This window comes from Lampris incognitus, unplaced genomic scaffold, assembly GCF_029633865.1.
Source record: "Lampris incognitus isolate fLamInc1 unplaced genomic scaffold, fLamInc1.hap2 scaffold_247, whole genome shotgun sequence".
Classification (NCBI taxonomy): domain Eukaryota; kingdom Metazoa; phylum Chordata; class Actinopteri; order Lampriformes; family Lampridae; genus Lampris; species Lampris incognitus.
In genome coordinates this window covers 1,053-73,141 of record NW_026611205.1, presented here as the reverse complement: position 1 = coordinate 73,141, position 72,089 = coordinate 1,053, and the positions used below count along the sequence as shown (strand labels likewise).

The 72,089-nt window shown below is 44.5% G+C and overlaps 1 protein-coding gene across 1 annotated transcript; it reads right to left on the bottom strand.

Annotated features, from left to right (window-relative positions):
- Window positions 1–25,614: 25,614 nt before the first annotated feature.
- On the bottom strand, window positions 25,615–62,913 carry LOC130133205 (uncharacterized; the record flags this gene model as incomplete). Its single annotated transcript, XM_056301947.1, has 7 exons — window positions 62,793–62,913; window positions 61,461–61,754; window positions 60,517–60,587; window positions 52,028–52,202; window positions 33,865–33,945; window positions 33,324–33,401; window positions 25,615–25,799 (listed from the first exon to the last, which is right to left on the bottom strand). Coding segments are annotated over exons 1-7 (1,005 nt in total), but the record flags the coding sequence as incomplete, so codon positions are not given.
- Between the last annotated feature and the right edge of the window lie 9,176 nt (window positions 62,914–72,089).

Sequence of the window (72,089 nt, the reverse complement as noted above, 5' to 3'; positions counted from 1 at the left end):
GTGCTTGTTTTGTCCCAGGACATCTGTTTCTGTCCCTGCACCAGTGTGTAGAGACCCGTCTCTTCAGAAAGCTCTACACCCAGCTGTCTCTCTCTCTCTCTCCCATGCAGTGCTTGTTTTGTCCCAGGACATCTGTTTCTATCCCTGCACCAGTGTGTAGAGACCCGTCTCTTCAGAAAGCTCTACACCCAGCTGTCTCTCTCTCTCTCCCCCATGCAGTGCTTGTGTTGTCCCAGGACATCTGTTTCTATCCCTGCACCAGTGTGTAGAGACCCATCTCTTCAGAAAGCTCTACACCCAGCTGTCTCTCTCTCTCTCCCCCATGCAGTGCTTGTTTTGTCCCAGGACATCTGTTTCTGTCCCTGCACCAGTGTGTAGAGACCCGTCTCTTCAGAAAGCTCTACACCCAGCTGTCTCTCTCTCTCTCCCCCATGCAGTGCTTGTGTTGTCCCAGGACATCTGTTTCTATCCCTGCACCAGTGTGTAGAGACCCGTCTCTTCAGAAAGCTCTACACCCAGCTGTCTCTCTCTCTCTCTCTCCCCCATGCAGTGCTTGTTTTGTCCCAGGACATCTGTTTCTGTCCCTGCATCAGTGTGTAGAGACCCGTCTCTTCAGAAAGCTCTACACCCAGCTGTCTCTCTCTCTCTCCCCCATGCAGTGCTTGTGTTGTCCCAGGACATCTGTTTCTATCCCTGCACCAGTGTGTAGAGACCCATCTCTTCAGAAAGCTCTACACCCAGCTGTCTCTCTCTCTCCCTCTCCCATGCAGTGCTTGTTTTGTCCCAGGACATCTGTTTCTGTCCCTGCACCAGTGTGTAGAGACCTGTCTCTTCAGAAAGCTCTACACCCAGCTGTCTCTCTCTCTCTCCCCCATGCAGTGCTTGTGTTGTCCCAGGACATCTGTTTCTGTCCCTGCATCAGTGTGTAGAGACCCGTCTCTTCAGAAAGCTCTACACCCAGCTGTCTCTCTCTCTCTCCCCCATGCAGTGCTTGTGTTGTCCCAGGACATCTGTTTCTGTCCCTGCATCAGTGTGTAGAGACCCGTCTCTTCAGAAAGCTCTACACCCAGCTGTCTCTCTCTCTCTCCCCCATGCAGTGCTTGTGTTGTCCCAGGACATCTGTTTCTATCCCTGCACCAGTGTGTAGAGACCCGTCTCTTCAGAAAGCTCTACACCCAGCTGTCTCTCTCTCTCTCTCCCCCATGCAGTGCTTGTGTTGTCGCAGGACATCTGTTTCTATCCCTGCACCAGTGTGTAGAGACCCATCTCTTCAGAAAGCTCTACACCCAGCTGTCTCTCTCTCTCTCTCTCCCATGCAGTGCTTGTTTTGTCCCAGGACATCTGTTTCTGTCCCTGCACCAGTGTGTAGAGACCTGTCTCTTCAGAAAGCTCTACACCCAGCTGTCTCTCTCTCTCTCCCATGCAGTGCTTGTTTTGTCCCAGGACATCTGTTTCTATCCCTGCACCAGTGTGTAGAGACCCGTCTCTTCAGAAAGCTCTACACCCAGCTGTCTCTCTCTCTTTCCCCCATGCAGTGCTTGTTTTGTCCCAGGACATCTGTTTCTATCCCTGCACCAGTGTGTAGAGACCCATCTCTTCAGAAAGCTCTACACCCAGCTGTCTCTCTCTCTCTCTCCCCCATGCAGTGCTTGTGTTGTCCCAGGACATCTGTTTCTGTCCCTGCACCAGTGTGTAGAGACCCGTCTCTTCAGAAAGCTCTACACCCAGCTGTCTCTCTCTCTCTCTCTCTCCCCCCCATGCAGTGCTTGTTTTGTCCCAGGACATCTGTTTCTATCCCTGCACCAGTGTGTAGAGACCCGTCTCTTCAGAAAGCTCTACACCCAGCTGTCTCTCTCTCTCTCTCTCCCATGCAGTGCTTGTGTTGTCCCAGGACATCTGTTTCTGTCCCTACACCAGTGTGTAGAGACCCATCTCTTCAGAAAGCTCTACACCCAGCTGTCTCTCTCTCTCTCTCCCCCATGCAGTGCTTGTTTTGTCCCAGGACATCTGTTTCTATCCCTGCACCAGTGTGTAGAGACCTGTCTCTTCAGAAAGGGATCCGTCTCTAGAATATCATCTAACTTGCCTCTGGTGGCAGATACGGAAATGAGGGACACACTTTCTTGGTAAAACTACGGATTTGAAGGTGTCTAAAAAGACGGGATGTGGGCATGTTATGGTCTTTGGTAAGTGTTTCAAATGAGGTGAATGTTCCGTCTGTAAACAGACCACAGACAAACACCGGGCCAGGAATATGGTTAAGACGTTTTACTTATAGTTACAAAGGAGATACTTTTTTCGGTGAATAATACATTTTTATTTATTATCCCCCCCTCCATTAGATGATATACATATGACATTTATTAGGTTTTTTACATATGCTATTTTTTTTAAATATGCTATTTTAAATGTGGGTTTTTACATTTTTTTTTAACTACCTGTCCTGCCATCTGTGCCCCAACACCACCCCAATATATAATGCAGATAAGTTACCTTGTTATAGTTCTAATGTAGGCCATTTCAGCAGCGCCCTGGCCCCTAAATGCTTTTCAAAACAAACCCCAGTCCCGCTGGTTGTAATGTTTCCTACCCCTCCATTGGCTGCTGTGCATCATAAGTACCTACCCCATTGGCTGTTATAATTTGAATGTTTCCCCATCTGATTGGTCGCTGTCCAACCGACATTAGGGGTGTGACGCAGGGCAACATAACTGTAGGATTCTTTGTGAAGAGAACATGAGCAGCTGATGAGTGCACCATGCACCACCACACAGGCCTGCACTGCTATGCCTTAACATCTCTTTTCCTGTATCCTTATTTTTATATACTGTATATATACACTCACTGGCCACTTTATTAGGTACACCTTGCTAGTACCGAGTTGGACCCCTTTTGCCTTCAGAACTGCCTTAATCCTTCGTGGCATAGATTCAACAAGGTACTGGAAACATTCCTCAGAGAGTTTGGTCCATATTGACATGATAGCATCATGCAGTTGCTGCAGATTTGTCGGCTGCACATCCATGATGCGAATCTCCCGGTCCACCACATCCCAAAGGTGCTCTATTGGATTGAGATCTGGTGACTGTGGAGGCCATTTGAGTACAGTGAACTCATTGTCATGTTCAAGAAACCAGTCTGAGATGATTCGAGCTTTATGACATGGCGCGTTATCCTGCTGGAAGTAGCCATCAGAAGATGGGAACACTGTGGTCATAAAGGGATGGACATGGTCAGCAACAATACTCAGGTAGGCTGTGGCGTTGACACGATGCTCAATTGGTACTAAGGGGCCCAAAGTGTGCCAAGAAAATATCCCCCACACCATTACACCACCACCACCACCAGCCTGAACCGTTGATACAAGGCAGGATGGATCCATGCTTTCATGTTGTTGACGCCAAATTCTGACCCTACCATCCGAATGTCGCAGCAGAAATCGAGACTCATCAGACCAGGCAACGTTTTTCCAATCTTCTATTGTCCAATTTTGGTGAGCCTGTGCGAATTGTTGCCTCAGTTTCCTGTTCTTAGCTGACAGGAGTGGCACCCGGTGTAGTCTTCTGCTGCTGTAGCCCATCTGCCTCAAGGTTCAACGTGTTGTGCGTTCAGAGATGCTCTTCTGCATACCTCGGTTGTAATGAGTGGTTATTTGAGTTACTGTTGCCTTTCTGTCAGCTCAAACCAGTCTGGCCATTCTCCTCTGACCTCTGGTATCAACAAGGCATTTTCGCCCGCAGAACTGCCGCTCACTGGATATTTTCTCTTTTTCGGACCATTCTCTGTAAACCCTAGAGATGGTTGTGTGTGAAAATCCCAGTAGATCAGCAGTTTCTGAAATACTCAGACCAGCCCGTCTGGCACCAACAACCATGCCACGTTCAAAGTCACTTAAATCACCTTTCTTCCCCATTCTGACGCTAGGTTTGAACTGCAGCAGATGGTCTTGACCATGTCTACATGCCTAAATGCATTGAGTTGCTGCCATGTGATTGGCTGATTAGAAACTTGTGTTAACGAGCAGTTGGACGGGTGTGTCTAATAAAGTGGCCGGTGAGTGTATATATATATACGTATATATCACAGACTCACAGACCTGTGGAGGCATGGAGATGTTTAGGAGAGATGGCAGTGGGGTTTTTAACTAGATTGTTTAACACAATCTTGGAAAGTGAGAGGATGCCTGAGGAGTGGAGAGGAAGCATACTGGTACTGATTTTCAAGAACAAGGGTGATGTGCAGAACTGTAGCAACTACAGAGGTATAAAGTATAGAGAAGGCCAGAAGGAGTTGCATTGTGTCTTTGTAGATTTAGAGAAAGCATACGACAGGGTGCCAAGAGAGGAGGTGTGGTATTGTATGAGGAGATTGGGAGGTGCAGAGAAGTATGTAGGAGTGGTGCAGGATATGTATGAGGGAAGTGTGACAGTGGTGATGTGTGTGGTTGGAATGACAGATGGGTTCAAGGTGGAGGTGGGATTACATCAAGGACAGGTGATGGACAGGTTGACGGACGAGATCAGACAGGAGTCTCCGTGGACGGTGAGGTTTGCGAATGACATTGTGATCTGTAGCAAGAGAAGGGAGCAGGTGGAGAAGAGCCTGGAGAGGTGGAGGTATGCACTGGAGAGAAGATGAATGAAAGTCAGTAGGAGCAAGACAGAATACCAACAGTGCCTCCGGAGAGTATTCACACCCCTTCACTTTCCCCACATTTTTTTATGTTCCAGCCTTATTCCAAAATGGATTAAATTCCTTTTTGTTCTCATCAATCTACACACAATACCCCATAATGACAAAGTGAAAAACGTTTTGTAGAAATTTTTGCAAATTTATTAAAAATAAAAACTGAAATATCGCATGTACATAAGTATTCACATCCTTTCCTCTGACGCTCAAAATTGAGCTCAGGTTCATCCTGTTTCCACTGACCATCCTTGAGATGTTTCTACATCTTGATTGGAGCCCCCCTGTAGTAAATTCAATGGATCGGACATGATTTGGAAAGGCACACACCTGTCTATATAAGGTCCCACTGTTGACAGTGCTTGTCAGAGCAGAAACCAAGCCATGAAGTCAAAAGAATTGTCTGTGGACCTCTTAGACAGGATTGTATCGAGGCACAGATCTGGGGAAGGGTACAAAAACATTTCTACTGCTTTGAAGGTCCCGAAGAACACAGTGGTCTCCATCATTCATAAATGGAAGAAGTTTGGATCCACCAGGACTCTTCCTAGAGCTGGCCACCCAGCCAAACTGAGCAATCGGGGGAGAAGGGCCTTGGTCAGGGAGGTGACCAAGAACCCGATGGTCACTCTGACAGAGCTCCAGCGTTCCTCTGTGGAGATGGGAGAACCTTCAAGAAGGACAACCATCTCTGCAGCACTCCACCAATCAGGCCTTTATGGTAGAGTGGCCAGACGGAAGCCTCTGCTCAGTAAAAGGCACATGACAGCCCGCTTGGAGTTTGCCAGGAAGCACCTAAATGACTCTCAGACCATGAGAAACAAGATTCTCTGGTCTGATGAAACCAAGATTGAACTCTTTGGCCTGAATGCCAAACGTCACGTCTGGAGGAAACCAGGCACCTCTCATCACCTTGCTAATACCATCCCTACAGTGAAGCATGGTGGTGGCAGCATCATGCTGTGGGGATGTTCTTCAGCGGCAGGAACTGGGAGACTAGTCAGGATCGAGGGAAAGATGAATGGAGCGAAGTACAGAGAGATCCTTGATGAAAACCTGCTCCAGAGGCTCAGGACCTCAGACTGGGGCGAAGGTTTACCTTTCAACACGACATGATCCTACGCACACAGCCAAGACAATGAAGGAGTGGCTTCGGGACAAGTCTGTGAATGTCCTTGAGTGGCCCAGCCAGAGCCCAGACTTGAACCCCATTGAACATCTCTGGAAAGACCTGAAAATAGCTGTGCAGCGACGCTCCCCATCTAACCTTACAGAGCTCGAGAGGATCTGCAGAGAAGAATGGGAGAAATACCCCAAATATAGGTGTGCCAAGCTTGTAGCTTCATACCCAAGAAGACTTGAGGCTGTAATCACTGCCAAGGGTGCCTCAACCAAATACTGAGTAAAGGGTGTGAATACTTATGTACATGCAATATTTCAGTTTTTAATTTTTAATAAATTTGCTAAAATTTCTACAAAACCTTTTTCACTTTGCCATTATGGGGTATTGTATGTAGATTGATGAGAAAAAAGGAATTTAATCCATTTTGGAATAAGGCTGTAACATAACAAAATGTGGGGAAAGTGAAGGGGTGTGAATAGTTTCCAAATGCGCTGTACATCAAGAGGGAGGACAGTGGAATGGTGAGGATGCAAGGAGTAGAGGTGACAAAGGCGTATGAGTTTGAATACTTGGGGTCAACTGGAGGTTCAGGAGTGATGTGTGACAGAAGCGTACCAGCAAGAGTTAAAGGGAAGGTTTACAAGATGGTAGTGAGACCAGCTATGTTGTATGGTTTGGAGACAGTGGCACTGATGAAAAGACAAGAGGTGGAGCTGGAGGTGGCAGAGGTGAAGATGATAAGATTTTCACTGGGAGTAACGAAGAAGGACAGGATTAGGAGCGATTATATTAGAGGGGCAGCTCAGGTTGGACGGTTTGGAGACAAAGCAAGAGAGACAAGATTGAGATGGTTTGCACATGTGTGGAGGAGAGATGCTGGTTATATTGGGAGAAGGATGCTGAATATGGAGCTGCCAGGGAAGAGGAAAAGAGGAAGGCCAAAGAGAAGGTTCATGGATGTGGTGAGGGAGGACATGCAGGTGGCTGGTGTGACAGAGGAAGATGCAGAAGACAAGAAGAAATGGAAACGGATGATCCGCTGTGGCAACCCCTAACGGGAGCAGCCGAAAATAGTAGTAGTAGTAGTAGCAGCAGCAGCAGTGGTAGTAGTAGTAGTAGTAGTAGCATTACAAGTGGTCTTAGGTTAATGTTACATGACATATCAGGAGCAAAATAATCAGTCAAAGGTATGGCTGAGCATATCTGCTTTGAAACTGTAGTGTACCAAGAACAGTCTCAAAAAATCTGTTGTAGACAGGCAGAGTTTCATACGTCACAAACCTAAAGAACCAATCCCATCAATCGATGGTCCCATCAATCGATGGGATGGTGCTTTAGATATCATTACACACAGCTGTTTCGGTGATACAAGCCGAAGGAGAAGCGACGTAGCTAGTTATCGTAATTTTGCCATCCATAAGTTTCACTACTTTCAAAATGGTGGAAGAGATGTCTTGTTTTCAGCTGAAAATTTACAAAAGGAGAAACAGTGACCCTTCATTCATTACCAAGGATCTGAAAATCCGACAGAAATGGGTGCCGTTTATTTCGAAAAATCGTAACGTCACAGCCAAACTTCCGGAGATAATGTATGTTTGCAGTAGCCATTTTCAAGAGCACTGTTTTGAACATTTATCACAAAAACAGATGGCTTTTGCCATAAAACTTATATTGAAGCCCAAAACTGCCATCCATTTATTCTGGTGACACAGCGAGTGCGAGCCGACATGTTGGTCAACCGGTAAATTTAGTTTTCTTTCTTTATCTCCAGACACTTTCTAAGGTGTTCGAAGCGTTTCTTCCTAATAGCACATCTGAGTGTTTAACTTTACAAGGTAGATAACTTGTAGAGACTTGTGTAGAGACCTTGAGCACTCACCAACTTTTCAAGAAGTACCTGCAGCCATCAACTCCCTCATGAACAATAAGTCCCCTGGCAGTGATGGAATCTCAACAGAACTCCTAAAACAAGGAGGATACTTGGGCACCAGAATGATCTATCAGTACGTCCTGAAGGTCTGTGATGAGGAGGGTGTCCCTCAACAATGGAGGGATGCTAAAATTGTCACCCTGTACAAAAACAGGGGTGACAAGTCCATTTGTGGCAACAGTCACGGCATATCCCTACGAGCTTTTGCAGGCAAGAACCGAGCAAAGGTAATTCTATGCAGGATGGTGAATCACTTGACAGAACATCTGCTTCCAGAGTCACAGTGTGGTTTCAGGAGGAACAGCAATTATGTAGATATGATTTTCACAGTAAGAGCTACAAGAAAATTGATGTTAACAGCATCAGAACCTTTTCATGGCTTTTGTTGACCTCTCCAAAGCTTTTGAAACTGTGAATCGAGAGCTACTTTGGAAAATCCTGAGAAAGGTCAGCTGTCCGAGCAAATTTGTGAACATTCTGTCACAGTTCCATGATGGGATGGTGCCACGGGTGGCCATATGTGACCGCTCCAGCCACCTGAGGTGGCGGAGTGGTCCCACAAAAGGTGTCTGCAGCGAATAATGGGGATCACGTGGCGTGACCTCATGCTGAGATTCCTGCTAGGGCAAACTGCAAGAGCATAGAAGCCACGGTCACTGAACACCAACTGCGTTGGCTTGGGCATGTCATCAGGATGCCTCCAGAACGCCTGCCACGTCAAGTCCTGTATGGACAGCTTCATCTGGGCTGCCGGTCCGCCGGTGGTCAGAAGAAGTGATACAAAGACCAGCTAAAAACATTGCTGAAGAAGTGTTGTATCGACCCCTTGAGATTGGAACAAGCTGCCACCAACCAATCCAACTGACAGGAGATCTGCCACAGAGGTGTAGAACAGCTGGGAATGTAGAGGAATGTGAAAAAACAACAGAAAAGACTGAGGAGACACACAACCATGCCTACCCCCACTAACTCAGATTCATATGCCTAACATGGAATAAAACTTGTGGAATAAGAATTGGACTCTACAGTCAAAGAACAAACCGTTAACGAAGAGGGAGGTCCCCATCGGACTCGGTGGATTACCAGCAAACAAGATAACTGTTCGGAGCTGGTTGTTATGAGTCACGAATGATGACCAGAGGTCAGTGTAGCGAAACCCAAAGGACAGACAGACACAGAGCACTGAGAAAACCCGAAGGCGATTTTAGGGGACCCGCTGGTAGTTCGGACGCGGGTAGCTCTATGGCAGACTCCGGCGCGTTGAACATGCGCCAGACGCCGCTCCCGCAACCGTTAGTCCATCCGGAGAGCGAGATTGATGAGCGCGTTGAAGGAAGAGGGCCGGTCTCTAACAATGAGATCCTTGATGGAATCGCTGAGCCCCCACCTATACGTGCTCTTAAGCGCTGTGTCATCCCACCCATTGTTAGCCACCAGTATCCTATCCTCCAGGGTGTAGTCTGCCACTGACCTAGCTCCCTGCTGGATAGAATGGAGGCGGCCAGCTGCGTCCTCACCATCCGCTGAGTGGTCGAACACTAAACAAAATTTGCGGCGGAAGGCATCATATAGTTGGTGGAGGACGGTTCGTGATGGCCAACCGCCGCCATTGCCCAACTGAGGGCTCTGCCAGTCACCAAGGATATCACCAGGGCTACCTTAGCCTCCCCCACCCTATACCTGGTTGGCTGGTGTTTGAACAGGAGCTCACACTGACTGAGAAAACATGTGCACTGCTCGAACTCCCCGCCGAAGGCTTTAGGACAGGGGAGGTTAGGCTCAACACGGGGATCATGATACTGTTGACCGGAGGGAGGCTCGGAGGGACTGGGAGGTGGAGCTGGGCTGGGGTCAGAGACTGGGGTCAGAGCAGGGTGATCGCTGATCTGGAACACTGCCACTGTCAGAGCAGCGATCTGCGCGGAGAGTTGAAGCAAGGGTGCTCGCCGAGGTGCAGGAGTTAGCCTGGAGCCCACTGATTTCTCCAGTGATCTGGGAGAAGGCAGTGCTAAGCTCAGAATGGGTGAGTTGAGTGCTGTGGTCCTTTACCACTGCCTCGAGAGCTATAGGGTTCTGGGGCTTAGGGGCTATAGCTCCCTGAGCGACCGCCTGCCCCTTGGATTTGCTTTGGCTCATTCTGGCTTCGGCGTTCTGTTACGAGTAACGAATGAAGACCAGAGACCAGTGGAGCGAAACCCAAAGGACAGACAGACACAGAGCACCGAGAAAACCCGAAGGCGATTTTAATGCAGGAAAATAAACAACACTGCCACAGGGATGATAACAGGGGAATCTCAGGTAGACGTTGTTGTGACGATGTGCATGCTCCTGGTCCGAATCCGTGGAGCGAGGGGTTGTCCGAGGAAGTCCGGGTCCGAGATCCAGGAAGTCAAGTCCAAAGGGAGGGGTCCAGGGAGAGAGACGCGGAGGGAGATCGCCGGAGAGGTCCGGGGAAAATGTGATGGTCGCTGGGGACAAGGAGCGAGGGAGAGGCGGGGAGCCGTGGAAGTCGCGGAGGGAGGGTCGCAGGGTTCAGTACGTCGAAGCACGGAGAGGCGTTCTGGGGAGGCTTCTTGTAGAGAGCTGCCTGATGGCCGCAGGTGTGCCTGATAGATGATGGCCAACACCTGGTGCAGCGCAGCGCTCGTCTCCTCAGAGCACGAACCGAGTGCTCGGATGTTTCCGGCACGCCCAAGCTGGGGGAGTGGCTTGAACGTGCCGGGGAGGCAGCTTGGGGTGGTGTAGCCACAACATGGTGAGCAGGACCAAGGGTTATCTAACATTAGCAGCAAATTATTAGCTGATTGATAACGAGAGCCATTGGCTTGACTATTGCGCTTTCACGTGTTTATTCAGAGAGTCAAACCCGAACTACAAGCAAACACTAGAGGACAGTACAGCGCATTAGCGACACCCATTACTGTATTACAACACTCCCACTAAATCTTGCAATGGCATTAAGGCACTTCACACTAAATTAAATGACTATGAGCCGTGCTCTCCTTCACAAATAATGTCAAGATAAAAAATAATTTAACTGAAAAAACTTGCAAGATTCCTTTTCTTACTCCTTTTCCCTTGCTTACAGCTTTCTTACCATTTTCAACAGAAAAACAGTGCCTATTACTGTAAACAGAATTACATCGGGAAAAGCCCAATCTCTTTCCTAAGATATTCAAACTTCTGTTTAGTCAGTGGCTTGGTCAAGATATCTGCCTTCATTTCATTTGTTGGGCAATAGTACTCATCATTGCTTCTTTTAGTGTGCTTGGCTCTATGACACGACACACATTGGCATGATCAACAGTCACTATATCAGCAAACTCATCATATCCATATCTCCTTGGAGCCCTTCTGATTCTGTTGCCCTCTCTAGCAGCTTCATCGACAGCGACCTCGTCATCTGGTGTTCCACTCTCATCTGTGTTCATGGTTACGTCGTTCTCTGAGCAGGTCACTTCCACTTCCTGTTTCTAGTCGAAGTCTGATTCGTTAAAGATGACACCACGACGAATTAGAATCCTCCTTTTGTCTTCATCAAACAGGCGATAGCCTTTGGCATTGTTTGCATATCCCATGAAACGAAGCTTCACAGCCTTCTTGGCCAGTTTTCTTCTCTCTATGTCTGGGATATGTGCATAAGCAACACAGCCAAACACTCTCATGTGACTCATGTCTGGCTTTTTGCCACACCATCTCTCGTAGGGTGTCTCTTGCTTCAGGACAGATGTGGGCAGCCTGTTCTGTATGTAAGCTGCCGTTGCTACAGCCTCTGCCCACTACATCTTTGGCAACTTAGCATGAGACAGCATACTTCTAGTTGCTTCAATTAATGTCCTACTTTGTCTTTCTGCAACACCATTTTGCTGTGGTGAGTGAGGTACAGTCATGTCATGGTGGATACCTTGAGCCTTCAAATATTCTTGAAACTCCTTTGATGTGTACTCACCACCATTGTCTGTTCTCTGTCTTGTGACGTTCTGCCCACACTCATTGGAGAATGTTTTCTCAAATTCCTTGAATTTGCTAAGGACTTCACTCTTCTGTTTCAGAAAGTATACCTTGCAGCATCTAGAGTAATCATCGATAAAAGTCACAAAATATTTTGCTCCACCTATAGATTCAGTCTGCATGGGACCACAGACGTCACTATGGATCAGCCTCAACTTGCGTTTGGAACGGATTTCTCCAACTGGCTTGTATGGCTTTCTAGACAGCTTGCCTTCCACACATCCTTCACAGAAAGGAACCTCTTTCTCTGCAGAGAAGTCTACTCCGTTCACCAGATCTTTTAGTTCCTTCAGCTTGGTGGTGTGACCCAGGCGCTGGTGCCACAGGCTGGCTGCTACTGATGCACTTGATGCACCATGACAGACAGACGAACTTCCTTCGACGTCCAGCTGATACAGCCCGTCAGATATTTGTGTTCCCATTCCTTGAAGAGTTCCATCTTTCCCACGTATGTAGCAGCGGCCCTTCTTGAACTGCACCGTATTTCCTTTCCTGGCAGCAGCTCCCTCCCACTGAGAATAGATTCCCAGAGAGCTTTGGAACATACAGCACGTCATATATTGTGACATGTTTTTACATCACTTACTTTGAAAGTCATTCTCATTTTGACATTGGCAAGTCCTAGGGCGCCAACCACCCTGCCGTCTCCGAGTTTCACAGACTGTGCTTTTGAAAATTGTTGGTAGTCTTGAAGAATTTCTTCATCACATGTCGTGTGCTTTGATGCTCCCGAATCAATCAACCATTCGACCTGTTGTGGCCTCTCAGTCGAGTTTGCCTCTTTAGCGACAAAGGCACTTTCAGACGAATGTTCGGCATCTTCACACATCATGCTTTTGGCCTTGTGTGGGTTTTCTTTTTCTTTTTCCAATTTGGACAGTCGCGCTTTATATGTCCTTCTTTTCCACATTTGTAACATCTCCACATGCTTAGTCTTTCAGTTCCCACTGCCTTGGAGTTAGCCTTTAGCCTGCATATCTCCACGAAACTGTGATGACATGGCTGATGCACCACCTGACCTAGCACCACTGGAGTTATCATTAGCATTCACTCGCTTTTGCTCTTCATTTATTAATGCTTGCTGAACAAACTGCAGAGTCAGATTGTCAATCTTTGTTTCTAGTGCAGTGACAATTGTAGCATAGCTTGGTGGCAAACTACCCAAGAGTGTTATAATTTGGTCTTCCTCTTCACTCACAGAACCTATTGCTCCTAGCTGCTGATCAGTCAGTTCCTTCATTTGTTTTAAATGTTCATTTAAACTTTCTCTTTCTTTCATTTCACATCTGAAATATTTTTTTCTTCAGGAACAGTTTATTTGCCAACGTATCTCTCTCAAAATGTCCTTTCAGCGTGTTCCACGGCTCTTCTGGAGTCTGGCAGCTTGTTATCAGGTACAACTTCGGTGTACTTACCTTCAGCACTAACACAGAGAACGCCTTCTCTCTCCGTCTCCTGAATTCAGCTTGTGCGTGTGCATTAGCATCTGCGGCTAGGATATCCGCCTCCATTAGCGGGCCCCATAGTCCTTTGGCCTTCAGCCAGTGTTCCGTCTGACATTTCCACGTTGCCCAGTTCTCTGGTCCGCTCAGCGTGTCAATAACCAGCCTGTCTTCCATTGTGAATTCCACAACACCGTTTATCTCACAAACCTCCGTGTAAAACAGCCTTTCAGCGACGCTCTGGGCCCATAACCTGTTGCTCTTTCACGTGTTTATTCAGAAAGTCAAACCGGAACTACATGCAGACACTAGAGGACAGTACAGCGCATTAGCGACACCCATTGTCAAATTAATGTATTACAACATTGACTACGTTATCTATTACCATTGCGTTTCTAACATTGTAGAGAGCGGTACATAAAATACGTTATGATTCTGACATGTCCACTTGTACGTGGCTGGCAAGTCTGTTGCCACGAGGGGGTTTAGAAAGAGGGACGGGGGCAAATATCATCAATCAACTATATATTTACTACGACACATACATACAGACACTTAGAATAGACAGAGCCGGCCACAGAGAGCTTTCCCAGTTTTTCCCTGTCGCACCTTGCACCCACTCCTCCCTTCCCTGGCTGCACTTTCTAGCGGTGACAGCCAACCAGCAGTAGACCTGCCTGGGGCGGTGTACTTTCCGTGGCACACGGGGCATCTATCTCCCTTGAGCTCCCTCCGTTCGCACCAGCCTGCGGTCTCTCATCTGTCCGGCTCCGTCTCGACCGTCTGGTACATTCACCTCCGCCAGTGTAGGGGTGGTGGTGAGGCTTCGCTTCCCATGCTGGCCCATGGTGGCTCAGCAGGGAGGATAAAGGCTCCACGATCACTCCAACTCGCCTCCTCCTCCCCGCTGGTGCTAACAAGCCACAGCGACCCTGTCCGATGCGCTTTTCCTCTCCTTCGGAATCGGTTTCTGGTTTGAACATGCATGGCTGTAATACTCATATATTACCACTTGCCACTGAGTGGCGTACAGTGGCAAGACGAGCAGTCGTCGGTGAGTAGGTATGTGTACTGCAGGCGAGCGGCAGAGGGGGGGAGGGGGGGTGACGCATGAGCTGGGCGTTTGGAGGAGAGGATTTCTGGAATGATGGTTTTGAACACTGAGCTGAAATCCACAAACAGGATCCTTGCATATGTTGCTGGGCAGTCAAGGTGTTGCATGATTTGGTAAACATGGAACTGCATGCCAAGATTATAGGTATACTAGATGATAGATATACTAGATGATAGATATACTAGATGATAGGTATACTAGATGATAGATATACTAGATTATAGGTATACTAGATGATAGGTATACTAGATGATAGATATACTAGATGATAGATATACTAGATGATAGGTATACTAGATGATAGATATACTAGATTATAGGTGTACTAGATGATAGGTATACTAGATGATAGATATACTAGATGTGATGTGTTGGTGATAGTGTTTGTGTTGACTGTGTGCTAGTGATAGTGTTTGTGTTGACTGTGTTGGTGATAGTGTTTGTGTAGACTGTGTTGGTGATAGTGTTTGTGTTGACTGTGTTGGTGATAGTGTTTGTGTTGACTGTGTTGGTGATAGTGTTTGTGTAGACTGTGTTGGTGATAGTGTTTGTGTTGACTGTGTTGGTGATAGTGTTTGTGTATACTGTGTTGGTGATAGTGTTTGTGTAGACTGTGTGCTAGTGATAGTGTTTGTGTTGACTGTGTTGGTGATAGTGTTTGTGTAGACTGTGTTAGTGATGGTGTTTGTGTTGACTGTGTTGGTGATAGTGTTTGTGTTGACTGTGTGCTAGTGATAGTGTTTGTGTAGACTGTGTTGGTGATAGTGTTTGTGTTGACTGTGTTGGTGATAGTGTTTGTGTTGACTGTGTTGGTGATAGTGTTTGTGTTGACTGTGTGCTAGTGATAGTGTTTGTGTTGACTGTGTTGGTGATAGTGTTTGTGTTGACTGTGTTGGTGATAGTGTTTGTGTAGACTGTGTGCTAGTGATAGCGTTTGTGTAGACTGTGTTGGTGATAGTGTTTGTGTAGACTGTGTTGGTGATAGTGTTTGTGTTGACTGTGTTGGTGATAGTGTTTGTGTTGACTGTGTTGGTGATATTGTTTGTGTTGACTGTGTTGGTGATAGTGTTTGTGTTGAGTGTGTTAGTGATAGTGTTTGTGTAGACTGTGTTGGTGATAGTGTTTGTGTTGACTGTGTTAGTGATAGTGTTTGTGTTGACTGTGCTGGTGATAGTGTTTGTGTTGACTGTGTGTTAGTGATAGTGTTTGTGTTGACTGTGCTGGTGATAGTGTTTGTGTTGACTGTGTGTTAGTGATAGTGTTTGTGTTGACTGTGTTGGTGATAGTGTTTGTGTTGACTGTGTTGGTGATAGTGTTTGTGTTGACTGTGTGCTAGTGATAGTGTTTGTGTTGACTGTGTGCTAGTGATGGTGTTTATGTTGACTGTGCTGGTGATAGTGTTTGTGTTGACTGTGTGTTAGTGATAGTGTTTGTGTTGACTGTGTGCTAGTGATAGTGTTTGTGTTGACTGTGTGCTAGTGATGGTGTTTATGTTGACTGTGCTGGTGATAGTGTTTGTGTTGACTGTGTGTTAGTGATAGTGTTTGTGTTGACTGTGTTGGTGATAGTGTTTGTGTTGACTGTGTTGGTGATAGTGTTTGTGTTGACTGTGTGCTAGTGATAGTGTTTGTGTTGACTGTAGACTAGTGATAGTGTTTGTGTAGACTGTGTTGGTGATAGTATTTGTGTTGACTGTGTTGGTGATAGTGTTTGTGTTGACTGTGTTGGTGATAGTGTTTGTGTTGACTGTGTTGGTGATAGTGTTTGTGTTGACTGTGTGCTAGTGATAGTGTTTGTGTTGACTGTAGACTAGTGATAGTGTTTGTGTAGACTGTGTTGGTGATAGTATTTGTGTTGACTGTGTTGGTGATAGTGTTTGTGTTGACTGTGTTGGTGATAGTGTTTGTGTTGACTGTGTTGGTGAGAGTGTTTGTGTTGACTGTGTTGGTGATAGTGTTTCTGTTGACTGTGTGCTAGTGATAGTGTTTGTGTTGACTGTGTTGGTGATAGTGTTTGCGTTGACTGTGCTAGTGATAGTGTTTGTGTTGACTGTGTGTTAGTGATAGTGTTTGTGTTGACTGTGTTGGTGATAGTGTTTGTGTTGACTGTGTTGGTGATAGTGTTTGTGTTGACTGTGTGCTAGTGATAGTGTTTGTGTTGACTGTGTTGGTGATAGTGTTTGTGTGAAGACTGTGTTGGTGATAGTGTTTGCGTTGACTGTGTTGGTGATAGTGTTTGTGTTGACTGTGTTGGTGATAGTGTTTGTGTTGACTGTGTTGGTGATAGTGTTTGTGTAGACTGTGTTGGTGCTAGTGTTTGTGTAGACTGTGTTGGTGATAGTGTTTGTGTTGACTGTGTGTTAGTGATAGTGTTTGTGTTGACTGTGTTGGTGATAGTGTTTGTGTTGACTGTGTTAGTGATCGTGTTTGTGTTGACTGTGTGTTAGTGATAGTGTTTGTGTTGACTGTGTTAGTGATAGTGTTTGTGTTGACTGTGTTGGTGATAGTGTTTGTGTTGACTGTGTTGGTGATAGTGTCTGTGTTGACTGTGTTGGTGATAGTGTCTGTGTTGACTGTGTTGGTGATAGTGTTTGTGTTGACTGTGTTGGTGATAGTGTCTGTGTTGACTGTGTTGGTGATAGTGTTTGTGTTGACTGTGTGTTAGTGATAGTGTTTGTGTTGACTGTGTGCTAGTGATAGTGTTTATGTTGACTGTGTGCTAGTGATAGTGTTTGTGTTGACTGTGTGCTAGTGATAGTGTTTGTGTTGACTGTGTGCTAGTGATAGTGTTTGTGTTGACTGTGTGTTAGTGATAGTGTTTGTGTAGACTGTGTGTTAGTGATAGTGTTTGTGTAGACTGTGTGTTAGTGATAGTGTTTGTGTAGACTGTGTGCTAGTGATAGTGTTTGTGTTGACTGTGTTGGTGATAGTGTTTCTGTTGACTGTGTGCTAGTGATAGTGTTTGTGTTGACTGTGTTGGTGATAGTGTTTGCGTTGACTGTGCTAGTGATAGTGTTTGTGTTGACTGTGTTGGTGATAGTGTTTGTGTTGACTGTGTTGGTGATAGTGTTTGTGTTGACTGTGTTGGTGATAGTGTTTGTGTTGACTGTGTGCTAGTGATAGTGTTTGTGTTGACTGTGTTGGTGATAGTGTTTGTGTGAAGACTGTGTTGGTGATAGTGTTTGCGTTGACTGTGTTGGTGATAGTGTTTGTGTTGACTGTGTTGGTGATAGTGTTTGTGTTGACTGTGTTGGTGATAGTGTTTGTGTAGACTGTGTTGGTGCTAGTGTTTGTGTAGACTGTGTTGGTGATAGTTTTTGTGTTGACTGTGTGTTAGTGATAGTGTTTGTGTTGACTGTGTTGGTGATAGTGTTTGTGTTGACTGTGTTAGTGATAGTGTTTGTGTTGACTGTGTGTTAGTGATAGTGTTTGTGTTGACTGTGTTAGTGATAGTGTTTGTGTTGACTGTGTTGGTGATAGTGTTTGTGTTGACTGTGTTGGTGATAGTGTCTGTGTTGACTGTGTTGGTGATAGTGTTTGTGTTGACTGTGTTGGTGATAGTGTTTGTGTTGACTGTGTTGGTGATAGTGTTTGTGTTGACTGTGTGCTAGTGATAGTGTTTATGTTGACTGTGTGCTAGTGATAGTGTTTGTGTTGACTGTGTGCTAGTGATAGTGTTTGTGTAGACAGTGTGTTAGTGACCGTGTTTGCGTAGACTGTGTGTTAGTGATAGTGTTTGTGTAGACTGTGTGTTAGTGACCGTGTTTGTGTCGGCTGTGTGTTAGTGACCGTGTTTGTGTAGACTGTGTGTTAGTGACTGTGTTTGCGTAGACTGTGTGTTAGTGATAGTGTTTGTGTAGACTGTGTGTTAGTGATAGTGTTTGTGTAGACTGTGTGTTAGTGATAGTGTTTGTGTTGACTGTGTGCTAGTGATAGTGTTTGTGTTGACTGTGTTGGTGTTAGTGTTTGTGTTGACTGTGTGTTAGTGATAGTGTTTGTGTTGACTGTGTTGGTGATAGTGTCTGTGTTGACTGCGTTGGTGATAGTGTTTGTGTTGACTGTGTGCTAGTGATAGTGTTTGTGTTGACTGTGTGCTAGTGATAGTGTTTGTGTAGACAGTGTGTTAGTGACCGTGTTTGCGTAGACTGTGTGTTAGTGATAGTGTTTGTGTAGACTGTGTGTTAGTGACCGTGTTTGTGTCGGCTGTGTGTTAGTGACCGTGTTTGTGTAGACTGTGTGTTAGTGACTGTGTTTGCATAGACTGTGTGTTAGTGATAGTGTTTGTGTAGACTGTGTGTTAGTGATAGTGTTTGCATAGACTGTGTGTTAGTGATAGTGTTTGTGTAGACTGTGTGCTAGTGATAGTGTTTGTGTTGACTGTGTTGGTGATAGTGTTTGTGTTGACTGTGTGCTAGTGATAGTGTTTGTGTAGACTGTGTGCTAGTGATAGTGTTTGTGTCGACTGTGTTGGTGATAGTGTTTGTGTTGACTGTGTGCTAGTGATAGTGTTTGTGTAGACGGTGTGTTAGTGACCGTGTTTGCGTAGACTGTTTGTTAGTGATAGTGTTTGTGTTGACTGTGTGCTAGTGATAGTGTTTGTGTAGACGGTGTGTTAGTGACCGTGTTTGCGTAGACTGTTTGTTAGTGATAGTGTTTGTGTAGACTGTGTGTTAGTGATAGTGTTTGTGTAGACTGTGTGCTAGTGATAGTGTTTGTGTAGACTGTGTGTTAGTGACTGTGTTTGCGTAGACTGTGGGTTATTGATAGTGTTTGTGTAGACTGTGTGCTAGTGATAGTGTTTGTGTAGACTGTGTTTACCAAGAATGAGTGTTCTTCGTGTGTGTGTCTTGTGACTATGACTGAGTCGTTGAACTTGAGTGAGATGGGTGTTTTTGGGGTGCATTGTGATTGGGTGCTATGCTGAACTGTGTGTATGTCTTATGCTAGGTCTGGGGTTATTGATAGAAACACACAACTTGTGCATACCGCTTTGCTGTGATTGCTTCCTTTAGTGTGCTGCCTGGAGACTGCCACTTTTCAAGCCCCTTGAGGGTTTTTAGCAGATTCTCCTTCACATTCTTTTTCAAATGCCCCGTGAGGGTCTGGCGGCCTGTCCAAGGTGTCTCCCGCCTGCCGCCAAGTGGCTGCTGGGATAGGCTCCAACGTCCCCGCCACCCTGAGCAGGGTAAGAGGTTCGGATGATGGTAGACGGATGGATGGATGGATTTTTTTATTTTTTATATATGTAAATAAAGACATGGAATGGAAAAATGAAAACACCGTCTCTACGAAGTCTTTTGTTCTTACTTCTTTAAATTAAGCTCCAAGAGTCCACATGTAACTGCCAATGCTGCATAAAGTGTTCCACATGTAACTGCCACTGCTATATAAAAAGTGTTCCACATGTAACTGCCACTGCTGCATAAAGTGTTCCACATGTAACTGCCACTGCTATATAAAAAGTGTTCCACATGTAACTGCCACTGCTATATAAAAAGTGTTCCACATGTAACTGCCACTGCTGTGTAAAAAGTGTTCCACATGTAACTGCCACTGCTATATAAAAAGTGTTCCACATGTAACTGCCACTGCTGTGTAAAAAGTGTTCCACATGTAACTGCCACTGCTATATAAAAAGTGTTCCACATGTAACTGCCACTGCTATATAAAAAGTGTTCCACATGTAACTGCCACTGCTATATAAAAAGTGTTCCACATGTAACTGCCACTGCTATACAAAAAGTGTTCCACATGTAACTGCCACTGCTATATAAAAAGTGTTCCACATGTAACTGCCACTGCTGTGTAAAAAGTGTTCCACATGTAACTGCCACTGCTATATAAAAAGTGTTCCACATGTAACTGCCACTACTGCATAAAAAGTGTTCCACATGTAACTGCCACTGCTATATAAAAAGTGTTCCACATGTAACTGCCACTGCTGCATAAAAAGTGTTCCACATGTAACTGCCACTGCTGTGTAAAAAGTGTTCCACATGTAACTGCCAATGCTATATAAAAAGTGTTCCACATGTAACTGCCACTGCTGCATAAAAAGTGTTCCACATGTAACTGCCAATGCTATATAAAAAGTGTTCCACATGTAACTGCCACTGCTATATAAAAAGTGTTCCACATGTAACTGCCACTGCTGTGTAAAAAGTGTTCCACATGTAACTGCCACTGCTGTGTAAAAAGTGTTCCACATGTAACTGCCACTGCTGTGTAAAAAGTGTTCCACATGTAACTGCCAATGCTGCATAAAGTGTTCCACATGTAACTGCCACTACTGTATAAAAAGTGTTCCACATGTAACTGCCACTGCTGTGTAAAAAGTGTTCCACATGTAACTGCCACTGCTGTGTAAAAAGTGTTCCACATGTAACTGCCACTGCTGTGTAAAAAGTGTTCCACATGTAACTGCCACTGCTGTGTAAAAAGTGTTCCACATGTAACTGCCACTGCTGTGTAAAAAGTGTTCCACATGTAACTGCCACTGCTGTGTAAAAAGTGTTCCACATGTAACTGCCACTGCTGTGTAAAAAGTGTTCCACATGTAACTGCCAATGCTGCATAAAGTGTTCCACATGTAACTGCCACTACTGTATAAAAAGTGTTCCACATGTAACTGCCACTGCTGTGTAAAAAGTGTTCCACATGTAACTGCCACTACTGTATAAAAAGTGTTCCACATGTAACTGCCACTGCTGTATAAAAAGTGTTCCACATGTAACTGCCAATGCTGCATAAAGTGTTCCATATGTAACTGCCACTGCTGTATAAAAAGTGTTCCACATGTAACTGCCACTGCTGCATAAAGTGTTCCACATGTAACTGCCACTGCTATATAAAAAGTGTTCCACATGTAACTGCCACTGCTATATAAAAAGTGTTCCACATGTAACTGCCACTGCTGTGTAAAAAGTGTTCCACATGTAACTGCCACTGCTATATAAAAAGTGTTCCACATGTAACTGCCACTGCTGTGTAAAAAGTGTTCCACATGTAACTGCCACTGCTATATAAAAAGTGTTCCACATGTAACTGCCACTGCTATATAAAAAGTGTTCCACATGTAACTGCCACTGCTATATAAAAAGTGTTCCACATGTAACTGCCACTGCTATACAAAAAGTGTTCCACATGTAACTGCCACTGCTATATAAAAAGTGTTCCACATGTAACTGCCACTGCTGTGTAAAAAGTGTTCCACATGTAACTGCCACTGCTATATAAAAAGTGTTCCACATGTAACTGCCACTACTGCATAAAAAGTGTTCCACATGTAACTGCCACTGCTATATAAAAAGTGTTCCACATGTAACTGCCACTGCTGCATAAAAAGTGTTCCACATGTAACTGCCACTGCTGTGTAAAAAGTGTTCCACATGTAACTGCCAATGCTATATAAAAAGTGTTCCACATGTAACTGCCACTGCTGCATAAAAAGTGTTCCACATGTAACTGCCAATGCTATATAAAAAGTGTTCCACATGTAACTGCCACTGCTATATAAAAAGTGTTCCACATGTAACTGCCACTGCTGTGTAAAAAGTGTTCCACATGTAACTGCCACTGCTGTGTAAAAAGTGTTCCACATGTAACTGCCACTGCTGTGTAAAAAGTGTTCCACATGTAACTGCCAATGCTGCATAAAGTGTTCCACATGTAACTGCCACTACTGTATAAAAAGTGTTCCACATGTAACTGCCACTGCTGTGTAAAAAGTGTTCCACATGTAACTGCCACTGCTGTGTAAAAAGTGTTCCACATGTAACTGCCACTGCTGTGTAAAAAGTGTTCCACATGTAACTGCCACTGCTGTGTAAAAAGTGTTCCACATGTAACTGCCACTGCTGTGTAAAAAGTGTTCCACATGTAACTGCCACTGCTGTGTAAAAAGTGTTCCACATGTAACTGCCACTGCTGTGTAAAAAGTGTTCCACATGTAACTGCCAATGCTGCATAAAGTGTTCCACATGTAACTGCCACTACTGTATAAAAAGTGTTCCACATGTAACTGCCACTGCTGTGTAAAAAGTGTTCCACATGTAACTGCCACTGCTGTGTAAAAAGTGTTCCACATGTAACTGCCAATGCTGCATAAAGTGTTCCACATGTAACTGCCACTACTGTATAAAAAGTGTTCCACATGTAACTGCCACTGCTGTATAAAAAGTGTTCCACATGTAACTGCCAATGCTGCATAAAGTGTTCCATATGTAACTGCCACTGCTGTATAAAAAGTGTTCCACATGTAACTGCCAATGCTGCATAAAGTGTTCCACATGTAACTGCCAATGCTGCATAAAGTGTTCCACATGTAACTGCCACTGCTGTGTAAAAAGTGTTCCACATGTAACTGCCACTGCTATATAAAAAGTGTTCCACATGTAACTGCCACTGCTGTGTAAAAAGTGTTCCACATGTAACTGCCACTGCTGTGTAAAAAGTGTTCCACATGTAACTGCCAATGCTGCATAAAGTGTTCCACATGTAACTGCCACTGCTGTGTAAAAAGTGTTCCACATGTAACTGCCAATGCTGCATAAAGTGTTCCACATGTAACTGCCACTGCTGCATAAAGTGTTCCACATGTAACTGCCACTGCTGTGTAAAAAGTGTTCCACATGTAACTGCCAATGCTGCATAAAGTGTTCCACATGTAACTGCCACTGCTGTATAAAAAGTGTTCCACATGTAACTGCCAATGCTGCATAAAGTGTTCCACATGTAACTGCCACTGCTGTATAAAAAGTGTTCCACATGTAACTGCCAATGCTGCATAAAGTGTTCCACATGTAACTGCCACTACTGTATAAAAAGTGTTCCACATGTAACTGCCACTGCTATATAAAAAGTGTTCCACATGTAACTGCCACTGCTGTGTAAAAAGTGTTCCACATGTAACTGCCACTGCTGTGTAAAAAGTGTTCCACATGTAACTGCCACTGCTGTGTAAAAAGTGTTCCACATGTAACTGCCAATGCTGCATAAAGTGTTCCACATGTAACTGCCACTGCTGTATAAAAAGTGTTCCACATGTAACTGCCAATGCTGCATAAAGTGTTCCACATGTAACTGCCACTGCTGTGTAAAAAGTGTTCCACATGTAACTGCCAATGCTGCATAAAGTGTTCCACATGTAACTGCCAATGCTGCATAAAGTGTTCCACATGTAACTGCCACTGCTGTGTAAAAAGTGTTCCACATGTAACTGCCAATGCTGCATAAAGTGTTCCACATGTAACTGCCACTGCTGTATAAAAAGTGTTCCACATGTAACTGCCAATGCTGCATAAAGTGTTCCACATGTAACTGCCACTGCTGTATAAAAAGTGTTCCACATGTAACTGCCAATGCTGCATAAAGTGTTCCACATGTAACTGCCACTACTTTATAAAAAGTGTTCCACATGTAACTGCCACTGCTATATAAAAAGTGTTCCACATGTAACTGCCACTGCTGTGTAAAAAGTGTTCCACATGTAACTGCCACTGCTGTGTAAAAAGTGTTCCACATGTAACTGCCACTGCTGTGTAAAAAGTGTTCCACATGTAACTGCCAATGCTGCATAAAGTGTTCCACATGTAACTGCCACTGCTGTATAAAAAGTGTTCCACATGTAACTGCCAATGCTGCATAAAGTGTTCCACATGTAACTGCCACTGCTGTGTAAAAAGTGTTCCACATGTAACTGCCAATGCTGCATAAAGTGTTCCACATGTAACTGCCAATGCTGCATAAAGTGTTCCACATGTAACTGCCACTGCTGTGTAAAAAGTGTTCCACATGTAACTGCCAATGCTGCATAAAGTGTTCCACATGTAACTGCCACTGCTGTATAAAAAGTGTTCCACATGTAACTGCCAATGCTGCATAAAGTGTTCCACATGTAACTGCCACTGCTGTATAAAAAGTGTTCCACATGTAACTGCCAATGCTGCATAAAGTGTTCCACATGTAACTGCCACTACTGTATAAAAAGTGTTCCACATGTAACTGCCACTGCTATATAAAAAGTGTTCCACATGTAACTGCCACTGCTGTACAAAAAGTGTAACTGTTTTACAAAAGCCAGAGCCAACATCTGTACTGTAATCATCAGTACAGTAATGATCTATAATATGTACAAGGAAAAGCCAGTAATACTTTAAGTTAATATTGCTGTTTTTCACATGCCCACACACACACACACACACACACACACACACACACACACACACACACACACACACACACACACACACACACACACACCACACACCTTTTCTGTTAGGTGATGCATTTCTGCATGTATTAGCTGCAGTTTTCAGCGCTAGAGAACTGGGTTTGTAACTACAGGGTTTGTAACTACAGGGTTTGTAGCTACAGGGTTTGTAACTACAGTGTTCGTAGCTACAGGGTTCGACAGGGTTCGTAACTACGGGGTTTGTGACTGCTGGATTTGTAACTACAGGACTTGTAGCTACAGGGTTTGTGGCTACAGGGATTGTAACTACAGGGTTTGTGACTACAGGATTTGTAACTACAGGACTTGTAGCTACAGGGTTCGTAACTACAGGGTTTGTAACTACAGGGTTTGTAACTACAGAGTTTGTAGCTACAGGGTTTGTAACTACAGGGTTTGTAACTACAGAGTTTGTAGCTACAGGGTTTGTAACTACAGGGTTTGTAACTACAGGGTTTGTAACTACAGGATTTGTAGCTACAGGGTTTGTAGCTACAGGGTTTGTAACTACGGGGTTTGTAACTACGGGGTTTGTGACTACAGGGTTTGTAGCTACGGGGTTTGTGACTACAGGGTTTGTAGCTACGGGGTTTGTGACTACAGGTTTTGTAACTACGGGGTTTGTAACTACAGGGTTTGTAGCTACAGGGTTTGTAACTACAGGGTTTGTAACTACAGGGTTTGTAGCTACAGATTTTGTAACTACAGGGTTTGTAACTACAGGGTTTGTAATTACAGGGTTTGTAACTACAGGGTTTGTAGCTACAGATTTTGTAACTACAGGGTTTGTAACTACAGGGTTTGCAGCTACAGATTTTGTAACTACAGGGTCGTCGAGCTGAATCCTTTTAATGGTGAATTAAAGCAGAGGGAAAATTATGGCTATGTGTTACTCATCCCTCAAAAGCTAAGGTATTCATAAGCAATGCATCGTACAGTTGCTTCACTGTTCCAGTAGAGCTGCTCAGGGACTTAGACTAGTGGTTGTCGTGTTTGCTCATAGGAAGCAGAGGGTTGCTGTAAGCATGCTTAATCAACCCTCAATGAGTCTAAAAAGGATCACAAATTGCCCTCTTACTTGTCCTGGGTTTCTGGGACTTGGCTGGGGTTTCTTGATGTGGGAATCTGGGCCCCGAGGATGGTCCTGGTTTCGGGGTGATTTCCGGTGCTGCCTGGGTCCTGTTTGGCTTGTTGACTGAGGACAGTGACACGTTTGTTGCTGCTCCTGTTGGTTGGTCCATTGCAGGCGAAGTTCCCCTTCCTCTGTTGAGTATAAACACGAAGTTTTTCAAAGTTAAAAGAGATCGACAGGAATATATTCGAAACGATAGTTGGATATCATTTCTAGTTTCGCAGTTTTGGCAGTCAGATTTCCGCTGCGACTTCAGAAGACACAATGCATTGCAAATACAAGACAGTAATTGCCCTTCACGTTTCATAGCTACAGTAAAGCAACTTGAATTTAAGGACCTCACACAAATTACACTCAAGGGCACCTCCGTTTCAGAGGGACAAGCGAGAACTCATTACATAGTATTATTGTCTCTGCATTACCTTGGCTAGTACAAAGACTTCCACCCGCTAAATGTTTAAATGTTTTTTTTAGAAGCTGGGCTCTCTAACTTTAAAAGTAGTTGACAAATGCAAAGTTAATCATTTACGACAATTATAGCTAAAAATTACACCCAGTAGTCTCAGTCCAATTTAACTTCAAACCAAAAAGGGTACTATAGTATGTTGGACATGGTTTAGCAGAGGCAGCTTTCTATTCTCTCTTTCAAACTGATCCTACATCATTGCACACCACAAAGAGGAATCAGTTCATCTGGACACAACGATTATCTGGAGAAAAATTTCATCACCCATCTCAGTGACCTCTTCAGAAGTACAGTCCCTTGCAAAAGTATGCAACCCCATTGACAGTCATTACTAATTTCTGGATTATAAAATATACTCACACATCTGCTCCTGAACAATATTATTGTTGTGAAGCCATAAGCTCTAACATAATGTTCACACATAACTTATGTTTCCCTGACTTTTCATTCATAAATTAAAAACTAAAATATAGTGCTTGCATACGTATTCAACCCCCACATATCAATACTTTGTAGAGTACATTTCTGCTGTGATAACGGTCATGATTCTCTTGGGGTAAGTATGTACGAGCTTGGCATTTTGTTCTGGAGTAATTGTTGTCCATTCTTCTTGGCAGAATATGTACAGGTCTTGCAGGTTGGTGGAATGACGCCTCTGGACTGTGATTTTCAGTCTGTGCCACAGATTTTCAATGGGGTTAACGTCACCTTTTTGTTGCTGGGCCATGCCATTGTTGCTTTAGCCTTGTGCTTAGGATCATTGTCCTGCTGGAAGGTGAACCTTCTCCCGAGCTTCAGTTTTATGGCAGACTGCAACAGGTGTTCTTCTAATGTTTCCCTCTATTTAGCTCCATCCATTCTTCCCTCAATGTGAACAAGGTTCCCAGTGCCCGCAGATGAAAAGCAACCCCATAACATTATGCTGCCGTCACCCCAGTTCAATGTAGGGAGGGCGTTTATTAGGGCCGAGCAGTGTTAGGTTTGTGCTACACATAACACAGCTTTGGGCAAAAAGCTCAACTTTCATCTCATCTGACCACAAAACCTTTACCCACATCCTAACCAGGTCTCTCTCATGCTTGGTAGCAAACTCCAAGCATGCTTTTATATGCATAGTTTGATCAACGGCTTCTTTCTTGCCACCCTCCCATACAGGCTAGATTTATGGAGAGCCGTGATATGGTTGACTCATGTGCATTTACTGCAGTTTCAGCCACTGACCTCTGGAGCTCCTTCAGAGTGACTGCAGGATCATGTGTGGCCTTCCTCACCAGCCCACGCCTTGCTCGGACACTGAGCTTTGAGGGACGGCCCGTCCTACAAAGCGTCTGGGTGGTGTGAGACAGCTTCCACTTTCTGACAGTGGACCCAACAGTGTTCCGTGGGACACCCCAACATTTGGATATTGTTTTGCGTCCCTTTCTCTCCTTCTGCATTTTAATCACTTTGTCTCTTACTTCAGTATTCTGCTGCTTTGTCTTCATGTTCTGATGGAGTTCACGCCCGGCTAATGAACTTTACACAGAGTGCTTTTATACCATAAACCAGACCCTCACTTTAATATCTTACATGTGCACACTAATTATGTCCAGCTGTGTTTACCTGAGTTTGTTTGAGGAATAATGTGTCATGTGTGTAAACTTGGAGCTTTCAGAGCACAGAGGGTTGAATACTTATGCAAGCACTATATTTTAGTTCTTAGTGTATTAATTAAAAAGTCAGTGAAACACAACTTATGTTGGCTTTGGGAACATGCTGTTAGAGCTTATGGCTTCACAACAATAATATTGTTCAGGAACAGATGTGTGAGTATCTTTTATAATCCAGAAATTGGTGATGACTGTCAAGGGGGTTGAATACTTTTTCAAGGTGTAACCCCCTATCACTTCATCGCTGGTAATGTAGGCTAGTTTAACCAGCTAATAATAGGTTACGCCTATTCTACATTTTATAATCACCAACATGTCAAGTTAGAATGCCAATAGATCAGTGGGCCCAGATGGGAAAATGGATTTAGTCAGTGTAATAGGCTAGCTACATTGAACGAGATGTAGCCGAGTTAGCTAGGCTACAACCCGCATAATGTTAGCTACACTGTAGTCTCCCTCGCCAGACTCCCTTCAGCTACACTGTAGCAGCTAGATGTGAAACTCGGTTGCGGGGTAGGTTGATTCATCTCCCTCTTCCTCTCCTCTTGCCTTCCCTCCTCCACTCATATTTTCTAAGACCCGCTCTGGCCCCTCCCTCACCTCCTCCCCTTCCCCTCTCTCTCCCTCCCTGCAAGTTTGGTCTGGCGTAGGTTGAGCCGGTGGCTATATGGAATTCCACAGCTAGCTAAACCTGTCTGAATGGGATCACGTTCTTCAAACCCACGTGTATTTTTATCCATTAAAAATCATAAAATGGTCCCTCCTCCCCCCTGAATATTTGGTCACATGCTCAATTTTGTTTATCTTTCCTAGAAACAAGGGGTCACTACCCCGGTCTCCCTTACCCAGTTAAAATGCAGACATTGTTATCACATTATTATTGTCATCCTTATTGAGTAGTGTATCATGCATCATTGTATGCAGTCATGTGGAATCCAGTAAAAAGTCATAACTGAATAAAATGCAAACACTTGTTGAAAATGTAGCCTAGTTCCTATGTCTTTTCCCCATGGCTGCTCTGGGTCATGATGTGTGATTTAATGTTTGCCTTTTATCATTTCAGGGTGTAATGCATGAGTGGGGTTATTAACCCATTCCCCTGTTCGACTGAAAGGACACTGGCCACCCATACTGCGAATTTTTCGCAAATATAGGTTCTTGTCCGCAGCAGCCAACGTAGCGCCATAGTTAGCCATTTAAACCGTGTTCAAACTTGCCGGCTTCTATCCCCCTCTAGCGCCCCCCCTCCCTAACGTTCCAACGCGGGAGTGCAGTGGTCTATACTGTGGTTTTAATATCTTCTAGAGGTGGACGTTTTTCTGAAATGTTTACAAATGTTCAAATTAGGTTTGTTTCGTTTTGTTCTGTGAGTAGGAAATATCGTAGGTGGTAAATTTGTTAATGTTAATTTCAACCGTAGTGTGTATTTTGCAGTAGCAGTTAAACTGGTGCTCCTCTTCCGCATTCCTTTCTATGCAGCTGGCAGGTCACCAGTCGTTACCATGGTTGCAAGCCTGAACATTGTTATTTCTTATATTCGCGAACTGGTGTTTGGACACGGCCCGCAACCCAGCCATTAAGGTTGCGTCTTCCCGCTAGTCCACTTTGGGACCGGATGTGGTCAGCAGAGTCATCCGTCCTAAATCGTCCATCATTGACTGCGTAGCGCCGCCTGTTGGCGAACTCGATGAACTGTGAGCCAGGAAACACTTCCTGGATTTATTCAAGTAAACCTTCCAGTTAAGGGCCCCAACGAGATATCTCCTTTTCTTTATTGTTTTGTTTATTTGGGTGTTGTGCACAACAGGGGTATTGCAGCGCTGCAACTTATCAATGCATAATTTATACTTGTATTTTGCATATTTATTTTTGTATTTGCGAAGCATCATATGAATATTGGTACATACTGTTATTCCCTATCTACATCTATCTAAAGTATAATTCCATGCAACTCTACTTATATTGTGCCTCGTCCAGATTATTCACACACAGTCAACTCATACTGCACCTGACCTGGAGGTAAAATTCTATCCTTATTAAAGAAGAGTTACAAAGGCACTATATATATATATATGTATATATATATACACATATATATACATATATATACATATATATACATACATACATACATAATCCAGTGAGTCAAGTAAGTTATTTAGGAGACAGTACAAGCCTTTTCATGCCATAAGCAATCATCAGCTGTCAATCACGCTGCTCAGAAAAGAACACACCATCTACTGCTGTTGAAATGGCCTACATTAGAAATATAACAAGGTAACTTATCTGCATTATATATTGGGGTGGTGTTGGGGCACAGATGGGAGGACAAGTAGTTAAAAAAAATATTTAAAAAAACCCATATTTAAAATAGCATAGTTTAAAAAATAGCATATTAAATAAATAGCATATGTGAAAAACCTAATAAACGTCATATGTGTATCATCTAATGCGGGGGGGGATAATACAAAAAAATGTATTATTCACCAAAAAAATCTCCTTTGTAACTATAAGTAAAACGTATTTACTATTCTCCCCCTCCCCCGCACACTGGATGATACACATATGACATTTATTAAGTTTTTTTTACGTTTTTTTTAAATATGCTATTTTTTAAAATATCCTATTTTTAAATATTCTATTTTAAATTTGGGTTTTTTTTAAATGTTTTTTTTTTAACTACCTGTCCTCCCAACTGTGCCCCAACACCACCCCAATATATAATGTATAAGTTACCTTGTTATATTTCTAATGTAGGCCATTTCAACAGCGCCCTGGCCCCTAAATGCTTTTCAAAACAAACCCCAGTCCCGCTGGTTGTAATGTTTCCTACCCCTCCATTGGCTGCTGTGCATCATAAGTACCTACCCCATTGGCTGTTATAATTTGAATGTTTCCCCATCTGATTGGTCGCTGTCCAACCGACATTAGGGGTGTGACGCAGGGCAACATAACTGTAGGATTCTTTGTGAAGAGAACATGAGCAGCTGATGAGTGCACCATGCACCACCACACAGGCCTGCACTGCTATGCATTAACATCTTTTTTCCTGTATCCTTATTGATATATATATATATATATATATATATATATATATATATATATATATATATATATATATATATATATATATATATATATATGTATGTATGTATAAGGAAACACTCACCGGTAAGAAAAGTGCTCAACAAATAAGGAGCAAAGATAATCCAGTGATTCAAGTATATTATTTATGAGTAAGTACACGCCTGTTTCATCCATAATTCAATGCCACCTGATTGTATTAGTCAACCAATAGACTTTGCTAATGACCCTGATATGTAGACTCAGGTGTGTAACTGCTTGGTTGGAACAAAGACCTGCACCCACACTGGCCCTTCTGGATCATGTTGCCCACTCCTGATATAGTTTTACTCTATATGGGTCAAAATATGTTGATACAAACTCTCTCTGGTACTTCAGAAAATATTTGAGACTTGTTGATAGTTATTAAGAAACCTTTCTGGAGGATGTTGCCCATCCCTGATCTATATGAACCTTTTCAATTGGCTTTCAGGGCCCGTCACTCCACTGAAACTGCTCTGACCAGAGTGGTGAACGATCTTCTAGCTATGGACTCTGATTCCACCTCTGTGCTTCTACTGCTGGACCTCAGTGCAGCCTTTGACACATTGATCCCTGTATACTGTTACACAGAATAAATTGCAATTTTAATGTCTCTGGTTTAGGCTCTTTCTTAGCTTAAGTTCTACTTATCTGGAAGAAGACATCATGTCTGCTATAATAATATTACATCAAAATTCTCTGACGTTAAATATGGCATACCCCAGGGCTTGGTTCTTGGCCATCTACTTTTATCTCTTTATATTTCAATTCTTTGCCAAATTATATTCATTAATAGAATAAATTTCACTTCCTAAACAGAATTAAGATTAAAATAAAACCGAGATGCTGGTCATTGGCCCTGCTAGACACAGACACCAATTTCATCAAGTCACGATGGCAATCGACAACTCTGTGGTTTCACAAAGTGTGGCAGCCAAAAATCTTGGTGATACGTTTGATCCCAGCCTTTCCTTTGATAAGCACATTAAAGAAATCACCAAGACTGCCTTTTTTCACTTACGTAACATATCTAGAATTCGGTCTTTTCTCTCCATGGCTGACGCAGAGACTCTAATACATGCATTTGTTTCATCCAGACTTGATTACTGTAATGTTCTGTTCTCAGGTCTGCCACATTCTAGTACTAAAAGTCTTCAGATGGTTCAGAATGCTGCTGCTAGACTCCCAACTAGAACCAGGAAACTTGACCATATTACACCAATTCTTGCCTCCCTTCATTGGTTTCCTATCCATGTTAGACCAGACTTCAATGTGTTTCTGCGAATTATAAAGTCCTAAATGGGCTTGCCCCATCTTACCTGTCTGACCTCCTTAAATCGTACATTCCATGTCAAGCTTTTTCCCCCCCAAATACAGGGCTCCTGTGTGACCCAAAGTTCAAAAGAAGTCAGCTGGTGGCAACAGGGCCTTTTCCTACCGGGCCCCGTTCTTGTGGAATAACCTGCCTGCTGCCATCAGACAATCAGTTTAGTTTAGTTTATTGTTTACTTGACAGGGACAACACACAATTTTACAATTGCACCAGAGTTAGCTGGCAGCTAATTTGCATCTGCAGTCCCTCAGAGTCTGTTGAGTCCTTTGCATCTGCTGCCAACAGACAAACAGACTCTGATTGTCTGTTGCCTGCTGCCAACAGACAATCAGAGTGTTGAATCCTTTACATCCAAACTTAAAACTCATGTTTTTTTGTCTTAGCCTACAATTAGTTGCCTTTAAATTGAGTAATTCATGACCTGTCATGGTGGGTCGGTTTTTGTCTCATTGCATTTACCAACCACTGTTCTGCCAATGAGATTATAGAGTATAGATTATAGAGTATAGATTATTGACTATTGCAAAGTGTTCTCTTCTCTCACATGTATTTTCTCTCTCTCTGAATGATGTCTTCTCCTTTCTCTTTTTCTGTGTATGTGCATGGTGTGATGTGACTCTCCCCTGTGTGCATGTGTATTCTGTCCTCCTGTCAGGTCTACATGGTAATGGTGGTCACATTGCTCGGGTCCTGGGCTGTTCCTGTGGCATCTGGACACTGCTTGGCATCCTCCTCATCATATTCGTCATATATTTTATAATTCCATTATAATTCTGTTATCCTCTTTCAGTGTTGTGTTATGTAAACTGCGTGAACACAACATCCATTGTACGTTGTCTGTCTCGGGAGAGAGACCCCTCCTCTGTTGCTCTCCCTGAGGTTTCTTCCTATTTTTTCTCCCTGTTAAAGGGTTTTTTTAGGGAGGTGTTCCTTATCTGATGTGAGGGTCTAAGGACGGGATGTTGTGTTGTTGTAAAGCTCACTGGGGCAAATTTGTAATTTGTGACATAGGGCTATACAAATAAAATTGACTTGACTTGACTTGACTAGCCTTAATTTCCCATTATGTGGCTGCTAGGTAATTTCCCCCACCCTGTCTTACCCTCCAGTTGCTTCGTCGCCCGGTTTTTCCTTCGGTGACAGCAGACAATGGTGATGACAATGAGCAGTATAACAAGACCTGATCAGGAAAGATATATTTCAACAATCTGATTAATAGTATTTCTTGATGTTTATTAAAAACAAATACTCTGTATCAACTGTATATTTTGACATCTACTAGTTGTATTTTTTTTTCTTTTTTACTGCTGTGATAGCCACAGCAGTGGGTGCCATCCACATATGCCACATATATGTCAGGCAAACATATATGAAGACAAATAGACATTGAGGACAACGGTAAAAGGGGGAATTAACCACTGTCTGCTTCTTACCTGGGCCACGGTAAGTGAGTATTTAGACCAATCTTAGGTTTCCCAAGTCATCAAGAAATCATGCAGTAACACTTACATTGCCACTTTAGGGTTTTTTGAACCGCACAGTGACTAGTAGCCCTAATATTGGCAGTATTAGTACCATGCTCTACCAACTAAAACAGCAAAACACAGCTGATTAACGGATTGAATAAGTAGACAGACACATACTTCCACCACCGGTTAAGATGCCCACCATGGTCCAGAACTCGAAACCAAATAAATGGCTGGGGAAAACGGAATCTGGAGTTTCTGTTGAGAGAAAGCAGGGATGTACAGTGGCAGAAGAGGGGTGCACAGAGAGATCAGGTGAAAAGGAGAGAAAGGTAAGAGGGATTGGATGGGAAGATTTCATATAGTCTAATAAATGGTTTATACGATGACAGAAAAACAAATTTGTAATTTTAGATGAGTCTGTGATGTGTTGAGTAATGATGTTTATGACTGAAGATTTGTTTGTCACTACTTTTGTAAACCCCAAAGGTTTATTTCTGTGCCCTGACACTTCAGCATGTGTTTTGATGACTTTCAGTGGAGTTTCTTGTGTTAGATTTCACATTGGGACTTACAATGAAAAGTTGACAAGGGAAACCCCCAGGCATCTTTGCAAATAGTAGCGGGGAGAGGATGAAATCATTCATTAAGTGCACACACTCCATGTCCATGTTTTCTGAGTTTTTCATACAAGGTAAAAACACTGAGATTCAATGAGAGGGGGAAATTATTTAGCATACAAACCATTATTGAGCTTAGTTAGTCAATCAAGCAATGAATAGAGGTGACCAAGCAAACATGTCCACGTGGACCCCATATGGGTAGTATGTAGGCTTTGTGGGGGCCAACTGGGCTTAGGCTTCGACCGGGACACACCATCTAACCCTAACTCGTTTAGGTTAACCATTTTAATTTTTCATGTGTACAATGTTGCCATAGCGTCATTTGTTCCCTGCTTTTTCATGTAAATGTAATTTCTGATCATACATAGCGGTTATAAGGTGTTTGCTGTGAAGAATCAGTTACATAATTCATTGTATGGACATTAAATTATGATATTCTAAGTGAGTTTTTCAGACATTTTTTGCGCAATTATTTGCAAAAAATAAAAAAATGAACACATCTACTGGCACTGGTAGCCATTTTCAACCTACTTCAGCCGTAGTCCACAATGCATTCTGAGAGATTTCTTCAACCACTCGTTTTCGAGCATAAGGGGTGCAGCTGTGGTGGGAGCTGGCAAGTTGGCGGACTGAGCAGGTGTACTTGCTAGTGTAGGCTAAAGTTCCTTAATAGCAGTGTAACGTGCATGGATAAGTAGACACGTTGGCCCTGGGCTAACAGGTCGGACCCTTTAGTCGACTGGTGAACGTTGTCGCTTGCGGAGCGAGAGCCCCAGGTTCGCGTCCTGGCTGTGGCGATTATCTCGAAGGAAGGAAGCCACGGGTTCGCGTCCCGGATGCGGCATCCTGCACTGCCCCCCCCCCTGAAATCACTACAGTGTTAAGGATTTTTCCCCCTCAAAGAAGTTTTGGATTACGAGTGTAAAAATGCCAAACAAAGGAAAGGAAGTGAAATCTAGGAAAAAAGATAAAGATATGACGAAGAACACTGACTGATGCCGGGCGCCATGAACCACGTGTCGCGAGCTAGAAGACTCCCCGTTAAACACACCATCTAAGGGCCCCCATGTTGAGAAATGGGTGAGGCCAAATGAGGAATCTGTAGTTGAGTCCGTTCTGACTGCACCCTGGGCTATAAAGCAAATGTCAGTAGCTAAAGCTCCTGGTCAAGATGGTTTAACCTCAAACTTTTATAATTTGTTTCTGGGAAGATATAAAATAATTGTTATCTACTGCCTTACAAGAATGTGTTGAAAACAATAACTTAATGTCGACCATGAAGCAAGGTATTATTATTTGTTACCTAAACCTGGTAAGGACAAAATATTTATTGATAACCTGAAACCAATAACGTTACTGAATGTGGATTAAAAATTATTTACGCACATTATTGCCAATCGGATGAAAGTGGGTATAGGCCAGATAATAAGTGAAACTCAGTCGGGGTTTCTTAAAGATAGGTCTACACATAATAACATTAGGCTGGTTCTTGATTTACTAGATTATAATTATTTGATTGAAGACAGTGGTTTCATAATGTTTTTAGATTTTTACAAAGCCTTTGATGTAGTTGAACATCCATTTATAATAAAGTCTTTCGAATATTTTGGTTTTGGTGCAAAATGTATAAAGATAATTAATATGATGTATATAATGATATTAATAGTTCCGTTTTTCTCCCTAAAGGCACATCTAAAAGATTTGAGGTTAAACGAGGGATTCGACAAGGTTGTTCTTGCTCCCCTTTATTATTTATTTTAGTTGCAGAACTGTTGGCTATTTTTCTAAAAAATAGTCCAGACATTGAGCCTTTAAGCGTGCTACGCAAACATCTGGTCATAACTCAGCTGGCAGATGATAATACCATCTCCCTCAAGAGGTCAGAACAGATCCCTCTGGTAATCAAGAAGATAGATGAGTCTAAAGCATCTGGAATACACTTAAATAGAAAAAAGTGAACGAATTGCTACACATGACCATCCACTAATGGATTTGTATGATAGTCCAGTAGAGAATGAAGTAAAACACTTAGGAGTGTTTATAACTAAAGATTGTGAAGCTAGAGAAGAACTAAATTCCAAGACTGTTATTAAAGAAAATAAATCTATACTCAGTTCTTGGTTACAGAGGGATTTATCATTCTTCTGCCGCATTTTGATTACTAAATTTGAAACATTATCTATAATTATGTATCCAGCTTTTTCATTAGCAATTCCTGACAATTTAATTAAATCAATTAATCAAACAAATTCCAACTTTATTTGGAAAAACAAACATCATTATATTAGAAAAGGGGATGTGGTAAAATCCTTAGAAGAAGGGGGCTGACATGTGATTGACTATGAGGCAATGAAGGGAATGATAAAACTAAAATGGTTACAACAATTCATACAAAATAATAATGGATTCTGGTTTAATATTCCTTCTATTTAGTAAGTGTGGTGGGATAGATTCTCTGTTAAGATGTGATTTCTGTATTTCTAAACTACCTATCAAGCTGTCTAGATTTCATCAGCAGGCTCTCTTATATTGGAAACTGATTTATAAGCACAGTTTTACTCCACATAGCTCCCCGATCTGGAATAACAGATGTGTCTTGTTTAAAAGAAAATCTTTGTTATTATGACTGGGTGGAGAGAGGTATTTGGTCTGTTTTACATTTGATGGATTCAAGAGGAAATCATCTAGAGAACAATGAATTCATTGATAAATTCAATGTGACGTGTACAAAAAACCCCCAAATACTTAGTTGTTATCAAGGCAATCCCACAAGTAATGGTGAATATGAAAGAAGGAATGTTGCCTTATGACGTGTTAGTACCACAGATGACTTCACTTTACATAGACAGTCTCGATTATATGGAGAAAAAAATGCACAAACAAAATTGTAAGGGGTACCCTTACCTCTGTACCCTTTCCTCTACCATTAAAAAGAAAAAGAAAAATCTATTAAACGATTATCCTAAGGAGATTATAGGCAGAATTAGAATCAGATACCTCACTCCCCCTATTTCACCAAAAGCGAAAGAAACTCATTTTAAAATGACAAATTATATTTATCCTTGTAGTGAGTTTCTGAGACGAAGATTTAACATTTAAAAAAATGTATGTATGTTTTGTGATTATGTTAGCGAAACATTAGAACATTTGTTTTGTACTTGTAAATATGCTACAACCTTTTGGAAATTATTTCAAAATTGGTTATCTGAAAAGGACTTTGATTTTTTGCCCAATTTAGATTATAAGGATATTAACTTTGGAGTTCTAATGGAAGATAAACATATGGAAATGTTGTACAATAGCCTGATTATTATGGCTAAACCATTTATCCATAGATCTAGATGTTTTTTAAGACCAGACCACTACTCTTAGTCTTCATGAATGAATTAATACATTTTAAGAAAGCACTGAAATGTATTCAAACCAAACAAGGTTAGCATATTTACAAAAACAGAGATATATTATTTCTGATTAGACCTCTTTCTGTCTTTTTCTTTTATTATTATTTTTCCTTATTTTTTATTGTTTTGTGAAATACTAAAACATGTTATAAACTACTAATAAGACACATTAGCCCCTAACTAACGGGTCTGACCCTTTAGCCGAGCGGTTAGTGATGTCGCCTTGTGGTGCAGTACACTCATGGTATTTATAGAGACCAGGAAAATAAGGTATCAATTTTTGCTGATGATCTGTGGGTTTCTGTATCTGACTCCTTAATCTTCATCCCTAAGATCTTGACATTATTAAAGGATTTTGAAAAAAAAAATCCTGATATAACCTCAATTTACATAAAACTTAGCTGATCTCAGTTAACGCCATGGCAGATAAATGTCTGCTTAGCTCTCTTCCATTCAAGATTTACCTTAATAAATTTACTTATCTTGGCATTATTGCAATATGGAGATATAATCATCTTTTTAAACCTAACTTTCTAACTCTGCCATATTAAACTTGATCTGGAATGCTGGTCTGGGTTCCCTCTATCTCTTGCAGATCGAATTTATGCAGTTAAAATTAATATCTAACCCACATGTTTATACCTCTTTCAATCTATACCAACTATATTGTATAGTGGATATAAGGTATCCACTATATTAGAAATGCATTATTCTCTTCGCTAGATAAATGTATTTCATTATTTACCTGGAATGGAAAAATACTTTGGATATGCAAAGCGGTCCTTCAGAATCCCCGCAAAACTGTTGGAATGGCCTTACCAAGTTTTCAGTAATATTACTGGTCCTGTAAGGTAAAGTCACTGTCCTTTTGGCAGTGTAAGTTCACAGCTACCGAACTTCCATGTTGGTTCGACTTTGAGATGTCATCTGTCTCTCATGCATCTTTGCAGTCGCTTCTTTGGTCAGAACTCCCTTGGTCTCACCCTATATCCAAATTTAATGATTACACAGTCATATGTGAGTCTACTGAGATTTGGAATCAATTTAGAGAGGATTTCAAATTTAAAGATCTCCCTATCTCTCTATCTCTGACTATCCTTATCCTGGGATAGTCAGAGAGATGATAGTCAGGGATCCACAGGCTCAAAAGCTCAATAAAACGGGTTGAACCTGACATGGTCTGCCCTACTTTCTGTTTGGGTTTTTTTCTGTTAACTTGGACACTAAGGTCCAATAATAGAAGGGTCTGCTCTGTCAGAAACATCGCAAAAAAAATTTGCGGCCATTTTAGTGTATGTACCCTTCATGTTAAGACAGAAAAATGGGAACATTTGTTTTTTTCTCCAAATCCTCAGTGGGTTGGGTAGGCTGTCAATAAATGCCTTCCAGATACACAGAACACATGTGGTGACAACATCCACTGAAAAAATAACTCTTAAAATACATTTATTCACGATTTGAGATCAATTTCATGCAAAATATTAGGCGTTTTTCACTTTTTTCTAATACTTTCATCTTTACTTCATTGGCAATCAACTATGGCCCCGAGTTATGACATCAGTCAATATGCCATTCTTTTCTCCAAACAGTATACTCACTCCACAGAAGAGGTTATAAAAACCCAACCCAAATCATTGGTTCTGTGAGGATTTTACTGCTAGCTGGCGATCAACAGGCTCAGCACCTCAATAGCATTTTGGGCTACTCTCAAAACCCCGAAAGACATACTGGATATTTAGCATCATGGCACACACACACACACACACACACACACACACACACACACACACACACACACACACACACACACACACACACACACGGTCTTAGTGATTTGAACGAGTTTGGAACAAGCAACCAACGGTTACCAACGGACTTCAGAGCTGCTCATCAGTTTCTCTGGTAAGCGACTAGTGACAGTGAGTTTTGTGAATAGGTCTGTCCCAGCGTTTGGGGAAGGGAATGGTAATTATGGATATTGTAATGTTAATTAGCTAAAGTGTTTTTCATGTCAGACAGATAGTAGGCTAGCAAGGATAATATAGGCTGCCCTAAACGTTAGCTACCGTTAGCAATTAGCTACATGGCCAGTTGTCACGTTTAGGTTTAGAAAAATTGTAGCTAGTTAGCTTGTGGCATGAATGGCCACACAAAAGTGAAATGTAGCTGTATTGGATATCACAGTACTGAAAAACACAAATGTTCTGTAAGCTGTAAACAAACTATTTATTATGCATAGTTTGTTTATATATATATATATATATATATATATATATAGTACTGTACAGTATATAGAGAGAGTAGATTTGTCAACAGCTAGGTAGCTAGTAGTGTCAAACATCTGGATTTCTTTCACCTGAATGCACAATATTTCCCATCTACAGATTTGGTTCTGATCTTATTGGAGTTGCTGTGAAGGAAAATATAGCGAGAGGAGAAGTCAGCAGAGGATTGGAGATGAGTAGAGAGAACAGTAAAGAGGAGTGGAGAGAAGAGTGAAGAGGAGAGGAGTGGATTGAAGAGGAGAGGAGAAGAGTGGAGATGAGAGAAGAGTGAAGAGGACAGGGGTGGATTGAACAAGAGAGGAGAAGTGTGGAGGAAAAAGGAGAGGAGGAGAGAGGAGAGGATCAGATTGAACAGGAGAGAAGAGTGGAGAGGAGAGGAATGAAGAGGAGTTGATTGAATATTAGAGAAGAGGAGGGAGAGGAGAGTGAAGAGGATAACAGGGGAGTGGAGTGGACAGGAGTAGACTGAAGAGGAGAAGAGTGGAGAGGATAGGAGAGAACAGTGAAGAGGAGGAGTGTGAAGAGAAGCGGAATGTATTGGAGAGGAGACTAGATGAGAGTGAAGAGGACAGGAGTGGATTGAACAGGAGAGTAGAAGTGGAGAGGAGTGGATGGAACAGGGGTGGAGAGACGAGAAGAGGAAAGGAGAGAAGAGGACAGTGAAGAGGACAGGAGTGGATTAAACAAGAGAGGAGAAGAGTGGAGATGAGTAGAGGAGAAAGGAGAGGAGAAGAGAAGAGAGGAGTGAATTGAACAGGAGAGGATAAGAGTGGAGAGGAGAGAACAGGAGAGGAGTGACGTGAATTGGAGAAGAATGAAGGATGGAGCCTGAGTTCTCCACCAAGCAGCTGCAGAGAAAGCGGCCCAGTACCAACTATACTGCTTGCTTAATATGTTAGAAAACCGACAGTAACGCTGGTCCTCCTCAGAAACTGACGGATCAAGGCTATCCTTCCCTCCTATATGCTGTAACCAGCAGAAAGGAAAATGTCTCAATCAGACTTGAGAATGAGCTGGAACCTCAATGTGACTTTCTTGGGAGGAATCCTATGTGGCACACACAATGTCGTTCGAAGTACACAAATCGTAAAACTGTTGACCAGAGGAAGAAAAAAGCTGAAAAGCAAGAAGGCACTTCATTTGAAGCAGAACTTAACCCTGAGCCAGACAGCGATAGGCCCACTAACAAAACACGGATGTCAATGCCACAGCCCATCAAACGCAAGGAAGAGTGCTTCATTTGTGGAAGAGCTCGCACAACCAAGGGGGATAGATCCCTCATTTTGATCGCCACTTATGACAGACAGAATGCAGTATGGGAAAAAGCAAACAAACTTGAAGATGAAGATATGCTACACACGATTCGTGGTCCTGATGGAAACAAGTGTACTGACATGATTGCTGATGACTTCCGGTACCACAAGGAATGCATGAACATCTACCTGACAAAGCGTTTTCGTGCACAAGAAAAGACTAGTACTGCCACCACTCCATATGATGCTGCACTGAACCAACTCATATCTCGGATAGATGAGCCCCTTTTCAGAGAGAGTGCCATATTCTTCGTTACAGCTTTGAGGGATGAATTCTGTAAATACTTGGAAAGCCATGGAGTTCACAATGTTGCCTCATACAGATCTCAGTCCTTGATAGCACGCTTTAAAAGGCACTATGAAGTAGGTGGCAATTGTAAAATAATGGTTGTGCCACAGAAAGGATTTTCTAGCCTGATTTGCTCAGCAGAAATAAATGTTGGCTGCATGCTGTCCAAGTTGAAGGAACTTAAGGAGACAGCTGAAGAGGCAGAGTATGAAGAAGAAAGTGAGGATGAGTTGACACCTGATGACACCATAGTCTCTTCCTACAACACTGCAAAGAGAATACGGAAGGAGCTCCAGGATCAACATAAGGCAGAGAAGCAGGCACTGAAGGTGGCAAGAGAATCCAGAACGGCTCCAGACAGTGGAAGTCACCAGATGCCTGGAAGTACGACTGAAGACCCGTCACTGCAGCTAGAGATATCATACCTGGAGGCATCCCGAAGAGTGAGCTGTAACCTGTATAACCACCTGGCATGGATGATAACAGATGCATCCCCAGAGTTAGGTGAGGACGGCCGGGTGAAAGTCAGTCCTAAGCAGCAAGAACAAGTTCTCAACCTTGCCCAGGATGTCTGCCAAGCAGTTGCCAAGATCCCAACACCAAAACACGTTGGAACAGCTTTGCACATCCTCAAGGAAACCAGAAGCAAGTCGACTGTGTCACTCCTAAATAGATTTGGGAACAGCATCAGCTACCAAAAAGCACAGAGATATATTACAACAATGGCAAAATCAGTTGAAGAGCAGGCAACTAAGGATGGTGCCTTCATACCAACGTACCTCAAGGTTGGACGATTCACACAGTTTGCATTTGATAACCTTGACTTCCAAGAGTACACAAAGGATGGACGAACACTGCATGGCACAACACACGTCATATTCCAGTACAAGAATCCAGATTAAGACCCCACACCAATGGTTAGTTTACCTCTGCTGAAAACCCGCCAATCATCCCTGGAATCTTCTCAGCCTTTTCAAACCAAGGAAAGCCACCTCAGTCTAAAAGATCGTCAAAGGAGTCGCTCCCCGGTTGGAGTTGAAACAGAGCCTAAGCTACCTGTGTGTCTAGCAGAACCTCTTTACCACCTGAGCATCCTGTGGCATTTGGTGCATAGCTGCCCTACTGTACTCTTGGAGGACCTGAAACCAAGCTGCGCTGCTCCAACATGGAGTTCATTCCAGGCATTTCTCATCCCAGATGCCACCCCTGCAACTGTGATCACCTATGGTCCTTTCTTCCCCAAGTCACCAACAAACCCAGATGTGATTGAACAGTCAGTTCTGTACTCCATGGATGTGTCGAGAAAACATGGCCAAGAGTATGCCATCATCACATGTGACCAAGCAATCTATGAGATGGTTCTGAGTCTGCAAAAGAAGAACCAAGAGAAGTGTGCCAAACTTATCTTGCGCATGGGTGGCTTCCACATTGCTCAGAATTTCCTTGGAGCCATTGGGCATTTGATGCAGTCCACTGGAATCGAAGACATCATGGTCGAAGCTGATGTCTGTCTCCGTGGAACAGCAAACAAGATCATCAGTGGGAAAGACTACTATGCAATGCTACATGCCCACACTATGGTGTATGCAGCCATGTTTGCCCTACACTGGGAAGCATTTGCCAGATGGTTGGTCATTGAAGAGAAGGACCTGGAGTACATATGTGTGCTTGCCAACAATGTCCAGCTACTCCTAGATGCCCTGTCAGAAGAGGGTGTAGAGAAGGCATCTTCTGCGTGTGCTGATGCAACTGACCAACGGAAAAAGCTGTCATGTTTGATGGCTGAGTTTGATGAAGCATGTACCTCACCTACCACAAAGCTATGGCTAATGTACATGGATATGGTGATGATTCTGAAACGGTTCATCCATGCTGAGCGTGCAGGTCTGTGGGAGGAACACCTGGCTGAACTAGAAAAGATGTTACCAGATTGAGACGGGATTGGAAGAGTGAGAGGGATTCTGAGTCTCTAATAATTTGGGGGAGTGAGTTCAAGAGCCCAGGAGCTGCCCTGGAGAAGGCTCGGTCACCAAAGCCGCGGAGGTTGGACCTGGAGTTAGAGAGAAGGGACGCTGAGGTGGATCTGAGGGACCGAGAGGGTTAGTAGGAGGAGAGGAGGTCGGTGAGGTATGGGGGAGCCAGTTTGTGAAGGGTTTTATAAGTAAGAACCAGGATTTTGTAATTGATCTGGTGGGAGATGGGTAGCCAGTGGAGGTCTTTTAGGACTGGGGTGATGTGGTGCCAGTATTTGGTTAAAGTTAAAAGTCAGGCGGATTTGTTCTGGAGCAATTGAAGTCTCTTGATAGAGCTAGCACTGATGCCATAGAGGAGTGAGTTGCAGTAATCAAGGCAGGAGGAGATGAAGGCATGGATCAGTATCTCAGCAGCAGGGCGTGTGAGAGAGGATCTTATTTTTGCAATGTTGCGAAGGTGGTAGAAGGAGGATTTGACCATTTGGCAGATATGTGGCTCAAGGGAGAGGGTGGGATCAAGGATCACACCAAGGTTGTGTGCCTGGGAGGAAGGGGAGACAGTAGTGCCATCGATGGTGAGTGCAAGGTCGTTGATTTGGCTGAGTGGGCTTGGAGCCAATGAAGGGGAGTTCAGTTTTGTCACCGTTGAGTTTGAGAAGGTTTTGCTGCATCCAGACTTTAATTGCAGACAGACAGGAGTCGATGTGAGAGAGGGGTGGATTGTGAAGGAATGTGGTGCTGTGGTATATCTGGGTTTCATCAGCATTACAGTGGAAGTCCAAGTTGAAATGGCGGAGAATCTGACCAAGAGGGAGGATGTAGATGACGAAGAGGAGTGGGCCGAGTACAGAACCTTGGGGACCACCTTGTGTGACTGTGGATGGAACAGAGGAGTGGTTGTGAAGTGAGATGAAGTGTGACCTGTTGGAGAGGTAGGACTGGAGCCAGCTGAGTATGGTACCAACATCTTTCAATCTGGTGAGCAGGATGTTGTGGCTCACAGTACCGAAGGCTGCACTCAGGTCGAGGAGGATGAGGATGAGGATGTTAAGGGCTCCAGTATCAGCAGAGGTGAGGAGGTCATTAAGTACTTTAAGGAGTGCAATTTCAGTGCTGTGGAGGGGCGAAAACCTGACTGGAGGGGTTCCAGTAGGTTGTTGGAGTGTAGGTCAGTTTGGAGTTGTGTAGCGACAATGCGTTCCAGGGTTTTTGAGAGGAAGGGGAGGTTGGAGATTGGCCGGTAGTGGTTGAGGAAGGATGGATCAAGACCGGGTTTCTTGAGAATTGGGGTGACAGCAACAGTTTTGTGGGCAGAGGGGACAATTCCATGGGACAGTGAGGAATTGAAAAGATTGGTGAGGGCAGGGAGGCATTTCTTCAGTAGGGGGGTGGGGAGGGAATCAAGGGAGCTGGTTGTGGATTTTGATGAGCTGATGAGTTCAGAGATAGTGGTAAGGGCAACTGGAACAAACTGGGAGAAGTTGCGATCAGGGGGAGGGGTAGGGAGGTCAAGATGAATGGGGGGAAGAGGGGCCAGAGTAGGTGCTGCCGAATCAGATGCAGGGGGCAGTGATTTGTTGATAGTGGCGATTTTATCTGCAAAAAATTGGAGAAATTAGTTTCATTGTGCAGGAGTAGAGTTGGAGAGGGCATCGGCACGGGTTTGAGGAGGTTGTTCACAGTGAAGAAGAGCGTGTGGGGGTTATGGTTGGAATCATTAATGATGGTGGAAAAATAGGCAGACTTGGCGGCAGTGAGGGCATCTTTGTAGGCAGAGAGGTGGAGGTTGTGGGCTTCTTGATGTACAGTGAGAGATGTTTTCTTGGTGAGTCATTCCAGTTGGCGGGCAGTCTGTTTCATTGTGCGGAGCTCAGGTGTGAACCAGGGTGCAGAGGTGTTGAATGAGACTGTTTTTGTTTTGAGAGGGGTCAGTGTGTTGAGGGAGGCAGACAGAGTGGCTTTTAGGTGATTTGTGAGATCATCAGGTGAGGTAGAAGCTGGTTCCAGGGGGAGAGCAGTGGAGAGCAGATCAGATGGTTGGAGGGGGTCAATAGATTTAGTATTGCAGAATGTTATTTCTCTGAGGAAGTGTGGCCGTGGAGTTGGGGATGGAATAGTGAACTGGATGACATTATGGTCTGACAGAGAAAATGGGGATGAATGGATGTTGTGTACCGGCAGATTGACAGAGCAGACCAGGTCAAGGATATGGCCTTTGACATGGGTGGGGAAAGTGACGTGCTGGGTGAGGTTGAAATTGTCCAATAAGTAAATCAATGTGGATGTTAAAATCACCAAGCAGTAGTAAGTGTGAGGAGAGAGATGAGGCTATTGTGAGGAGTTCAGAGAGGTCAGACAGGAAAGATGGATTTTGTGTGGATGGCCGGTAGATGAGAATGACAGCCATTGAGCAGGTTTTAAAGGAGAGAAATTCAAATGCTAAGATGGTGGGGAGTGAGAGCTCAGTGGTCCTGAAGTTCCAATTGAATAAAACAGCAAGACCACCTCCATGACGGGATGGATGGGGTCTGCAGATGTAACCAAAACCAGGGAGGATGATTCGTTGAGGGAGAAAAAGTCACCAAGTTGTTGCCAGGTTTCAGTGAGCAGGAGAAAGTCAAACGAATTATCAGAGTTACATCTCTATGCTAACAAATGCTATCATTCCGACTGTCAAGATTAAGATCCTCTCGAACCAGAAACCATGGTTCGATAGAGCAGTTCGATCGGCATTAACAGCTCGCACCACCACCTACAATGCAGGGCTGATTTCTGGTGACATGACTGATTATAAAGCAGTCTTACGGCCTGCAGAAGACAGCCAAAGAGGCTAAGTGGTGCTATAAGGACAAAGTGGAAGTCGACTTCAATGAAGGTGATTCCACTCGCATGTGGCATGGACTATGGGTCATTACGGATTTTAAAAACAAGCCTTGCTCAGCTATGAGTGTGGATCCCTCCCTAGCTGACAAACTGAACGTGTTTTATGCACACTACGAGACTAACGGCACCAACAACAGCCAAATGGCCATAGTAGACAGTAGGGAACCTCCATTCACCATCACTGAGAGCGATGTGAGGAGGGTAAATGGCAAGAAAGCTGCAGGGCCTGACGAGATCCCTGGCCAGGTCTTAACATCCTGCGCTAACCAGCTAGCTCCAGTGTTTACATACATCTTTAACACATCCTTGGCCCAAGCCATCATCCCCTCACGCTTCAAGCGGTCCATTATTGTAACTGTGCAAAAGAACAACAGTCCATCATGCCTGAATAGCTACCGACCAGTGGCCCTGACATCAGTAGTGATGAAGTGCTTTGAGAGGTTGGTGAAAGATTTCATCTGCTCATCCCTGCCCAGCTCATTTTACCCCCTCCAGTTTGCCTATAAAAACAACAGGTGCAGAGACGATACCATCTCCAACCTCTTGCACACCACCTTAACCCACTTGGATGGGGAGAGAGGGAACTATGTACGTATGCTGTTCACTGACTACAGTTCAGCGTTTAATACTATAGCCCCCCTCAATCTGGTCACGAAGATGAGGTTGCTAGGAATCAACACCCCGTTGTGCAATTGGGTGTACAACTTTCTTACTGACGAGTCCCAGGTGGTTAGGGTGAGCGGCCTAACCTCTGGAACATTGATCCTCAACACAGGTGCTCCTCAGGGTTGTGTGCTGAGACCTCCACTGTACAACAGCTACACACATGACTGCAAAGCCACGGACAGTTCCACCTCCATCATCGAATTTGCAGTTGACACAGCGGTAATAAGCCTGATTTCCAACAACAACGAACAGGCCCATCTGAACCAAGTAGATGACCTGGCACAGTGGTGCCAGTCCAACAACCTGACCCTGAACGTCAGCAAGACCAAAGAAACGGTGGTGGACTTCAGGAGACAGCAGGGGAAAGGACACAACCCACTAAAGATCAACGGGGAACCTGTGGAGAGGGTCTCCAGCTTTAAATACCTCGGCGTACACATCGCTGAGGACCCCCCCTGGACTCTTCACACTCAGCACACTCTCAAGAAGTCCAGACAGAGGCTCTACTTCCTCCCAAGGCCGAGGAAATTCAAGGTCTCACCCTCCATCCTGGAGACATTCTATTCCTCAGCTGTGGAGAGTGTCCTAACAGGTTGCATCACCGCCTGGTACGGAAACTGTTCTGCCCATGACCGAGTTGACCTGCATAGAGTGGTATGTTCAGCTGAACGCACCACCAGAACATCCCTCCCCATCCTGCAAGACACTTAGACCAGAAGGGTGAGGACGAGAGCCAAGAAGATCATGAGTGACACTTCTCACCCTAACAACGGACTGTTCAGGCTATTGGGGTCTGGTAGACGCCTCTGTAGTCTTAGGACCAAAACAGAGAGACTAAAGAGAAGCTTCTATCCACAGGCCATAAGAACTCTCAACATATACAACCTTTCACATACTTGAGACGGCTAGGTGTTTTTTATTTATCCAATTATTTATTGTTTATTTTGACTTAAGAATGCACTGATATTTTGTCTTTTATCTAGGGCTATGTCTTTTTTTCACATAATGACAGACGGAGTACCCCCCTTCATTTCACTGCATGTTTTACTTTGTATTTCTGTGCATGTGACAAATAAAGTACTTGAACTTGAACAAACTCGCAGAAAACTGCACGTCTGCTGCAACTCTCGGTTCTTTTACATCAAGGCTGATGACTTTCCTGTTTGCCGCTGCCTTTTATTGAACCAAATTGATTATTGTCTTTCACTGCACTGTAACTTTTACTCTTTTTATTTGTAATAAATGTTTTTATAGCCTTATGTTGCTATTACATTTTGTGTTGGTGCCTTTTATGTTTTATGAAAGCCACATTATTCGACATTGTATTCCTACAACAAATTGTATTCATACAATGAAAATGTTCTCTGCATTTAACCCATCCTATCGTGTAGGAGCAACGGGCAGCTCCAGCGCCCAGGGACCATCTTCAGTTCTTCTTTCCATTGCCTTGCTCAGGGGCACAGGTGGGGGTATTAACTCTAGCTTGCATGTCTTTTTGATCGTGAGAGGAAACCGGAGCACCCGGAGGAAACCCACACAGACACGGGGAGAACATGCAAACTCCACACAGTAAGGACTTGGGATGGCCCTGGGTTCGAACCCAGGACCTTCTTGCTGTGAGGCAACAGTGCTGACCACCGTGCCACCGATGTGCTGCTTATGTTAAGCATTTTGAATTGCGTTGTTGCAGAAATGTGCTTATAAATTTGCCTTTATTATATATATATATATACATATGAGGACATGACATAAAAATGGTATTGCATTTTTGGGGATGTTTTATTTTGCTAAATCTGGAAAAACGAGGCAACCTTTGGATTAAATTTGAAAAAAAGTGAAGCACATATTTGAACAGTAGTTTGCAAACGGCACCCCATGCAAGCCTGCATCTGGAAATGCTCCATTGGGTGGGCCATCTGGAGGGCTAGAAGAGCAATATGCCTTGATCCCTAATGAAGATGGGATATACTACAACATGCAAAAAAGAGGTTTAGGGCTGAACGGTAGCACTAATTGGGTGTATTGGGATGGGACCTTTATGGGACTCTACAACAGTGAATCTTCTGTTATTTTGTAAATGCTGGAAGGTGCTATGTCAAAATACTCTCAGGCTATATTAGTCAATAAAGCTACTTGAGTTTCAACCTTTTACAGGTGTTTATTTTTTATTTTTTTCCAGACGCTAGCTACTGTAGCAAATAGGTTAAATGATGCTGGTTGTCCATGTTGGTTGAACAGGACACAATCAATCCAGTGTTTCACATGGATGTGTGTGACGCAGTGAATTCATTCATAGAATAAAGCTCCAATTTCTAAAAAAAGTCTTGTGTCAGTTGCACTTGATGCATTTCTATCTGGTATGGTCACAAACTTCATAGAAATTTTCAAAAATACAGTGATATTTCCCTAAAATTATAATTTTGTGTAATTTGCCATTTGACCGCAATTCATTTTACGCTTCAAGCACTGGCGATGTTTAGAGTGGCATGCCTTTTATTCCGGCCAAAGTACTTTTGCTGGCAATATGGGTAGGGACTTCCAGTTTTCTTTTCTTTCTTTTTTTTAAGTTCCCTAGTTTACACCCAGGTATTGCACAATGAAGGATATTAGCCATGTCTTAGCTAGTCGTACTTTCAACAAACTTTCTAGCATTGGCTAACAGCATGCAGTAGGTTGCTGGTACCATAGACCAGCAAGTGGTAATACAGTAGAATAATTGTGAGTCTGAGGCACAAGGTGGGCAGAGCTACAACAGATGAGGGCAAAACAAATAAAATAAATTATTTCTATCAAATATTGTGGGGGAAAAGTCAGATTTTACCTATTTAAAGACAACATCGATCTGCTTCACACTGCCCCTGTTCTTGTTGAGATTTAATGTTCAAACATTTCAAAGCATACAGTGCCTTGCAAAAGGTATTCCACCCCCGTGACAGTCATCACTAATTTCTGGATTATAAGATACTCACATATGTGTTCCTGAATAATATTATTGTTGTGAACCCATAAGCTCTAACAGCATGTTCCCAAAGCCAAATTAAGTTATGTTTCGCTGACTTTTTTAAAATAAATCACAAAATAAATATAGTGCAGGAAGCCTCTTGGATGAGAGGTGAAACGTCTTCACGGATATACATCAAGTCCAGTTGCACTTGATTCAACTCCTTTGGATAATACTTTGTAGAGTACCCCTTTGGTGCAATAACAGCCATGATTCTGCACATTCTTCTGGAGTAATTGTTTTCCATTCTTCTTTGCACAATTTGTACAGGTCTTGTAGTTTGGTGGGCTGTTGCCTCTGGCCTGCAATTTTTCAGTCTGCCACAGATTTGCAATGGGGTTGAGGTCCGCACTTTGACTTGGCCAATCCAACACGTTCACCTTTTTGTTGCTGGGCCATGCCATTGTTGCTTTAGCCTTGTGCTTAGGATCATTGTCCTGCTGGAAGGTGAACCTTCTCCCGAGCTTCAGTTTTATGGCAGACTGCAACAGGTGTTCTTCTAATGTTTCCCTCTATTTAGCTCCATCCATTCTTCCCTCAATGTGAACAAGGTTCCCAGTGCCAGCAGATGAAAAGCAACCCCATAACATTATGCTGCCGTCACCCCAGTTCACCGCAGGGAGGGTGTTTTTCAGGGCATGAGCAGTGTTAGGTTTGTGCTACACATAACACTTTCAGTTTTGACCAAAAAGCTCAACTTTCATCTCATCTGACCACAAAACCTTTACCCACATCCTAACTGGGTCTCTCTCATGCTTGGTAGCAAACTCCAAGCATGCTTTTATATGCATAGTTTGATCAACGGCTTCTTTCTTGCCACCCTCCCATACAGGCTAGATTTATGGAGAGCCGTGATATGGTTGACTCATGTGCATTTACTGCAGTTTCAGCCACTGACCTCTGGAGCTCCTTCAGAGTGACTGCAGGATCATGTGTGGCCTTCCTCACCAGCCCACGCCTTGCTCGGACACTGAGCTTTGAGGGACGGCCCGTCCTACAAAGCGTCTGGGTGGTGTGAGACAGCTTCCACTTTCTGACAGTGGACCCAACAGTGTTCCGTGGGACACCCCAACATTTGGATATTGTTTTGTATCCCTTTCTCTCCTTCTGCATTTTAATCACTTTGTCTCTTACTTCAGTATTCTGCTCCTTTGTCTTCATGTTCTGATGGAGTTCACGCCCGGCTAATGAACTTTACACAGAGTGCTTTTATACCATAAACCAGACCCTCACTTTAATATCTTACATGTGCACACTAATTATGTCCAGCTGTGTTTACCTGAGTTTGTTTGAGGAATAATGTGTCATGTGTGTAAACTTGGAGCTTTCAGAGCACAGAGGGTTGAATACTTATGCAAGCACTATATTTTAGTTCTTAGTGTATTAATTGAAAAGTCAGTGAAACACAACTTATGTTGGCTTTGGGAACATGCTGTTAGAGCTTATGGCTTCACAACAATAATATTGTTCAGGAACAGATGTGTGAGTATCTTTTATAATCCAGACATTAGTGATGACTGTCAAGGGGGTTGAATACTTTTTCAAGGCACTGTGTCTGAAACCCCTTGTTTTTCCATAGGACTATACAACCCTAACACCACCCAAATCCCCAGATAGCTGCTATAGCATGTATGTCAGAAGGGTTTTAAAAATGTTGCAGACATTTTACCACAGTCACAACCATCATGTGCTGGATAAAGAATCGCTTCTGTTTTTCACATGCAAAGCAGAATAAAAACACTTTTAAGTAGAAAATATTGTGAAGGTCCACAAATTCACCAAGACTCAGGGAAATATGTGACATATACAGCATTTGCCACTAACTGAATGTAAATGTGCCTTGCATTGTGATGTTTTTGTTGGCAGGGTCGGGTGAGTGTGTCTTGTGAGTGGTGCAGGGAATGACCTTGAACGCAGTTTGGTTGGACGTCCCGGCTCTTTTCCGAATGGGCGTTGTTGGAGACGATGCAGGTGTAGGGGCTGTTTTTTGCTTGCTGTTTGAGAGTCCTGGTTAGAGTTTCTTTGTTCTCATTTGGTATGTCCTTTCCATTCTCTGTCCATGTGAAGTTAAGTCCTGGGGTCTGCTTGTTAGAGACATCGAGGATAATTAGCTTAGACAGTGAGACAAGGTCCATAGCAGGCAAGCAGCTGTCTTTCAGGGCAGTGTGCTGCCTCAGCTCTTGGAGCTTCTAGTTTTAACACCAGAACGACCGGGATTTCATGCCGACCACCGCAGGCGGTCATAATAAACACTATATTCTGCTGAGATGAATACCTAATAGACATATGAATGCACTGCATACGTTAGTATGTGTGTTAGGAAACGACTGACACCACAATTAACGTTTTAACCACTATAATAGTATTTTTAAAAATTCAAACTTCAGAGTCAAACTTGAAGAACAAATGATAGAACTTGAATAGCAAAATGGAAAAAGAGAAAATAATTCCTGAAAAACTGAACAGAAAACACATATCGCTAATCTAACAAACATATCAAGGCCTATAAAACGTGACATGTAAAACAAAAAGAACTGAAAATAAATATTGAAACAGTCCCAAACAACGGCCAGAACTTAGAGCGACCATGGCACCGCCACGGTGCTTAACCTCTATACTGGGTCCAGATACTGAATACCCAGCTGACATATTCAGGCATTACATAGGTGGGAGAGTCCCGCTGGCGTGGTGTGGGGCTGCCGCTTCTCCCTGTCGTAGCCCCCCTTCCCATCCACCCCTGTATGTCTGGTCCCCCTTCCCATCCACCCCTGTATGTCTGGTCCCCTTCCCATCCACCCCTGTATGTCTGGTCCCCTTCCCATCCACCCCTGTATGTCTGGTCCCCTTCCCATCCACCCCTGTATGTCTGGTCCCCTTCCCATCCACCCCTGTATGTCTGGTCCCCTTCCCATCCACCCCTGTATGTCTGGTCCCCTTCCCATCCACCCCTGTATGTCTGGTCCCCTTCCCATCCACCCCTGTATGTCTGGTCCCCTTCCCATCCACCCCTGTATGTCTGGTCCCCTTCCCATCCACCCCTGTATGTCTGGTCCCCCTTCCCATCCACCCCTGTATGTCTGGTCCCCTTCCCATCCACCCCTGTATGTCTGGTCCCCTTCCCATCCACCCCTGTATGTCTGGTCCCCTTCCCATCCACCCCTGTATGTCTGGTCCCCCTTCACATCCACCCCTGTATGTCTGGTCCCCCCTTCCCATCCACCCCTGTATGTCTGGTGCCCCTTCCCATCCACCCCTGTATGTCTGGTCCCCTTCCCATCCACCCCTGTATGTCTGGTCCCCTTCCCATCCACCCCTGTATGTCTGGTCCCCTTAACATCCACCCCTGTATGTCTGGTGCCCCTTCCCATCCACCCCTGTATGTCTGGTCCCCCTTCACATCCACCCCTGTATGTCTTGTCCCCTTCCCATCCACCCCTGTATGTCTGGTCCCCCTTCCCATCCACCCCTGTATGTCTGGTCCCCCTTCACATCCACCCCTGTATGTCTGGTCCCTCTTCCCATCCACCCCTGTATGTCTGGTCCCCTTCCCATCCACCCCTGTATGTCTGGTCCCCCTTCCCATCCACCCCTGTATGTCTGGTCCCCTTCCCATCCACCCCTGTATGTCTGGTCCCCTTCCCATCCACCCCTGTATGTCTGGTCCCCCTTCACATCCACCCCTGTATGTCTGGTCCCCTTCCCATCCACCCCTGTATGTCTGGTCCCCCTTCCCATCCACCCCTGTATGTCTGGTCCCCCTTCCCATCCACCCCTGTATGTCTGGTCCCCCTTCCCATCCACCCCTGTATGTCTGGTCCCCCCTTCCCATCCACCCCTGTATGTCTGGTCCCTCTTCCCATCCACCCCTGTATGTCTGGTCCCCCTTCACATCCACCCCTGTATGTCTGGTCCCCCCTTCCCATCCACCCCTGTATGTCTGGTCCCCTTCCCATCCACCCCTGTATGTCTGGTGCCCCTTCCCATCCACCCCTGTATGTCTGGTCCCCTTCCCATCCACCCCTGTATGTCTGGTCCCCCTTCCCATCCACCCCTGTATGTCTGGTGCCCCTTCCCATCCACCCCTGTATGTCTGGTCCCCCTTCACATCCACCCCTGTATGTCTGGTCCCCCTTCACATCCACCCCTGTATGTCTGGTCCCCCTTCCCATCCACCCCTGTATGTCTGGTGCCCTTCCCATCCACCCCTGTATGTCTGGTCCCTCTTCCCATCCACCCCTGTATGTCTGGTCCCCCTTCCCATCCACCCCTGTATGTCTGGTGCCCCTTCCCATCCACCCCTGTATGTCTGGTCCCCCTTCCCATCCACCCCTGTATGTCTGCCCCCCCTACCCATCCACCCCTGTATGTCTGCCCCCCCTACCCATCCACCCCTGTATGTCTGCCCCCCCTTCCCATCCACCCCTGTATGTCTGGTGCCCCTTCCCATCCACCCCTGTATGTCTGCCCCCCCTTCCCATCCACCCCTGTATGTCTGGTCCCCCTTCCCATCCACCCCTGTATGTCTGCCCCCCCTTCCCATCCACCCCTGTATGTCTGTGTTATGTTCATCTGTCATCTTGTTTCACTCCATATATTGTAAAGTGACTTTGAGTACTAGAAAAGCGATGTATAAGATTGATTTATTATCATTATTATTACTGTTAGTGTGTCTGTTAAGAAAGTAACTGACACCAAAATTAATATTTTAACAACTTTAATAGTATTTTTCAAACAATTTAAAATGGCTGCTGTCCAATGCCTGTAACAACCTGATCTACGTGAAATGACCGCGACCTCTCCACACTGGCGTGACGTGGAGGCGGCACCTGGACTTCCCTTACCGGTAGGCACACCGGAAACGATGCCAATGTTTCCGGTGTGTTGTTTAATACACTCCTTATATACCCCCCCCCCCCCGGTTTCTCCGCAATTGTACCTGGCCAATTACCCCAGTCTTCCGAGCCATTCCGGTGGCTGCTCCACCCCCTCGGCTGATCCTGGGGAGGGCTGCAGACTACCACATGCCTCCTCCGACCCATGTGGAGTCTCCAGCCGCTTCTTTTCACCTGACAGGGAAGAGTTTCACCAGGGGGACGTAGCGCGTGGGAGGATCACGCTATCCCCCCTCTCCCCCTCCCGAACAGTCGCCCCGACCGACCAGAGGAGGCGCTAGTGCAGCGACCAGGACACATCCAGCTTCCCACCTGCAGACACGGCCAATAGCGACGCCCGACCAAGCGGGAGGTAACACGGGGATTCGAACTGGCGATCTCCGTGTTGGTAGGCAACGGAAGAGAGCGCTACGCTACCCGGACGAGTATCATGTATTATTGTCCAATTCATTTCTACCTCCGTCATGGATTCGTTTGTCCTTCCTTACCCGCTCGTATTTCAGGCTACTGACGTTCTTATCCTTGTAGTTACTGTCATAGTCTGCAACACTGCTACAAGGTCACTGATGTCAGTTATACACGGTCTGCTCTATGTATGGAAGACCATACGGACATGGAAGACCATACGGATATGGATATGGATATGGAAGACCATACGGATACGGACATGGAAGACCATACGGATATGGAAGACCATACGGACATGGATATGGATATGGAAGACCATACGGATACGGACATGGAAGACCATACGGATATGGAAGACCATACGGATATGGATATGGATATGGAAGACCATACGGATACGGACATGGAAGACCATACGGATATGGAAGACCATACGGACATGGAAGACCATACGGATATGGAAGACCATACGGATATGGAAGACCATACGGATATGGATATGGATATGGAAGACCATACGGATACGGACATGGAAGACCATACGGATATGGAAGACCATACGGATATGGAAGACCATACGGACATGGAAGACCATGCGGATATGGAAGACCATACGGATACGGAAGACCATACGTATATGGAAGACCATACGGATATGGAAGACCATACGGATATGGAAGACCATACGGACATGGAAGACCATGCGGATATGGAAGACCATATGGATATGGAAGACCATACGTATATGGAAGACCATATGGATATGGAAGACCATACGGATATGGAAGACCATATGGATATGGAAGACCATACGTATATGGAAGACCATACGGATATGGAAGACAATACGCATATGGAAGACCATACGTATATGGAAGACCATATGGACATGGAAGACCATACGGACATGGAAGACCATGCGGATATGGAAGACCATACGTATATGGAAGACCATATGGACATGGAAGACCATACGGACATGGAAGACCATGCGGATATGGAAGACCATACGGATATGGAAGACCATACGTATATGGAAGACCATACGGATATGGAAGACCATACGTATATGGAAGACCATATGGATATGGAAGACAATACGGATATGGAAGACCATACGGATATGGAAGACCATATGTATATGGAAGACCATTCGTATATGGAAGACCATACGTATATGGAAGGCCATATGGATATGGAAGACCATACGTATATGGAAGACAATACGGATATGGAAGACCATATGTATATGGAAGACCATACGTATATGGAAGACCATATGGATATGGAAGACCATACGGATATGGAAGACAATACGGATATGGAAGACCATACGGATATGGAAGACCATATGTATATGGAAGACCATATGGATATGGAAGACCATACGGACACATAATCCGTGTTGCCTTCCATAACGTTTGTTAATGTATTATCTATGAGCGTGGCACAGTGTGCCATAATTCTGCTGGGTCGTGGGACTTTTGGATACACGCCCTGCTATACATTGCATTGATAAACTCATCTGTCATTTTATGCTTATTTGGATTTAAGAGGTTTATACTGAAATATCTACAAATTAACGTTACCCTTTGAATTATTTTAGCAACCTTTTCTTCCATCCATACCTCGAATATTACAACATCCTGGTGATCTGTGTATTACAGCTCACAATTACATATTTCTTCTTCTTCTTCTTCTTCTTCTTCTTCTTCTTCTTCTTCTTCTTCTTCTTCTTCTTCTATTGTAATGCATTCTAGTAGGTCATCAACCGCTGTTGTCACGCTTTCCACCACCTTATAGTTGAAGCTTTTATCCACGTACAGGGCCACACACCCCTCCCTTCTTGTTTTTCCTGTTCATATACACCAATTCATATCCGTATCAAAGTCCACACCCTTCTCAGGGCTGAGCCAAGGGTCTGATATAGCTATTATAATGAATGGTTTATTGAATTGACTTTAATATTCGTTGATGTTTTGGAAGTTGACAGATGGGTTCAGGGTGGAGGTGGGATTACATCAAGGATCGGCTCTGAGCCCTTTCTCGTTTACAGTGGTGATGGACAGATTGACGGACGAGATCAGGCAGGAGTCTCCGTGGACGATGATGTTCGCGGATGACATTGTGATCTGTAGCGAGAGTAGGGTGCAGGTAGAGGAGAGCCTGGAGAGGTGGAGGTATGCAGAGGGAGGACAGTGGAATGATGAGGATGCAAGGAGTAGAGGTGACGAAGGTGTATGAGTTTAAATACTTGGGGTCAACTGTCCAAAGTAACGGGGAGTGCAGTAGAGAGGTGAAGAAGAGAGTGCAGGCAGGGTGGAGTGGGTGGAGAAGAGTGTCAGGAGTGATGTGTGACAGAAGGGTACCAGCAAGAGTTAAAGGGAAGGTTTACAAGATGGTGGTGAGACCAGCTATGTTGTATGGTTTGGAGACAGTGGCACTGATGAAAAGACAGGAGGAGGTGGAGCTGGAGGTGGCAGAGATGAAGATGATAAGATTTTCACTGGGAGTGATGAAGAAGGACAGGATTAGGAACGAGTATATTAGAGGGACAGCTCAGGTTGGACGGTGTGGAGACAAAGCAAGAGAGGCAAGATTGAGATGGTTTGGACATGTGTGGAGGAGAGATGCTGGGTATACTGGGAGAAGGATGCTGAATATGGAGCTGCCAGGGAAGAGGAGAAGAGGAAGGCCAAAGAGGAGGTTTATGGAGGTGGTGAGGGAGGACATGCAGGTGGCTAGTGTGACAGAGGAAGATGCAGAGGACAGGAAGAGATGGAGACGGGTGATCCGATATGGCGCCCCCTAACGGGAGCAGCTGAACATAGTAGTAGACATATAGACCCGCTGTTAAAGTGGATAATTGATATTTTATGATCAGTCTTAACCGTCATGGTGGACTGATCTGTGTAGTAACAGCAGTTGTTGTTGATATGATTGAGGAGATTCTTTTCCGGATCAATATCATTTTCCTTATCTTGTGATTTAGGCTCAGTAGACTCAAAAGTCTTTGGCGACAGGCATGGGCGCAAGTCCGCGAATACTGGGGTGGCATCCAGCGCTTTGCCGGTCCCCCCCCTCCGTCGGGTTAGTGGTTGTGTCAGGAAGGACATCCGACGTTACATTTTGCCAAATGAGTATGTGGCTTGACAAGACCATACCGGACCGGTCGAGGCCGTCATTGTTGCTGTGTCCTCACAGGGCACTGGTGGAAATGATAAAATCCGCTGTGAAAGCAGCAGAAGCAGAAGAAGATGACTCAAAAGTTTTCCATCCCAGTTTGTCATATTCTGTAATCCTTGTTGTTTGGCGTTCATCGTTATCTCCAGACGGTGATGAATGACTTCTTTCAGAATGTGTCAGGGTTGTATGTAGTGTGCTAATTTAGGTACTCTTACATTTTTTCATTACTTTGTTGTGTTGTTCTTTTGGACTTACTGGTATTTGTCCAATTCCTCTCAATGTCTCTGACGACCAGCACTTTAGCCTCTCCTAGTGTTCTGTTCAATATTATGAAGCTTTGGCAGTTCGTTGACGATGGAGATTGGCTCTTCCTCTGATTTCTCAGGGAGTGCCTTTCTGGCGACGTCCGCATTCCTTTGAGTCAGATATTCATTCAAGTTGACATCTGACCCCTTCAGCTGTTTTCCTTGCCTTAGCAGCGTGTTTTTCTGCTTTCTGTTCGAAAACTCTATTATCCCGGGCGGTTTATCACGCTAGTCTTCCCGAGTGAGAGGGTGACATGCCTGTGTTGTTATTGTCCACTTCCATTCCCTTGGACCTGTTTCCCTTTCACATGTTGCTCCACAGAGTTTGAGGCCGGCTCACTCAAGTCCCCATCGTCCATCATCGTCACTGCCTGGGCGTATGGCCGAGGTTTAGTCTCCAGCCTGGTGACAATGATGTCGTTCGTTCATGTGTACTGGTCCAAATCATCCACCGGTTGTCCAGGAAGACCATCTTCTTTTTCCTCTCAGTGTTTTGTTGCCTCAGGGTCGCCCTCTTCCACCAGGTTCAAAGTTGTTTTCTGTTGTAGTCTCACTGCTGCGATCTTTTTATATCATCCACTTCCTCAGTTGAGGGATTCTTTTTTGATCCCATGGCGTTTTGTTTGTGCCAGCTAGTTAGCTTAGCCAGCTAGTTGGCTTAACTAGCCACTGGCTCGGCTGGTGTCTTTTTCAGTCCGACTTCCAAAAATCAGCTTCGCAATCCAGGCAGCGGTCAAAGCCAAATATTCCAAGGTCAGTAATCCAAAATCAGTAGTCAATCACGAAATTACTTTCAAAAGCCATGGACAAGGAAACATGAGCGAGGGAGTCGTTTCAGGAAGTGATCAAACACAATTTGGCAAACTTGCACCAACAACACCAACAATCAACACCACTATCTACAGTTTTCCTTAACTGGAGACCGGCCTTGGCTCATTGCTGGCATTTTTCGGCTTGAATATGGCACCTCGGCGTCACACAGCCACCCTTCACCTGAGCTCAGATTTAGCTCTGGATGGAGTAGGTCTGGAAAGCTGTCGTTGGTATGAGTTGAGAGCACACGTTGGAAAAGGTTTCCTCTCCTCCCTGCGAACTTCGAAGTTGGTAGAAGATCATCACTTTAGATTGTGTTCTCGTTTTCTAAGTTGTGCGAGTGGTTTACTCACAGTTCCATACCATATGGACAGATGCCATCTTTGGACTGGATAAGGTCAACATAACGATGAGCTAAAAGTGAAGTCTGTCTCTGATTAAGGGAAAACTGTAAACTTCTGTTTTGATTCTCAAAGCAATCGGCAGTAGGAGAGATCCTTTCACCATGCAGGGAGTCGTTTCATTCACCGCTAATAACGCCGCTTTATAAGACATGGCTGATGAGCCAGAGGACAACGAAACTGTTCTGAACAAATGTTGCATAAAACTGTCCACAAATCCTGGTGTGGTCAGTATTACTACTGAGGTCTCTGGTGGGAAATCCATGTATGCAGCAATAGCAGGACTAGAATTAAAGTACCCCCATCAATAAGAGCCCTATGAATTTACCCTCATTTATCCTCAGATCTAGGTAAGACACTGTGATGGATTAGAATCATTTATGATCTCACCTTTACAACACATTTGAAGGTAACCTGTGACGTTGAGCAGGTAGGAGTCAATTCAGGTTTGGGGACCTTGTCTGATTGGATAGAAGTTACATGAGATGACATTACAACAGGATATTACATCAGAGAACATCTGGTCATGTGGAATGGGATTGCTGTCCTGGAAGGTGTATCAAATCATGTATCTAGTCACATGTCGCAATGGACAAAATTACATTCAGTAAAGTCCTTCCATCCCAGTGCACTAATCTGTTGTCTTTTCCAGAGGCTTCTGTGGTTGGGGATCAAGACAAACAATATCTCTCTCGCTCTCTCTCGCTCTCTCTCTCTCTCGCTTCTCTCTCTCTCTCTCTCTCTCTCTCTCTCTCTCTCTCTCTCTCTCTCTCTCTCTCTCTCTCTCTCTCTCTCTCTCTCTCGCTCTCTCTCTCTCTCTCTCTCTCTCTCTCTCTCTCTCTCTCTCTCTCTCTCTCTCTCTCTCTCTCTCTCTCTCTCTCGCTCTCTCTCGCTCTCTCTCTGTCTCTCTCGCTCTCTCTCTCTCTCTCTCTCTCTCTCTCTCTCTCTCTCTCTCTCTCTCTCTCTCTCTCGCTCTCACTCGCTCTCTGTTGCTCTCTCTCTGTCTCTCTCGCTCTCTCTCTCTCTCTCTCTCTCTCTCTCTCTCTCTCTCTCTCTCTCTCTCTCTCTCTCTCTCTCTCTCGCTCTCTCTCGCTCTCTCTCTGTCTCTCTCTCTCTCTCTCTCTCTCTCTCTCCTCTCTCTCTCTCTCCTCTCTCTCTCTCTCTCTCTCTCTCTCGCTCTCTCTCACTCGCTCTCTGTTGCTCTCTCTCGCTCTCTCTCTCTGTCACACACACACACACACACACACACACACACACACACACACACACACACACACACACACACACACACACACACACTCAAACTGTTTGTGGCAAGCATCTTTGCGACCTACCTAACACGCATAAATTGAAATGCTGCTTTGTGCGTAATATTCCACCGTCGTCATGCACCTCAACGTCATACTGCCCTTTGCTGTCTTTCATCACATTTCTCAGAAGAAGGGATCCAGTTTTATCGACTTCCCCCAAGTTGTTCGGGAACATTTTGTCTCCCCTGCGACCATATATCTGCGTGCTGTTGTGTTTCCATTTCACGACATCTGAAAGAGCCAAGCTCGCAAGTCCCGAAGGCAGCGTGTAGAGCTCCTGGCCTGCGAAGGCGAAGTGACTACACGTTTCCGCTGCACCTGCGATCAGAGAGGACAGCACAGAGGACGGAGGAAAGGATAGAGGACATGTAGAGAGAGGAGAACAGCCAATATGAAAAAGGCATACAAAAATCTTACAACTTTTACATTGTCCACCAAAAAGAAATGTACATGAAACACGTGGTATAGTAAATGAATACACTTTCTTATAATTAATATAATTTCTGAGTGCGACCCTTTCTTCTTATGTGGTTACATACATCGAGGATAACGCGCCATTTGGCGAGAGCACAGTAGCAACCCTACAAGTTCATTAGTGCATGATATAAGGGATTTAGATAATGTGCCATGGCGGGGCTGCCAGTGATCTAACCAGGGGGCCAACGGTGTTCCCCTCGCTCGGAAGCCAACAGACATTTTAACTTGTAGTATGGGCTGACAACCAGGTGACATGAGGACTAACCCCAATTGTTGAGGTATGTTGGACCCAAAGCTATACACTATAGCTCTCCCGAGTAGCACTCTTGCTGAACACTCGTCAACACACAGATTCTGGTTTCCCTCAGCTCTTCTTCTGTAGGAGCCCTGCCATCCATGGCACTCTTTTATTTGTCACGGCCTGTGAGCATGGCTCTCCCATCCCCTGATTGGTGCTTTAATCCACCTGCGCCCGTGTTCCTGGATGACCCGGATTGCTCGGCTTCACGCAACCTCCCCTGTCTCCTATTGGCTAGCCGGTCCCTGCGCACCTGCGCCCAATCTCCCTGATTAGCCCCCTGGGCCCCTCTGTCAGTCCTGCTGGGTCCTTTGGTTTTGGGACGTCTGGAATCCGCCCCTTGAGAGGGGGGTCCTATCATGGCTCTCACGTCCCCTGATTGGTGCTTAATCTACCTGCGCCCGTGTTCCTGAATGACCCGGATTGCTCGGCTTCGCTCATCCTCCTCTGTCTGCGATTGGCTTGCCGGTTCCTGCGCCAAATCTCCCTGATTGGTCTCCCCCGGTATACGTGTCCCTTGGTTGCTCTGGCGCTTTGTTGGGTCGTCCTACTGAGACTCAGACTTTTGGTCGCCAGAGTACCTCGTCTGCTGCGAGCTTTCCCCGTGTCCATTCCTGCCGTTTGTACCTGCTGTTTGTTCCTGTAATAAAAGAGTTGGCCGAACCGGTTTGCCTCCACCGTCTGCACTTGGGTCCTCTTCATGCTACCATCGGGACACTTTTTGAGTGGAGTAAGCGAAAATACGAGCGATGCGACTCAAGCGTGCTACTCAGAAGAGCTAAAGAGCATAGCTTTGGGGTCCAACATGTCCTCAAGTAGTCTATGGAAGCTAGATCCTATTCTTGACCGCAGTGGAGTCCTCAGAGTTTGAGGACGCATATCACAGTCAGGAATAGGGACAGACGAAACTAACCCCATCATTACTTCAGGTCGACAATGACTTAGCAGCCTTACTCATAGACACTATCATGGCACGTTACTTGGTATTGCTCCTCACACCACCACCACCACCACCACCTAGGGTGAGGTGAGGAGTCGCCACTCCAGGACATGACAGCCCAGGTGGTGACAAAAATGGTACCAAAGGAGACATTTCCTCATTTATCTTTATTACAAAAAGCAAATGGTACTCAACTGCCTGGAAATAATTGAAATTATTTTAAAAAACATCCATATTAAATATTATGCCTTGAGAAATTTGTAGGAAAAAAAAGTCCCCCAAAGCTGTGTGTAGGTGTGCTTAGCTAACATCACTGTCCATGCATGCATTGATTTGTCAACATGTTTGTCCTCTTAGAAACCTTTACATGGTTGATCAGCATCTTGTCAGCAGTGGGCCTGAAGTGGTGCTAGCTTTGAAACTGACAGTGCAGCACTTTCTAATCAGTATTCGATCGCTAGCAATTTAGGATAGCATTTGCATTAGCAATGTTAGCATCTAGCATTAAACAAACATCATCTGCAGTTCAAACAGGTTGAAGAGATCATGAATAAAATATAATCTGAGTCTTCATCGAAGGTTTACATGCAATGCAAAAACAACCAACTGTTGATCTGACTGTTGGAGGACTGCTTGAGCATTACAGCCATTGTGGGTTCTTAACTTGTTGGGCTGCATGATTTATGTCATTCACCATTGCATTTACAGTGTTTGACATTAGGTTAAGTATAATTACAACTCTTTGACAAGCTTGATCAGCTTTTCACAACCATAACAAGTACATTTCTGTTTGTTCTACTTAAATGAGAACATTGTTCTTAAATGCTTGCAGCCAAGAATGGAGCGCTAGGTGTAGTGTGAGAAGACCATGCATCACCCCAGGCTTGCAGTACATGCAAGCCTGGGGTGATGCATGGTCCTCTGGCTTCTTAAATCCATGCTCTTGGCATCACATACAGGCAGTGAAGTGGCAGAGAGGACAACGCAGTGTGGTATTAGTGGACCTTGCAAATAGGGTTGCCAACTCCTTGAAATGGAAATAAGGAACAGGGGACAGGGACGGGGGTTTGATGGACGGGGCGGCACGGGCACAACCAATGTAATGTGGCCTTACACTACACACACACACACATACACACACACACACACACACATATATATATATATATATATATATATATATATATATATATATATATATATATATATATATATATATATATATATATATATATATATATAATATATATATATATATATATATATTATAATAAGGAACAGTTCAAGTCCGCGGTGGCGTAGCGGTCTAAGCATCGGCTTGGTGTCGATGCAGTTGCCCACTGGGGACTGGGGTTCGCGCCCCGGTCTCAGTCAGATCCGACTATGCCGGACTCGATGAAGCAGCGATCATTGGCAACGCTGTCTTCGGGGAGGGGGGCGGAGTCGGGCTTGTGTTCGTCATATGAATGCGTCTCTGTGTGTGTCGGAAAAACAGTGGTTCGGCTTGGATTCGCCTTGTCACGAAAGTGGGGAGGCGTCTCCTTCGAGACTGCCGGCCGGAGAGATGCAGTTGGCGAACGCATGCAATACGAGGGTGGGTGTTTGAATTAAAATAGGGATCAATTGGCCACTAAATTGGGAGAAAAAGGGAAAAATCAGAAATAAATTTAAAAAAAATAAATAATAAGGAACAGTTCCTCATTTTAAGGAACAGCTGGCAACCTTACTTGCAAATGCCTTTAGCTCTGCCACATAACCTCTTGTGGAAGGCTTTTTTCAGGTCCCTGACAGTATTATGAGGCTAATTACAGCATTTTGAGGATAATCAGTCTTGTTTACCTACTAGCGCATACACAACCTCATGGCAGCAGCCTTAGAGAGAGATTATGTCATGCTATACTATCTTACCCTTAGCTTTTGTTATAGCCATGGAGGCAGTAATTAGGGAGTCTAAGTGGGTTTTTGGTGGTGTGAGGTTGCAGTGTGGGGGTGCGTCTGCTTTCTGTCCGATTGAAAATGAATGACATGACGACCACAGCCCCATGAACATACAAGCTTTTGGTTAAATTGAGTGATAAAGCAAATCTAGGAGTTTGTTGGTTGTTAAGGGGAGAGTAGTGCAGGAGAGCTTTCAGACCGATGAAGTAATTGCCCCTATGACTAAGAAACATGTCAAGAGTTTAGGAAAATGGTTTAGCTCCATCTTGAGGCATGGGAGCATGGTCACAAGTTGAGAAAGGAGATGATGCAATGCATCAGAAGTATTGATAGGTCACTACTGCCAGGTAAATGGAAATTGTGGTGTTTGGGGTTTTACCACACATACTGTGGCTTTTGACTTCTTACGCAGTTGCTGTCACCAATGTGGAGAAATAAGCGCTAGTTAGGAAATGGCTAGGAAGGTAAAGATGTCTAAAGTAGCGCCGCATTAACACGGTAAGGGAATGTTGGAGCTACTGTTGACTAGTTTGATAAGAGGAACTCAACGGTGCTAAAGTGAGGTTGGAATTGACCTTAAGTGGCTTAAGGAATTTAGAATTTAGGGAGCACTGCATGTGAAAGTAGGAAGCACTGGAACCTGAAGGAGGAAGTCCAGCACACTGAGGAGGAGCTTGAACATAGCGACATTGAAGAACACGCTCATGTGGGAGGGGGAGAGGTTTGGTCAGGTGATCCATAGAAATGCTGGAGCAAGGCCTTGTTGTTGAAAAGTGGATAGATAGTTCTTGGCCAGATTCAGCAGCAGGAGAAATGGTTAAATGCACAATGGCAGGTTCCCAGGGCAAAAAAAAAAAAGGTCCGTGGATGAATCATATCGAACACACCTCTGTTATGTACTGTTACGGTGAGATTCATGGACCCAAATGCAAGACTCAGTGACTACAGACCCATTGCCCTGACCTCTGTGATAATGAGGTCTTTTCAGCGCATTGTCCTGTCCCACCTTAAAACTACCAGTGATCCACTCCTGGACTCCCTGCAGTTACCCTACTGAGCCAACAGGTCTGTGGACGAGACAAACAAACATGGTGCGCCACCTCATCTTCCAGCACCTGAACTCTCAAGGGACCTATACTAGGATCCTATTTGTGGATTTCAGCTTCGCCTTCAACACCGTCATGTGACGCTGGCATGTGAAGCTGGGGAAACACATCTCTGACTCCAGAACCATCAGCACTGGCTCCCCTCAAGGCTGTATCATTTCCCCCTCTACTCCTCTCCCTGCAAAGGAACAGCTGCAACTCCAGTCACCAGTCAGTTAAGCTCCTGAATTTTGTTGACAACACCAATCTTATTGAGCTCATGCCTGGTGGGAATGAATCTGCATACAGGTGGGAGATTAACCATCTGGCGTCCTGGTGCAGCCAAAATAACTTGGGGCTCAATGCTCTAAAGACAACTGAGCTGGTTGTGGACTTCAGAAAGTACCCAGCCCCCATCTGGCCTCATCACTCTGTGTGGCTCCCCAGTTGACACTGTGGAATCCTTCCATTTTCTTGGCACCATCATCACCCCAAAACCTCAAGTGGGAGCTGAACATTAGCTCCCTCACTAAGAAGGCACAACGGAGGATGTGCTTACTGTAGCAGCTGAAAAAGTCCAACCTGCCAAACCAATGATGGTGCCCTTTTACACTACCATCACTGAGTCAATCCTCACCTCTTCCATCACATCTGGTACGCTGCTGCCACTGCCAAGGGCAAGGACAGACTGCAGCCTATCATTCACTCTGCGGAGATAGGCTAATTGGCTGCAACCTGTCATTCCTCCATGATCTGCATATGCCTCCAGGAAGCTGAGGTGAGAAGGAGAGATCCTGGCCGATCCTTCCCACATAGGCCACAGTCTTTTCAAACCACTGCTCCTCTGGCAATAGGCTAAGGTCTATAAAAAATCAGAGCTTCGTGCCACAAGAACAACTTTCTTCCCGACAGCAGTAAGCCCTTCTAACAAGCCCCCAGATATCCCCAGATCATGGCACTGCCACCCTCCCACCTCCCTTCTATCTTCCCTACTTTGCTCTGTGTATATGGACACCTTGCATCAAACCTGCACTACCCTGTAAATAGCTGTTATTATGTAAATAAGTTCATAAAATTCTCATTGAACTTTTTTTTGTAAATACAGCTCCTATCACCGAGTGCCGGGTATCAGGGGGCTGCCACATGGTCCGTCGTGTTTTAACAATGAACCGGTAGTGTATGCACCTTACATTTATTTTAATTTTTAACTTTATTTTATTTTATCTTGTATATATACACCTTATTTTTATTTTTTTTTAACTTTTTATATTTTCTATTTACTGTTAATCGTTCCCTCTTTCACTAACATAAGACATAATTCCTTATATGTTCTTGTACTTGGCAATAAATACGAATCTCAGACACGGAAACATGGTAAATAAGGAAGAAGGGGGACGCATTTAGGCAGGCCAGGGAAGGCAGTGGAGAGGGAACGGCGAAGGCAAAGCTGGACCAGTGGACGATGTAGTGAGCAGGGTTTGATATGTAATGAGCGCGCATGCGCGAGTGTGGAGACTGGAAGATATGCCTAGTAAAAGGTCAACGTTACGCCTTGGTCTCCGGTCCATTCACTACTAATATAAGTACTATCAAGTACGAGACATGGTGTCAGAAGTCGTCGTCCTCAGCCTCTGAGATAAATACAATCACCCGACGCAAGTGAGCGGATGATCCGTGCAGTTTGACTCCGTGAGAAAAGAGCTTCTGAAGTGGCCGAGTGAGCTAGCAGAGCTAGCAGAGCTAACGTGGAGCTGCGTTGATGCAACGTTTGAGAGGAGCATCGGGAAGGTAAAACATAATGGATTCTCTATTTTCAGTAAGTCCGCCTGAAGCATTTGACCTGGGAGACTTTGGTAGTGGCCCTAACTGGATGCGAGGTTTAGAAAGATTCCGCATAGCGCAGCAGGACTAAACGCAAAGAGTCGAGAGTATCAAGCTAACTCGCTAGTTTACACTATGGGAGACATGGCGGAGGACGTTCTGAACACGTCAGCACTGACGGAGGAGGACAAGACAAAGTAGGACCAAGTAAAGCAAGCGTTCCATAAACATCTCATATGCAAGCATAATGTGGTCTAGGAAAGAGCTAAATTCAGCAAACGTAGCCAGGAGCCTGGTGAGACGGCTGAAGCGTTATTACTGCTGTGCATCAACTGGCTGAGCATGGTCAGTATGGACTTCTCCAGACGAGATGATCAGAGACCCGCCTTGTGGTAGGTACCAGAGACCATGGACCTGCAGAGAAGTTACAGCTAGATTCTGAGTTGACTCTCGTGGAAGCTGTCACACAAATCCGCCAGAGTGAGGAAAATTAAAAAGCAACAGCCTGCATTGTGACAGAGTGGCACAGATGGCACAGAGGCAAACATGGATGCAGTTAGATTCAAGGTCAAACAGAAATACTCTCTACATGGAAAAAGCGGTTTTAAACCAAAGGAAAGAGGGCAAACTAATGCAAATACTAAATGTGGCAGATGTGGGAAGACACATGAAAATTCATTCAATGCATGTCCCACGCGCACTACTGAGTGCAAGAAATGTAAGAAAAGGGGGCATTTTGCCGCTGTTTGTAAAAGGAAAATTAGAGTGAAGAAATGAAGGAAATGACTTGGATAAAAGCGTAGAGACATTGTTCCTGGGCACAGTGAATTGTACAACATCCAACACATTCTGGCAGAACTCGTTGCAGTGAATGGTCAGCAGATGACGTTCAAGTTGGACATGGCGCTGCAGTGACAGCTATCCTGGCACATTTGTATTCACAAAAGCCACATGGAAAGCTGCTACTGACAACCAAAAGGACTGTGTGGACCAAGTAACTCTCCCATAGAGGTGAAGGGACATTTTGCTGCGGATATTAGTCACAGTGGAATTGAAGCGAAGCAGCAAGTGTATGTTGTGCCAGGGTTAGTGACTCCTTTGCTTGGCTTACCAGCGATACAAGACCTCTGCCTGCTCAGCCCTGTGCAAGCTATCACAGCAGCTGAGGTAAGCTACAAAGAACAATATCCAGAGTTTTCACAGGCTTAGATAAGCTAGAGGGAGAATACAAAATTAAATTAAAAGAAAATACCACTCCCTTTGCCCTCACTGTGCTACGCCGTGTGCCATTGCCCTTAAGAGGAAAAGTTCAAGAAGAGTTAAAAAGGATGGAGGAAATGGGCGTTATTCTCCCATAGAGGAAGCTACAGAGTGGTGCTCAGGAATGGTCGTAGTCCAAAACCTAATGGAAAAATTAGAATATGTGTCGACCTAACCCGCCTGCACGAAAATGTGTGCAGGAGCGACATATTCTTCCAGCTGTTGATGAGACGCTAGTTAAGCTAGCTGGAGCTAGGATTTTTTCCAAACTGGATGCCACTGCCGGTTTTTGGCAGGTGCCTTTGCACAGAGATTCAGCCCACGCACCACCTTCATCACACCATTTGGCCGTTATTGTTTTAATCGGCTTCCCTTTGGAATATCATCCGCGCCAGAACACTTTCAGAAGCATTTAACGCAGATGCTTGACGGCCTAGAAGGACTTTATGTCATGCGGATGACATCCTGGTGTTCGTGCCACGCCCAAAGAGCATCATGACAGGGTGCATCAAGTGTTGCAAAGACTGCAGCAGCGGGGCCTAACTCTGAATGACAAATGTCAGTTCGCAGTGAAGCAGGTCAAATTTCTCGGACACGTCGGTTCAGAGGACATACAAGCAGATCCTGAGAAGATTAGGGCAATTAGAGAGATGCCACCAACCAAAGATGTGGCTGACATAAAACGCTTCATGGGGATGGTCAACAACGTGGGGAAATTCTCTCCTAACATCGCAGAGCTCACCAGGCCAATCAGAGAACTCCTGAAAGCAGAAAACATGTGGATGTGGGGAGCAGCGCAGCAGTGGGCCTTTGAAAAGGTGAAAAACGAGCTCAGCTCATCTACTGTCCTTGCCCAGTACAATCCAGAGAAACTGACCAGGGTGTCAGCAGACGCATGTCTAAACAGATTAGGAGGGGGTCTTATCTCAGCTTCAAGAACCTGGAGACTGGAGGGCCAGTGGCTTTCATATCTCGCAGCATGACCGAAACAGAGCACAGATATGCCCAAATTGAAAAGGAGGCCTTGCTGTCACCTGGGCTTGCGAAAGATTTCAGACCTACGTCCTGGGCTTACACTTTGTGATGCGAACCGACCACAAACCGTTAATCAGTCTTCTCAGCTCAAGGCCACTGGATGACGTCCCGCCTCGTATAATGCGCTTCAGATTGAGACTTCTGCGTTTTTCCTACTCAATCGTACATGTACCAGGGAAAATCTTATTGCAGCTGACGCTCTATCAGTGTGTAAGCAGCTGTCCTCCCTGATCCACACAGGATGGAAAGAAGCAGTTCTGCACCACACTTAAAGCCTTTTTGGCAATACAGAAACGACTGTTGATGGTGGCTGGCCTGTTGATGAAAGGAAAGAGAATACTGATTCCAGCAAGCATGCAACAGGACATCTTGGACAAAATTCACCAGGGTCACCAGGGAATGGTGAAATGCATGGCCAGAGCCCATGAAGCAGTGTGGTGGCCTGGGCTGACAAGACAGATCAGAGAGAAGGTACGTCAGTGTGAAATTTGTGCTAAAGAGAGTCAAAATGCCACAGAACCTCTGATGACCACACCCTTGCCATCACGCCCATGGGAACGGCTAGCAGCTGACTTATTTGAGTGGAAGAAGGGTCAGTATTAGTAGTCATTGATTACTATTCAAGATACATTGAGGTTGCCAATTTAACAAGCACTTCAGCAACAGCTGTGATTGTGAAAATAAAAGTCATCTTTAGCCACCACGGGGGTGCCGGATACACTCGTCACAGACAACGGACCGCAGTTTGCTGCTGCAGAGTTCGCAGAGTTTGCTAAGATTACAACTTTCAACATGTTACCAGTAGCCCCCATTACCACAAAGCAATGGGGAAGCTGAACGTGCAGTAAAGACTGTTTGCAGACGAGTGAGACCCTCACAAGCGCTTATGTTATACAGAGCAACTCCTCTTGCCCATGGAGTATCACCGGCACAGCTCCTGATGGAGCACAACATCCAAACACCCCTTCTGGTGTGTCCATGCACTCTCAACCAGTGTGGCCAGACTTGAGAGCTGTTCAGTTGAAAGACCAGGAGCTTAAAAGACAACAGCTGAAGGATACAACAGACGACATAGAGCACGGGAGACACCACCACTCCAGCCAGGTCAGAGAGTTTGGATACGGAATGTTCCACACACAGGAGTCGTCTCTGATCAGCAGGGACACCACGTTCATACGTGATCCAAACCTCATCAGGCAGTCTCCGAAGAAACCGTTCTCATTTGAGAGTAGTGCCTTCACCGTCTGGAAGCCAGCAGGACTCTGGACTACACACCAGAGTTGGCAGGGCAGTCAAGCCTGTTAAAAGACTGAATTTGTAGTTTAGTGTTGGGAGTATACACGGAGCAGAATAACCTCCATACCACAACAGAGAGGATCAGGTAGTCTACCCTACCTCTCAGTTAGGTTATGTACTTATCTTATATGTTCATAGGTCAAAAAAAGGAAGAAAAAAAAGGAAAATGAGATGTGAAATGTGTGTCTAGATATGAGATGTGAAATGTGAAGTTCATTCACAGTTTACATATGCTCACGTTTACAGAGATGTTTAAGGTGCCATCTATTCCCCTGCCTTGTTGGTAAATCAGCATTAGGCTTTATTAAGATATTTAATTTTTTCTGTAAAGATCCTGAAAGTATCAGTTTAAAAGGGGGAGGATGTAGTGAGCAGGTTTTGATATGTAATGAGCATGCATGCACGAGTATGGAGACTTGAAGATATGCCTAGTAAAGGTCAACATTATGCCTTGGTCTCCGGTCCATTCTTTACTAATATAAGTACTATAAAGTACAAGAAAT